This window comes from Triticum urartu, chromosome 1A (assembly GCF_056163025.1).
Source record: "Triticum urartu cultivar PI428250 chromosome 1A, HENAU_Tu73, whole genome shotgun sequence".
Taxonomy (NCBI): domain Eukaryota; kingdom Viridiplantae; phylum Streptophyta; class Magnoliopsida; order Poales; family Poaceae; genus Triticum; species Triticum urartu.
The window spans coordinates 570,742,491-570,814,579 of record NC_141873.1 but is presented as its reverse complement, the minus strand read 5'-3'; the positions used below and the strand labels follow the sequence as shown (position 1 = coordinate 570,814,579).

The following is a 72,089-nucleotide window of genomic DNA, read 5'->3' as shown; positions in this document are numbered from 1 at the left end:
ACACATATTCTCCATCGTTTTAAATATTTGTTGCAAAATTACCAGTAGATACACATATAAGCGGTGTAGCATATGCGTTGCAGGCTTGCGGCTCATGACCCTGTCGTGGTGCAAAAGATCTTATTTGTTGCTATGTATTGGTTGCAAATTATATCTATTATAAGACTACAAATATACAAATTTTAAAATAAAAAAATAATTCAGCACAAAAAAATTGAGTAGACACGTTGTTACCCATTGTGTGGCGCGAAAAACTTTTTTTACGGATATGTGGCGCGAAAATCTGTTTAACCGTCCAAGCAAAACCAAATCGTGCGAAGTCCACCACTTTTATTCTCCGATCCAGATTGATATTCGCCTTCAAGTCTGGATCGATCTAGGTCTTGTACGACACAAATCAATCATCCAATCTCCTCCCGCTGAGAGGAAAGGCTGGAAGGTGGACGGACAGGGGGGCGGCGGGAAGGCGAGGACGGACAAGGGAGCGCCGGCTTTGTGGGCAGCGAAGAATTTAGAAGCGGCAAGGCCGCGGTAGGAAAGCTGCAAGTCGTCTGCTATCGTCCCCTGCTCCTCTGGCTGCCCATCCAGCCTGCCCGCCGGCGGCGCGCCGCTCCTCCGCCCGCCCTTCTTCTCCCTCACCGTGTACGGGCGAGACTGGCCTCCGAGGTAACCCTCCCTCCCTTCCTCCTTCCCGTCTCCTCTCATCCACTGACCTTATTTGTGGCCACCTCGAGACATGGCCGTGGGATGTGATTTGGTAGATAATGAAGGGGATGGACTGTCAGATAGGAGAGATGGATCCATTCCCCTGTTTTTGCGATCAAATCATATGAGAGAGAGGAGCTTCAGGCTTGTTTCAATTTCAGAGATATACTGTACCACCTGGGCTGTGTTTAGTTGTTTGGGATTTGTTCCCCACAGGGAATTGATCACCGTGTGGTTTGAGTGAAACCTATGTCTGTCACTTTAATTCTTGTTGGGATTTATCCCCTATCCCTCCTAATCGCTGTCCACTTCATTGTTGTTCGGTTGGTCAGGGATTGAACAAAATCTGTACAGGAATACAGTTTAAATGTTGCACTAAGTAAACATTCATCAATGAATTCAGTTTGTACAGGGAATGCTTGAAATATTCAGGGAATGGAGTGTAAGCATTGCATTGAGTAAACATTCATCTCTGAATTCAGTTTTTACGGGGAATATTTGATACAAATATTCAGGGAATATAGTGTAAGCAAGGTTAGATATTATAGTTGAAGTTTCAGAAATACTAAAGAGTTTTGGGATTGTAAATATTCAAAGAAACAATTTTTTTAATGTGAGTGCACCATGACCAACACATAATAGTATCTCACTCAACGGTGTGACCTCCCCCAGCTTGAGTCTATCCTTATGTACCTGCAATCACAAACGTTGGCGATTTTTTTGTAACATTTATTATCGGCTACAAGTCACTAAAAATGTGACATGGATTTGCACAAGGAAAAGGGTAAGTAATCCAGTCAATCATGATGACTAAAAAGTTGGTTGACCTAAGAAAAAGTCTACAAAGTCCTAGTACTCCTCCTCCCTTCTGTTTCTAAATGTGATCCCTTATTATCATATCCACTGCTAAACTAATAACATTTAAGTTGGAGTATATTTTTAGTATAGAGTCCATGTATATATGGGAGTAAGACAACACAAGTGAGCATACTCAGAACAAGGACGCTAATTTGCAACATAAATATGAACATGTATGTACAAGACTCTTCTAAGGTAATAACAGATTTGTGTCCAGGAATGGAGCACATCGATAATAAGAACAAGGCAAAGATTATATTCTTATAAAGCAAATGTACAAGAGTGTATACAGATCAAAGAATATTTTTGTGTATACTTGTATGGCATATGTTTAGAATATTTTTGCTTTAATGAACGGTCAGATCAAAGAATTCAGGTTGTATGATATGGTTCTAGGTGTTTGGGACTAGCTGAACTTTGGCAGCTGCTGCCGGTGTTGTATCATGATGAAAATTCAATCGATCAACAATTGAATTGGACTATATGAACTTGCTAGCTACTGCCGTACAAGACGTGACAGCTAGTTATACTATTTACTGCTTGTGATGTACTATGTGTTTACAGATTTTACCTAGCTATACTATGTGTTCACAAATTTACTATCATTCTGTGATGTTGGATGTCAAGTTTACCATTGTTAGGAAATGGTGTACAATCTGGTGTATAAAGTTCGCACATGAAACTTACTACTCTATTGCTTCTACATGCAGGTTCGATGGATAATGAAAAAGTCACCGATCATTAGTGACGAATTCATTAGTGTTATTTGCTATCTTTTGTTTTATGTCCATGTAATAACTCGGATAAGAAGATTTCTACGTGTGACTATCGTAAAGTGTCAACACTTGATTCCAAATTGGTGTTGGTTGTTCTGTTTGCTACACATTCTCCGCCCCCTTCTTCACTAAGGCACAAATTGTATCACTCCTTTACAAAAACTTTGAAATGTACCTGCTCATGCTTTTTATACAAAAATTCCATCAGACAAGGACAGCCGCGCTATCTGATCCCCAGCGAAGTCCTCCGCCGCTGCTATTCGGCTCCTAGTCTTCCTCTCTGCTGCTCCTCTCCACGCTCTCATACTGCAGATCGCTGCTACTGCTCTTCTTCACCTCCTACATATGCTGCAATTTTGAACTGAAGACAATTGTCTTACAATTTATTTATTTTGAAAACTAAAAATTACTACGTTTTGGGAACTCATCATAAAATTTGAGAAAAATTCGATAATCATATTTATATATAAAGTATGAGCAGGTACATTTCAAAGTTTTTGTAAATACCCCCTTCGGTCCTTTTTACAGTGCATATAAAAATAGTCTCAAGTCAAACTTCATAAAGTTTGACCATTTTATATGAAAAAATATATCAAGATCTATAATACTAAAGTTATACAATAGGAAGACTAAATTCATGACGCATCTAATTGTATTAATTTTGTAATGTGAATGTTGTTATTTTTTCTATAAAGTTGGTCAGACTTTATGAAATTTGAATTCAAACAAATATTATATGCGGAGTAAAAAGGACCGGAGAGAGTATCTTCTTCCATTGGCCCACAAATAGTTATGTGGTAGTCGGCTGTCCAACAGTATTTCCATCCATTCAAAACAAATTAGAATGAACCGGATGAATTTAACCAAACACGATGGAATTCACTAAAGTATGTATATAATTTTCATAAAACGGATGACATTTGTCCGTTTAACTAAAAACTTAAAAAAAAACTAGGCTAACTTATAGCGGAGGTGTCCTTGTATGCATGCCCGCCCAGACAGGCCACACCGTTGTCGTTGGAGTAGTCCTTCCAGCAGCGGAAGGGTGCCCGGGCACGACAACCCTTTCCGGCCGCGGCCTGGTGCTCGCGGAGGAGCCGCTCCGCTTCTCATGCACCACTCCTTACCGAGTGCCTCGCCGCCCTTTCCTCAGCTGACACGATGCCTACCTGATGGACTTGCCGCGTTGCACCACTCCTATCATGCCGCCTTCCTCAGCCCTCTCCTATGCCGACATGATAGCCCACGACGAGGAATCGGCACCGCCGTGGCCACCGAGGTAGTGGAGGTGAACGCTCGTCTTCGCGATCACCGGTGGTGCATCCTCCTTGAAGGAATTGCCGCATTGCACCACTGTTGTCGCGCCTCTTGCTTGGATGCGTTCTCCTCATCCGACATGATGCCCCGCGACGAGGAGTCGGCGTTGCCTCGACCCCATGGTAGTGGAGGACATGGTTGTGTGCCTTCGCGATTGTCGGCGGCACCTCCTCCTTGACGGAATTGCAGCGTCGCGCCACTCCTGCTGTGCTGCCTGCCTCACCTCCCTATCCTCTGCTGGCACGATGGACCGCGACGAGGAGTCGACGCTGCTGCGACCACTGAGGTAGTGGAGGAGGTGATCATACACCTTTGCAATCGCCGTCGACACCTCCTCCTTGGCGGACTTGCTGTGTTGCGCCACTCCTACCGCGCGCCCACTTCAACGCCTTCTCCTCAGCCAACATGATTGCCCGTGACAAGAAGTCAGCCCCGCTGCAGCCACCGAGTTAGTGGAGGATATGGCTGCATGCCTTTGCGATCGCCGGCGACACCTCCTCCTTGACGGACTTGTCGCGGTGTGCCACTCCTACCATGCAGCCTGCCTCGTCGCCCTCTCCTTAGGAGACACGATGGACCGTGAAAAGGAGTTGGCCCCGCAATGGCCACCGAGGTAGTGGAGGATATGCTCGTGCGCCTTCGCGATCGCCGACGACACCTCCTTCTTGACGGACTTATCGTGTTGCACCACTCCTATCGCGTTGCCTGCCTCGCCTCCCTCTCCTCAGCCGACACGATGGCCCGCGATGAGGAGTTGGCGCCGTTGCGGCCACTGAGGTAGTGGAGGAGGTGGCCGCTCGCCTTCGCGTTCGCAAGTGGCAACTCCTCCTTGATGGAATTGCCGCGATGTGCGACTGTTATTGTGCATCCAACCTCGCCGCCCTCACCTCAGCGAACACGATGGTTATGTGCCGGTAAAGGCGACTCCTCAGGCGGCGCCCAATCTGGATGCCGTGGTTGCCTATGGGGGACAACTAGTGATCTTGGATATGATGGACGGCAACTAGTGATTTTGGACGACAATCGTACATGTAGGTCGTAACATGCAAGCTAGGAATTTTTTGTTTTTGGATTAACTTTTTTGATTGTTTGAGTATTAGTATTCATTTTTTAATTCACCCATATTGCACTTAGTTTGTACAAACATAGAAGAAACACGTTCTACTTGGCACAAATATATGTACGAGTGCCCGTCACGGGCTAGATGATAATAAGAAAATTTATAATTTGTTTGGCTTCAAATTGTTAGACACCCTCATAATTTATTTATTTTTGGTTCACACCAATTTTTACTTTTCCCTCCATTCTCTCCCGCCAATAGTGAACAAAAAAATAATAATACACGCGCTACATTACCAAGGCCCCACCTGTCATAGGAATCCAAGACCGAGACTAACATCAGTCAAACAGATCGTGATGAGGTAACTGCGCAAATAAAATCGGAAACCTCCCCCATATTAGCGCGGTTCCCTTCCTCGTCTCCTAATGGACTCATCGCATGCCCGGCGGCCGGTGGCCAAGGCATCACCCCGAGCTGATCAAGGTTAGTTCCCGACCCACTCTCACACAATTCATCCTCACTTGCTCCCTACTCCACCGATATGTTCTCTTAATCAGTTCACATCTCTCGCCAGGCAAATATCGCTGCCAGATTCTCCAGATCCGTCTGGTACGTGGTGGCAAACAATCCTGCGAGTTCATGAAGTTAGTGCGCTGCTCCTTATCTCATCTGATTGTTGCAATTCATGCCCTCCGTATTGGTTCTCATCTGTTTTTTCACCCACCAATCGATATACAGAGAGATTTCTTTTTCTGATTTTTTTGCGCAGTTACCTCCTCGCGATTTGTTTTCGAGAACAAACAGACAACACCGGTGCAAGCTCTCTCTAGGATGGTGGAAGACGACACTTGGACATTAGAAGGAAGGAATAGGATCAAAAGTGTAAATAAAGTATGCAAAATACAATATAGGTTGTTTTGGAAACTACAATATATAGCACATGGAGATTTGAAAATTACTATTCAATCCAGGAGAGACACCAAACATAACAATTTGGATAGGATCCATGGGAAGGGGTAATCTCTGACGGACATAAGAATCAAGATATCTTAGTAATAAAACAATGGTAACTTTTGCAATGAGTAAATCGAACATATGAATCCAATGAAGAGATCAACGCTTCTATCAAATTTTCTCTATAAGTACTATTTGAAGCATCTTTGCTATTTATTTTGCATTATATCATCCCTGCTTATGTTCTCAATATATCTTTATGATGCAAGGCTGCTGACAACCTGGTATGAGGAATACTGCTGTGCTGCCCTCCATTTTCCTGTACAGAAAGTCACATTTTCACTTTCAGATAGTAACAAACTAATAATCATTATTCTGTCAGCTTCTTGTTGCAATTTGTGCTCTAGCTCGAGATACCAATTCAAGTTATGTTGCTTGTGGACATTCCAATCTTGTTGGACCGGTGAGTTGATTACAGGGTTTTAGGATGGCAATTATTCTGTAGTTTGCAGCGACCTCCGGATCTTTTGTGGTCCGGAGTCCAGGATTAACACAAGTAGTAGTATGTTACTCCTAGTGTTTTTGCCTTCAGCTTCGCTGTTACATATACACATTCTGTAAATTCTATTTTAGTTATGGGGATGGTTATCTCACACTTAACTGTTGGCATTTTATTTCTACTTTTGGTGAGGTGATTGCGACAATGGAGCATGATGAAGCAACTATAATAGCCAATATTGATTATTCATTGACTGAGCAGAGGAGGTAAGCAGAATAACTCACTTTTCCATGTCGCTGTTCTCAGCTTGGTGTAATAGACCGATATTTTGTTTAGGCAATTTCTTCCTCGGCGAAATCAATGATGTGGAGATCTTTAAAAGTTGGTGGATGTCCAGGGATTGGGTTATGTGGACTGTCCAGATTGCTCGGGTAGGCATGATCCGTGAAGCAAGAATCGCTGATTGCGAAGGCAAGCTCATGCTTCGGTTCCTGAGATGTTGTATGTGCCACATCTTTGCCTGTAATTTGCACTACAGCCACATAATGTCTGAAAAGGAGGCAAAACCAATAAGGAGAAATATAATGTGTGCAACTTCCTGAGTTGTGAAATAATCGAACCCCAAGGAATAAAAATCATTGTTTTTTACTCAAACCTCTATATTGGATGTTGTTCGTATTTTTTCAACATGTGGAGGTTGTTGGTATACCTGTTCGGTTACCTCTGTTATGGTTAACATGGCAGGGAGAGATAGGTGTCTTGGATTTTGTCAGAAACAAGATAGGTGTCCTGGATCAAATGGACCCCATTTTTCGGCTTGTTTTGGTCCTTACGTCAGTGGAGGCTATAAATGAATCATCTGATGTCTAAGAAATAACTACTAATGGTGAAGAAGGCTTCACAGATTGTGATGATCCTAGTGCGGATGAAAATGAAGATGATAAGTTTGTTGCTCATTCCTTTCTGATTCAATATGTGCTTATTCATCATCGTATAAAATATATAATTCATGGTTCTATATATTCAATTGAAAATGCAGAAACAAAAGACTGTAAGAAGAGGAAGTTGAAACATATTTGGAACCTTCCAAATAAATTCTGCTACACACAAGGTATATTTCCATTACCATATACAAAATGTTCAAAATATAGTGCTCTAATGTTTATGTATCTACTGGTCATCTTGGCATCAAACTGTTGTTCAGAACAAAGAAACTTTGCTTAGAATGTTAGTGCACGTCAGGGAGAAAACTTCTACTGCAAACAAGCTGGCATATTTTCATAATCATATACAAATTTGTGTTCAAACTGTAGTGCTAGCTTGTTGATTTCTTTATACTTCTTTTTTGCTATCAGTGTGTTGTCCAGACCCAAAAAATAACAAAATGTGCTAATGCAGCCTATAATAGTGCTCAAGGTGGTTTGTTGAGTTGGTTGGGTGCAAGTGAACTACATTAAGAGTGCTCAAATTCATTTCATATGTTCCCCTGTTTTTTCATTGGTGGTGAGCATGATTCTGCCAATTATTCCCCTACTTTGGTTTTCTCTATCAGGCAGGAACTAAAGTATTCTTGAAGAGCCTGAAAAACCATAACATCAACGTAGATCTTGCTACAATTGTAAGTTGTGATCCTAAATTTAAACTTCATGGTGGTGAAATTAGAAATGAATTATGGGAAGTTCATGTCGATATGGCACTTGTGAAAACTGAAAATTTGGTATAGAGTCGCAAAAACTGCAATACTCTCGGTAATGCAGAAAAAACGAAGATTGCATGGCCTTCAACCTTTGTACGTGACTCATACCTTGACTCTATTACTACTTGCATCATGTTAATGCATTGTGTGTTAACAATTCATTTGTTTTCTTGCTTGTAGATTCAAAAGATAAATGGATGAGTATATGGGTGCATGGCAAGTATATTGCAGTGAGGATGTTGATGTTCTGGTTCATGATGATGATGATGATGATGATGGATTCTTTCAGTTTTAGTTAAGTAGTAGGGATGATGTTCCTCCTGGATGTTGTTCCTAGGTTCAGTTATCTTCTTAAAGTTGTAGGGATGTTGATGGATGCTTTCGGTTTAAGTTTCAGTGTCAAGAAAATAGTTAGATTATGCATCACATTTGGATGATGTTCCTCTTGTAATATACACTATTGTAATCCAACAGTTTTATCTAATATATGATTTCTTCCTGTCTTGAGCATATTCTTTTTTCTCATAATTATTACTACCATTATGTGGAGCATTAATTTAATTGTTGGCAATTATTTATAGATACAATAATATTATCCACATTATATATGTACCAACACATGAAGCATTGGAAATTCTCCGTAGAAGCAATGGAATTTCGAGTCCAGTACATTGAGCACCAACATATATAAGTGTTGTAGAAGTCCATTTTATCTGTTGTAGTCTTGCAACGGTCCTTTTACCAACGGCGATATAAGCGTTGCATTATGTGCTAGCAACACTGGATAAGGCTACGCATCCCAAACCGTTGGTAAAGTCACAAGCAACGCATATATGGACTTTTAGATACGGAAAAATGCGTTGCTATACGGGGGTCATGTTGTAGTGCATGAAGTATCCCTTCTTGCCCTTGCCCTTCTTGAAACTAGTGGTTTCACTAACCATCAACAATTGATGCTCCTTCTTGATTTCTACTTTCGCGGTGTCAAACATCGCGAATATTTCAAGGATCATCATATCTATCCCTGATATGTTATAGTTCATCACGAAGCTCTAGCAGCTTGGTGGAAATGACTTCGGAGAAATATCACTATCTTATCTGGAAGATCAACTCCCACTCGAATCAAATGATTGTTGTACTCAGACAATCTGAGCACAAGCTCAACAATTGAGCTTTTCTCCTTAGTTTGCAGGCTAAGAAAATCGTCGGAGGTCTCATACCTCATGACGTGGGCACGAGCCTGAAATCCCAATTTCAGCCCTCGAAACATCTCATATGTTTCACGACGTTTCAAAACGTCTTTGGTGCCTCAACTCTAAACCGTTTAACTGAACTATCACGTAGTTATCAAAATGTGTATGTCAGATGTTCGCAACATCCACAGATGACGTTCGAGGTTCAGCACACTGAGCGGTGCATTAAGGACATAAGCCTTCTATGAAGCAATGAGGACAATCCTCAGTTTACGGACCTAGTCCGCATAATTGCTACTATCAACTTTCAACTAAATTTTCTCTAGGAACATATCTAAACAGTAGAACTGAAGCGCGAGCCACGACATAATTTGCGAAGACCTTTTGACTATGTACAGGATAATTAAGTTCATCTTATGAACTCCCACTCAGATAGACATCCCTCTAGTCATCTAAGTGATTACATGATCCGAGTCAACTAGGCCATGTCCGATCATCACGTGAGATGGACTAGTCATCATCGGTGAACATCTTCATGTTGATCGTATCTGCCATACGACTCATGCTCGACCTTTCGGTCTCTTGTGTTCCGAGGCCATGTCTGTACATGCTAGGCTCGTCCAGTCAACCTAAGTGTTTCGCGTGTGTAAATCTGTCTTACACCCGTTGTATGTGAACGTTAGAATCTATCACACCCGATCATCACGTGGTGCTTCGAAACAACGAACTGTCGCAACGGTGCACAGTTAGGGGGAACACTTTCTTGAAATTATTACGAGGGATCATCTTATTTACTACCATCGTTCTAAGTAAACAAGATGCAAAAACATGATAAACATCACATGCAATCAAATAATAGTGACATGATATGGCCAATATCATATAGCTCCTTTGATCTCCATCTTGGGGCTCCATGATCATCTTGTCACCGGCATGACACCATGATCTCCATCATCGTGTCTCCATGAAGTTGCTCGCCAACTATTACTTCTACTACTATGGCTACTGGTTAGCAATAAAGTAAAGTAATTACATGGCGTTGTTCAATGACATGCAGGTCATACAATAAATAAAGACAACTCCTATGGCTCCTGCCGGTTGTCATACTCATCGACATGCAAGTCGTGATTCCTATTACAAGAACATGATCAATCTCATACATCACATATCATTCATCACATTCTTCTTGGCCATATCACATCACATAGCATACCCTGCAAGAACAAGTTAGACGTCCTCTAATTGTTGTTTGCATGTTTTACGTGGCTGCTATGGGTTTCTAGCAAGAACGTTTCTTACCTATGCAAAAACCACAACGTGATATGCCAATTGCTATTTACCCTTCATAAGGACCCTTTTCATCGAATCCGATCCGACTAAAGTGGGAGAGACATACACCCACTAGCCACCTTATGCAACTAGTGCATGTCAGTCGGTGGAACCAGTCTCACGTAAGAGTACGTGTAAGATCGGTCCGGGCCGCTTCATCCCACAATGCCGCCGAATCAAGATTGGACTAGTAACGGTAAGCATATTGAACAAAATCAACGCCCACAACTACTTTGTGTTCTACTCGTGCATAGAAACTACGCATAGACCTAGCTCATGATGCCACTGTTGGGGAACGTAGCAGAAATTCAAAATTTTCCTACGTGTCACCAAGATCTATCTATGGAGAAACTAGCAACGAGGGGAAGGAGAGTGCATCTACATACCCTTGTAGATCGCTATGCGGAAGCGTTCAAGAGAACGGGGTTGAAGGAGTCGTACTCGTCGTGATCCAAATCACCGGAGATCCTAGTGCCGAACGGACGGCACCTCCGCGTTCAACACACGTACAGCCCGACGACGTCTCCCATGCCTTGATCCAGCAAGGAGAGAGGGAGAGGTTGTGGAAGACTCCATCCAACAGCAGCACAACGGCGTGGTGGTGGTGGAGGAGCGTGGCAATCCTGCAGGGCTTCGCCAAGCACCGCGTGAGAGGAGGAGGGAGAGAGGCAGGGCTGCGCCATGGAGTCAAAACTCATCTGTAGGCATCCCCAAAAGTGCTCAAGTATATATAGGGGAGAGGGAGGGGGTGCGCCCCACCTAGGGTTCCACCCTAGGGGCGGCGGCCCGCCCAAAACCCCATCTAGTGGGGCGGCCAAGGGGGGGAGAGGGGAAACTTGCCCCCCAAGTTAGGTGGGTGCGCCCCCACCCCAAACCCTAGGCGCCTTGGGCCCTTGTGGGGGGGGGGCGCACCAGCCCACCTGGGGCTGGTCCCCTCCCACACTTGGCCCATGCAGCCCTCCGGGGCTGGTGGCCCCACTTGGTGGACCCTCGGGACCCTCCTGGTGGTCCCGGTACGTTACCGATAAAACCCGAAACTTTTCCGGTGACCAAAACAGGACTTCCCATATATAAATCTTTACCTCCGGACCATTCCGGAACTCCTCGTGACGTCCGGGATCTCATCCGGGACTCCGAACAACATTTGGTAACCACGTATATCTATTCCTTATAACCCTAGCGTCATCGAACCTTAAGTGTGTAGACCCTACGGGTTCGGGAACCATGCATACATGACCGAGACGTTCTCCGGTCAATAACCAACAGCGGGATCTGGATACCCATGTTGGTTCCTACATGTTCCACGATGATCTCATCGGATGGACCACGATGTCGAGGATTCGATCAATCCCATATACAATTCCCTTTGTCTAGCGGTATGATACTTGCCCGAGATTCGATCGTCGGTATCCCGATACCTTGTTCAATCTCGTTACTGGCAAGTCTCTTTACTAGTTCCGTAACACATCATCCCGTGATCAACTCCTTGGTCACATTGTGCACATTATGATGATGTCCTACCGAGTGGGCCCAGAGATACCTCTCCGTTTACACGGAGTGACAAATCCCAGTCTCGATTCGTGCCAACCCAACAGACACTTTCGGAGATACCCGTAGTGCACCTTTATAGCCACCCAATTACGTTGTGACGTTTGGCACACCCAAAGTATTCCTACGGTATCCGGGAGTTGCACAATCTCATGGTCTGAGGAAATGATACTTGACATTAGAAAAGCTTTAGCAAACGAACTACACGATCTATGTGCTAGGCTTAGGATTGGGTCTTGTCCATCACATCATTCTCCTAATGATGTGGTCCCGTCATCAACGACATCCAATGTTCATGGTCAGGAAACCGTAACCATCTATTGATCAACGAGCTAGTCAACTGGAGGCTTACTAGGGACATGGTGCTGTCTATGCATCCACACATGTATCTGAGTTTCCTATCAATACAATTCTAGCATGGATAATAAACGATTATCATGAACAAGGAAATATAATAATAATCAATTTATTATTGCCTCTAGGGCATATTTCCAACAAAATGTTTATTACTCATGCTAGAATTGTATTAACCGAAAACTTGATACATGTGTGAATAAATAGACAAAACAAAGTGTCCCTAGTATGCCTCTACTTGACTAGCTCGTTAATCAAAGACGGTTAAGTTTCCTGACCATAGACATGTGTTGTCATTTGATGAACGTGATCACATCATTAGGAGAATGATGTGATGGACAAGACCCATCCGTTAGCTTAGCATAATGATCATTAAGTTTTATTGTTATTGCTTTCTTCATGACTTATACATATTCCTTTGACTATGAGATTATGCAACTCCCGAATACCGGAGGAACACCTTGTGTGCTATCAAATGTCACAACGTAACTAAGTAATTATAAAGATACTCTACAGATGTCTCCGAAGGTGTTTGTTGGGTTGGTATAGATCGAGATTAGGATTTGTCACTCCGAGTATCAGAGAGGTATCTCTGGGCCCTCTCGGTAATGCACGTCATGATAAGCCTTGCAAGCAATGTGACTAATGAGTTAGTTGCAGGATGATGCATTACGGAACGAGTAAAGAGACTTGCCGGTAATGAGATTGAACTAGGTATGAGGATACCGACGATCGAATCTCGGGCAAGTAACATACCGATGACAAAGGGAATGACGTATGTTGTCATTGCGGTTTGACCGATAAAGATCTTTGTAGAATATGTAGGAACCAATATGAGCATCCAGGTTCCGCTTTTGGTTATTGATCAGAGATGTGTCTCGGTCATGTCTACATAGTTCTCGAACCCGTAGGGTCCGCACGCTTAACGTTTGATGACGATTTGTATTATGAGTTGTGTGTTTTGGTGACCGAAGATTGTTCGAAGTCTCGGATGTGATCACGGACATTACGAGGAGTCTCAAAATGTCCGAGAGGTAAAGATTGACATATTGGACGATGATATTCGGACACCGGAATGGTTCGGGAGTGTTTCGGGAATTTATCGGAGTACCGGGAGGTTACCGGAACCCCCCAGGGAAAGTAATGGGCCTACATGGGCCATAGAGGAAAGAGATGGCAGCCCACAAGGGGTGGTGCCCCCCCGGGGGTAGTCCGAATTGTACAAGGGGAGGGGCGCGGCCCCCCTTTCCTTCTTCCTCTCCCTCTCCTTTCCCCTTTCCCCCTCCGAAAGAAGGAAGGGGGACCGACTTGGAGTCCAAGTCGGTCCCCCTCCCCCATGGTGCGCCCCTAGGGCCGGCCTCCTCCCCTCCTCCTTTATATACGGGGGAAGGGGGCACCCCAAAGCACATCAATTGTTCTCTTAGCCGTGTGCGGTGCCCCCCTCCACAGTTTACTCCTCCGGTCATATTTGTCGTAGTGCTTAGGCGAAGCCCTACGCAGATCACATCACCATCACCGTCACCATGCCATCGTGCTGACGAAACTCTCCCTCGACACTTTGCTGGATCAAGAGTTCAAGGGACATCATCGAGCTGAACGTGTGCAGAACTCGGAGGTGTCGTACATTCGGTGCTTGATCGGTTGGATCGCTAAGACGTTCGACTACATCAACCGTGTTAAGCTAACGCTTCCGTTTTCGGTCTACGAGGGTATGTGGACACACTCTCCCCCTCTCGTTGCTATGCATATCCTAGATAGATCTTGCATGATCGTAGGAATTTTTTTGAAATTGCATGCTACGTTCCCCAACACATGCCGCGGCACGGCGCAACACACCTAGCGTAAGCCTAGTGTGGGCTGGACCACGCCGTGCATCGCATGAGCTCGTCTGGCTGCCCTATCTCTTGCTGTAACACTAGTCCCAAATTGACAGTCGTCGTCTCTTTCTCTCCACTGCCGGCCCCTATCGCCGTCGCTATCCATCCTGCTAATCCTTGCCCTTGTTTCTTCCGACATGTCCTCCTCCAAATTGATTAGGTCATCTCTGCATGGCCGCTCGGTGGTGTTGCCATCGGTCCCTTGGCCTTACTGTGATGAGGTTGTCAATTTCTACGTCTCCAGCACCGAGGAGCATGATGGTTGGGTGTTTTACAAGTGCAAGAAGCGCAGTGTAAGCAATAATGTTGTTGTTGTCCTAGGTTAGGATTGTTTGTGGTTAGTTGCACTTGTCAAATTTTATGTCTAAATTTCATATATAAAGTGTGATTTGTGGCATTGGGACCTGGAGTACGTTGAGCATCTGGTTAGTACACGGATATTAGTTGGTGATGTTGTTGTTGATGCAATTGGTGCAGCAGAGGACAGAAGAGACGAGCTTGAGGAAGCAAGAGCTGAAGGGGGGATTACAGGTGCAGGCAGAGGCAGTGCATGGAGTTATAGTCAAAGCAAACCAGGTGCCATGAGCAAGCAACAGGCAGAATGAAGTAGAGATACTTGTTAGCTTTAGGTAGAAAAGTGGTTTGTGTGCTTAAGTTGTTGTTTGGAGGTGTTATGTTACTCGGTGTTCTGTGTTTATTGTTGATTCTGAAGAAATGATTAGGTGGTTTATGAACCGCTCTGTAGACTAGGTTTTCTTAGGTGCCATGGGCAAGCAAAGAAGGTGTCATGAGCAGGGAACAAGCAGCAATTCTGTTATGCTTGATGTATGCATATGAACTGGTAGTTTGTTTTGTATTGTTAGGTTGTAATGGGATGATAAATGGTAGTGTTACTTTGGATGTTGCAAGGTTTCAAGCGATGATCAATGCTAGTGTTTGTATGGAAGTAACAAGATTGTAAGACTTTAGCTGTCTGGAACACTGCATTGTCATTTGTAGTTCAGACGTATCCGTGTAGCATACATATCTCTCCGAGAGGAATTAAACTACCATGACATAATAAAGAAGGAGATAGACACATTGTTGCAGTAAGCAATCATACTTAACATCACTTAACAACCATACTTAGCAAACTGTTACTCCATAGGTCCCAAATTTAACAAAATTCACAAATTAACCCAAGGAAATAACTTTTCCTCATAAAAAACCAAGGAAATAACTAGTACCGGCACAGATTCCAAGTTTAACCAATAGAACAAAGGAAACAAGCAGACAAAGAGATTACTATTGCATCTTCAGAAAAAAAGAAGAACTGCACTGCAGCATGTTCAGTTGTTGATGCACAGTCCTTGGAGCTGCTCCGACCGGTGAGTAGGCACAACCTCCTTCTTCTCCTTGTTGCCCTTATTCTTATGCTTCTGGCCTGAGGATCCAGGTACGCCGATGTTGCCCGGGTCTGACACGGCGGGATCCACCACGACGATCAGGGCTAGTAGATCCTTTGGAGGAGGCGCAACATGCAAGCGGTTAAATTTTGTTCATTTTGTTCAATTTGCGTTTCAAATGTGGCTGAACTTTGTTGCATGAGGTTGGATGTACGGCTTCCATTTCCGTATCCACGGACACGTCCATAAACACTGAGTGTATCAGTTTACGGGTACACGGCTAGAGATGCCCTAGAACTAGGACAACTCGCCTTTTTGCCTAAAGAAACCATGTGGGTCAATGTATCCATTACTTGGCTATCTTCGGCACTAAGAGAGATCTCATTTTGATTAGTAGAACGCCCGTGCGTTGCAACGGGCTAGAATGCATATAAATCAATCCAACAAATGATTAAGATCATCAGCAAGATCGAAGCTCATTTCTCCCTCATATGTACGAGCGTGTTTGAACATCAAATGGGCACCAAGCAGGCTCCCTCCTCTTCCCACTTGTTTCCCGCCGTAGCGGGACATTTCTCGATGGCGCCATCTCCTTTGAAACCGGATGACGCCCATTTCAGGGTAAAAATATTTCGGACCCCATTGGAGCCATCTCGATGGGCAAAGGATGATCAACATGTTGCGAGATGGCTGAGCACCGCTTGCCAACATGGACAACGGCATATTTCAGTGAAATTTCACATATTTCAATGGGTCCGAAATATTTTAACCCCAAAATTTCGAGGTAGATTCAAACTGATTTCAAAGTAAATTTAAATTACGTTAGAATTCAGTAAAATTAAGTGATATTTGAAATCTCAAAATCTGAAGCAATTTCCGGAAATCGCATATTTCTGTGAGGTCCGAAATTGTTTTGTTTCCAAAATTAAAAACCTTGACAGCCACCATGCGCTCGCGACATGGGCGACCTAACGTTCCCCAAGATGGATGACGCCTATGCTCTGCAGGATGTCCACATACTGACGGTTGCGGAAACATTCGCGTGTCAGGACACCAGTTGGTTCATGCTATGGCAGAAAGGAAGAGTGTTCCAAGAATAAGTAGGAAAAAGAACTAAAGCCACCAAGTGATCCGTGGCATTGGAGAAAGAGTGTTGCAAAAAATAAGACGAAAAAAAGAGTATTCTAAAAAATAAGTAGGAACGAGAACTAAAGTTGGTGAGGAATGAGAAAGAAGAAGATGAGGTGTCGATGACGAACAAACTAATGTTAACGTGGTCCTGGTTGGCGCCAATGAAACTTCTAGGCGAAGAGGCTAAGAGTAAGATGTAGGGAAGGACGGGGAAGAGAAGAACGACAAGTATCCCTTCTAGCATATGTGGGCTGGAGGTGGAGCTTATTGGTGACTAGGAATACGTTCACGTTACCACTTGCCTGCCACGGCAGTGTGCATTTGCAAAGTTGAATGGATCTTTGAGAATGATCTCTATATTTATTTGTTTTTCTGTGTCAATAGTATAACTTTGTTTAACCCACTTTATTATATTGTGAACATAAAAAATTTCATCCCTATTGCAACGCACGGCAAAGATGAGGTGGACGTCATCCGGTTTTTAAGGAGGTGGCTTCAGCGAGAAATGTCCCGCTATGACGGGAAACCGAGCGGCAATGGGAGGTTCCTACAGAAAAAGAGAAGATGAATCGTGGGATGGGGTTTTTTGTGTTGGACTCAGATGTTAGAGATAACATGGTGGATAGCCTGTACCAACGCATAGATGTTCTGCTAGTTAATAGAGAGGACCCCCTTCGAACGGTATTGACAAATTTTTTGGAGAGGATTTTCCCGGAAAAAAGGTTTTTTTTAGAGGACTAACCTCATGTCAATGGGCAAGCCTTTTCGAAGTTCACAAAATCATGCATATTTTGGAGAGGATTAATGATGAGATCTTGCCAAATAAGAATTCATCGGCGCCATTATTGTTGATTAACCTCAGATAAAGAGTGATCGCCACAAAAAGGAAATTACTAACAATATATGTTCTTTAGAAGGAAGTACATCAAATCATAAAATAAATCCCGTTTATGCAGGATTGTATTCGTGCATTCTTTCTAAAATAGAGGCCTCTCCGCTTGTATAAATCCCAAGGATACACGGCTTGGAACGATGCAGCCATTGAATTGAACCTCGCACGTAAATCACCATGAGTTCCTCCCTGGCCCTGCTCCTCCTCCTCGCAGCGGCTAGCGCCCCTATCCTCGCAGTCGGCGTCTCCCCTGCCGTCAACCCGAGAGTGCTCCCGGCGGCCGCCTCCTCAAACGACACGCTGCAGCGCGGCATCGTCGCCACCAACCAGACCGCGCAGAGCGTGACGTCCACGCTGCACATCATCTCAGACCTCGTGCGCGACCTCAACACCTGCACTGGGTACTACACGACCATGGCCAGTACGGTGGCCGCCGCCCTCGACGACCTTCACGCCGGACGTGTCGTCAACGCGACCGATAAGCTGAACGACGCCCTGGGCGCGCCTAGTGACTGCGACATCTTGCTGAGCGGCGTAGGAGTGATCGGGAAGGTCGATCGTAATCCCATTCGGAAGGAGAACGGCGAGAACGAGAAGCTTGTCCAGTTAGCCATCAACATCTTGAACCCGCCGAGAAGCTAGAGGGGCGTACGGATTGTATGCATGGGCGGCCAAATAAATTAGATGTTCGGTTCTGTAACATATGTAATCGACTGATATTTTTGTTGGTTCTGATCTACATGGTAATGCAAATTAAGCATCTTTTGGGTGAATTGTGATGCTTAGAAATTCTTAGTTTGGTTGCTTGCTGCCTGGAGCATCTTATTATGTTCCAATTGAAATTTAGTCTTTTTCCAAGTTATATGGCAAAACTATAGGACAGCACTGTTGAGTCCACTATTGTCTGGTTTTAGGGCATGTACAATGGTTGATAAGGTAGTGTTGTTTTAAGTTTTGCATGTAATATAGGGATGACACAAAAAATTTATCTACAATTGGTCATCGTTTAGTCTTATCTTCAATAACTAGGTATTTCTAACAACGTGGTGAGACATATTGTGCTAAGATCATCTCTTGTCTTCTCTTAAATAAGATAAGACAGGCCTTTTCTTATAAGTTATCTCTCCTCCACCTCATCATTTATCCTACGTGGCACTCCTAAGATAGCACTGGTTTTGGAAAAAGAATTCTATGAGACCAGGTCTCACGCGAGACCCATCCTGATAGATGACACGTGGCATTTACAAATCTCAAAGCATCCCCCACCTCCCACTTAAAATCAGAGGGGAGAGAGATTAGATGTTTTGTGATTTGTGAATGCCACGTGTCATCCATCAGGATGGGTCTCACCTGCTAATCGTTAGACCTGGTCTCATATAATTTGTTTCCCTGGTTTTGGGAACCTTCTATAATGTTTTGGTCCATTTTCCTTTTTAAATCTTTTTCTGTTTTCGTTTTCTATAGTTTTTGTTCTTTTTAATAAAAAGCTTGTTCTACAACTTTTTAAAAAAGTTCAACTTTCATAATGTTCCCAATTTTTAAAAACCGTTCATCTGTTTTATATTTTAAAAGTTGTTAATGGCTGTTCTTAATTTTTAGAAAGTGTTCAAAAAATAAATAATAATGATTTTATTTATAAAAAATATTTCCAAAATGTTAGCAAATGTTCCAAATAATATCGCTTTCCCAAAAAACATTCTCAAAATTTAGAATGTTCACATTTCAAAAATAATATTTTTTCATATTTTTAAAAGCCAAATGGAAAAGAAACTTTAAATTAATAAAACCTTAAAAAGCATAATAAACAAAGCCTCGCTAAGCTGCATTGCGCTAAAAAGGCCCGCCTAGGAGGCGCGTTTGATTGCCCTCATATTTTCTACTATATTACTTACTTAGAAAAACACGAGTATGATGTATCCATCACATCATCAATAATTTAAAAATATGTCAATGACATTAATTATAATTTAGAAAGACATGAATTGCATTAAACGCAAAATAATCTTGAAATCAACATTAAGTGTGAATAATCTTAAAAAGAATATTACTGTCATAATGGACATGTGTTGCACGTACACATTACTAATTTGATGCAATATTTGTCAGTTGAGAGATCACTCTGCACACGTCGTAGGTTACGTATTAAACCTTTTTTTTTCTTTGCAAAATTTTTGCAATCGAACTTGACGTCATAGTATACCTTGCAGTAACCCATAATTACGACCAGCTGGATCAAGATTTCTACACGCTTTTCCTGGTGTCCGGATAGCCATGGCCATGCATGATGGAACCATGGGATGCATGAATATGCATGTGGCACCTAGCTAGGTAGAGGTAGATCCACGAGCGAGAGGACAAGGATGCAATCATGCAAGATAAAATAAGCTGGCTGGCCCCGCCACATCACACACTTGTTTCGTTCGTTTCCACGGATCGAGTCGTCGAGAGAGCAAAGTGTTCTTTCACTAGTCCTCGCACATGCATGCAACTGAACAATCATATCACCGGGCACGTGGTTTCAGCACACAGCACACTGAACCAGTCCACTGGCCCAGTATATGGTCAACAAGTGAAGCCCGCGGCTATCCTCGTCATACGGATGTAGATACACTACGTGTCACGGTCTCGGGATGACGACGGGACGCCGGCGCGCGCGGGCAGGTCAAAGGAAGATGATGCAATGCCGACCTCTCGCCTCTCTCTGGATGGTTTATAAAAGAATTTCTGCATTTGGCGACACATGCCAAGTCCAAAACTAGTGTCGTGGTTTTCTCAATGGGGACAAATGTATGTAGCACGCATCACCGCACCGGACGTATAGTAGAGGCGCCGTGCTGGACCGTGCATGCGGTGGCCAGTGAGGGGATCTAGCTGCTGCATGTTGCCGGTATGTTAACATTTTCATGTCGGCGTTTGGAGAATGTGCCGCTGGCTGTGGATATGATCCAGCTAAATTTTACTGTTATGTGGCAGTAGAATGTGTACGCTCATTTTGTTTCCTCAGGGAGCATACATGCCTGTACCTCAGTTGGCTGAGATTTCACCAATTCTTATTCAATTTTGCATTTTTTTTCATTAAAATGATTTTTTTGCCACGATAATAGAAAATCTTATAGCATGGCAAAAAATCATTTTAATGAAAAAAAATGCAAGATGATCCATATACCAGTCGACTGATGTTCCGTTGACATCAATGGAGCTCGTCTCACAAGTCTTGACGATGATCCATATAACTAACTAGGTCAAGTGACGCTTTTTCAAAAGGAGCCCCTGTAAGTCAATGCGGCCATCGCTCGGCTCGTTATCTCTCATCCCGACAGTGGTTTAGAATACTTGGTCAACTAACCTTTTTGCAAAAGTAGGCCGCGTTGGTCGATGCAGGGAGTGCTCACCTTGCTATCTTCAGTCCTTGGCAATGGACTATAATATCAGGTGAAGTGATGATTTTGCAAAAAAAAAAATTTGATAAAGGGTGGATTTTATTAACTCAAAATAAAGCATCAAGTGGATACAAACACAATGAGCACGCACCCGGCCTCTGCATAACTAAGATGCACACAGCCAACACCAACACACGCACACAAAACACACACCAACAAATAGCAAAATCATATATGATCAAAGCTATGTGTAGGCGAGGGAAAAAAAGAAAGAAAGATTAAAGCGATCAGATCAGCAATTGGCAAACTATAACAATGATCATATCTGCACCAACTATCTCATGTCACCACACGGACTCCGTGGTTCTTCAACAGCAACGCCTTCGCCGCCGTCACCGGATTCAACCAATCAAGGTTAGAATCTAGGTTTTCACCCTGAATAATCAGTCTGAGTATATCCGAACAATGCCTTCGACAAGGTAACGATGTAAAAACGTCGCCATTGCCAGGTATAACCAACTTGGGTCAGCCCTAGGTTTTCACCCCGGAACTCGAGACCGGGTGCTCGAGTAGCACCACCATGGATGTCAGAAGTGTTGTCCCCATCACTTTTCCGCGATCCCAACAACCACATGCGATGAAAACGCCGCCGTTGCACAACCATTCCTCTGCGTCAAACTGTTGTCCATAGTTTGCATCTCCTGTTGAAAGTGAACCACCGGATCTGAAGACTAGACTTTCGGTGGCCACCGCAATCACAACTGAGGTCATACAATCCGACGAGAAGCCGCGCATACGCCGCCGCATCCGGCAAGCCTCCTCTGTGCCACAGACCCACCATTACCATACCACCTCCTGATGTGCAACCAAAGTGGTCATCGCCGAGATCAACTCCAAATCGTCGCCCCACTGCCAGCCACCACAAGGGCTTTGCTTAGCGGCACACTTGCAGCGGCGACCGGCGAGGAGAGGAGCAGGGCGTGATTCAGTGGCCCAAGAGCTCGTCCGGCAACGACGGGAAGCAGCCCACGGCGGCAGCTGGCGAAGCGTCATGGGAGGAACTAGATCCATGAGGACATTCAGTTCAGCCGCCCGGCCCTTGCCTTCACCCACTGCTCGAGATTCTGATTCGATCTGGAGCTCGATGCCGGAGACAGCCCACGTACGCGGGCCCGTGATACCCGCTGCAGGCCATATGTCCATCCGGAGGTCACTCGTCCTGGAGCATCCTCCCGCTGAGCGGCCTCGACGTCGCCATGCAGTTTCCGGTCGATTGCATCCAAGCAACAGGAAAGGATATGCTTTTCGTCACGCCATGCGGAACAAGTCACCAAGTAGGGAGGAGACGGCTGCTGGGAGGGAGCTCCGCGTCCAAGAAGGCAAGCCCGCCGCCACCGCGGCAAACGCCGGCGGCGACGGTGGCGACGGTTGCTCCGGTGAGGAGGGGGGCCTGGCGGCGCAGATTGGGATCTCCCGGGTCGCCCCTCCCAAGCGACATGGGAGTTGGTTCAAAACTAGGTGAGTTAGACGATTCATCTCGATGATTTTGCAAAATAGGAGGCCGTGTTAATCAATGAAACCTTGCTCGCCTCGCCATCTACCATCTTGATTGTGATCTATAATACTAGGTCAAGTGGCACTTAAAAGGGCAATGTAGCCATTGCTCGGCTCGCTATCTTCATTCTTGGAAGTGGTCTATAATACTAGGTTATATTTTTGCAATAAGAAGGTTGCATTCTTCAATGCAACCATTGTTCGACTCGCTAGCTTCCATCCCGATAGTGATTATTAATACAAGGTCAAGTGACATTTAGAAGGGCAATGCATCCATTCCTTGACTCAGCTATCTTCAGTCCTTGCAATCATATATAATACTAGGTTAGGTGACATTTTTTACAAAAGGAGGTTGCACTGGTCAATGCAACCATTACTCGGATCGCCATCTTTTATCCTGGCAACAATCTATACTATTAGGTTAAGTGATATATTTTACAAAAGGAGGCCGCGTTGCTCAATCCAGCCATTGCTCGGATCGCCATCTTCCGTACAATACTAGGTTAGGTGACTCTTTTGCAAAAGAAGGCTGATTGGTCAATGTAGCCATTGCTCAGCTCGCCATCTTCCGTCCTAGCAACAATCTATAATACTAGGTTAAGTGACCTTTTATGCAAAAGGAGGCCGGTTGGTCAATGCAGCCATTGCTCCCCTCGCCATCTTCTGTCCCAGCAATGATCTATTATACTAGTTTAAATGCCTTTTTTGCAAAAGGAGACCGCGTTGGTCAATGTAGCCATTGCTCGGCCCGGCATCTTCAGACCTAGTAACAATCTATAATACTAGGTTAAATCACTTTTTTTGCAAAAGAAGGACGTGTTCGCCAATGCAGCCATTTCACGGATCACCATCTTTTATCCTGGCAACGATCTATAATACTAGGTAAAGCAACCTTTTTTGCAAAAGGAGGCCGCGTTGGTCAATCCAGCCATTGCTTGGCTCACCATCTTCCATCCTGGCAACAATCTATAATACTAGGTTAAGTAATTTTTTTGCAAAAGAAGATTGTGTTGGTCAATGAAGTCATTCCTCGGCTTGCCATCTTCCGTTCTAGCAACAATCTATAATAGTAGGTTAAGTGACTTTTTATTCAAAAGGACGCCACATTGGTCAATGCAGCCATTGCAGGGCTTGCCATCTTCCATCCTGGCAATGATCCATAATACTCGTTTAAATGACTTATTTTTAAAAGGAGGCCGCGTTAGTCAATGCAGTCATTGCTTGGCTCGACATCTTTAGTCCTGGCAACGATCTATAATACTAGGTTAAGTGACTTTTTTTTTGCAAAAGGAGGCCGTGTTGGTTGATGCGGTCATTGCTCGGCTTGCTACCTTCCGTACTGTGAACGATCTATAATACTAGATTAAGTGACTATTTGTGCGATAAGAGTTCGTGTTGGCCAATGCAGCCATTGCTCGGCTCACTATCTTTCGTCCTGATAGTGATATGTAATACTAGGTCACACGACTTTTTTGCAGAAGGATGTCGTGTTGGTAATTTCAACTTGCTCGGCTTGTTATCTTCTGTCCTGATAGTGATCTGTAAAACTAGGTCAACTGGCCTTCTTTGCAAAAGGGACGACATGTAGGTCGATGCACTGTTGCTTGGCTTGCTATCCTCCACCCTGACAATGATACTATTCAATTTTTTTCCACGAAAATGGGGTTCCCCCAGCCCCATGTTTGTGATAGCATTCAAGATCTCTTTTAGATTAAGTATACACGTACGTGTGACACAAAACAAGCACCTCCGTAGAGCAAACATTTAGATGTACATGGCCATTGGTGCGGAGAGAGTATGCCATGAAACCCAAGCTATGCCAAGGACTCAACCCTCTAGGGTTGAATTAGTTTGTCAGACTAGATGGCTTGCCCGTCAACTTGATAGTACTCGCAGTACTACATTTTACAGAGACCAGTAGATGCGTAGGCTCGTTTTGTTTCCTCAGGGGCGTATATGTCTATACCTCGGTTGCTGAGATTTCGCCAACTCTTAGTCGATTTTACAATTTTTCGTACAAATCTAAAAGAATATATTAACATGCTATAATTTTTTGTTTATCCAACAAGAGAAATTGCAATACGTTTTTCAAAAGGAGGCCATGTAGGTCAAGGTGGCCACTGCTCGACTCGTCATCTTTCATCCCGATAGTGGTTTATAATACTAGGCCCACTAACCTTCTTGCAAAAGTAGTCCGCGTTGGTCGATGCAGCCAGTGCTCGGCTCGCTATCTTCGGTCCTGGCAGTGATCTGTAAAATTACTAGGTTAAGTCATATTTTTGCAATATAGGAGGCTGTGTTGATGAATGCAACCATCGCTCGCCTTGCTATCTAGCATCTTGATAGTGATCTATAGTACTAGGTCAAGTGACACTTAATAGGGCAATGCAACCATTACTCGCCTCGCCATCTACCATCTTGATAGTGATATACTAATACTAGGACAACTGACACTTAAAAGGGCAATGCAACCATTGCTCAGCTCACTATCTTCATTCTTGGAAGTGATCTGTACTACTAGGTAATACTTTTGCAAAAGAAAGTTGTGTTGGTTAATGCAACCATCGTTCAGCTCGCTTCCATCCAGATAGTGATCTTTAATACAAGGTCAAGTGATATTTAAAAGGGCAATGCATCCATTGCTCGGCTCGCTAACTTCAGTCTTGCAATGATATATAATACTAGGTTAGGTGACATTTCTAAAAAAGGAGGTTGTGTCAGTCAATGCAACCATTTCTCGGATTGCCATTTTCGTCCTAACAACAATCTATAATACTAGGTTAAGTGACTTTTTTTCCAAATGGATGTCGCGTTGGTCAATGCAGCCATTGCTCTGCTTGCCATCTTTTGTCCTGGCAAAAGTCTATAATACTAGGTTAAGTGACTTTTTTTGCAAAATGAGGCTGGGTTGGTCGATGCAACCATTGCTTGGCTCAATACCTTCCGTGGAACAATCTATAATACTAGATTAAGTGACTTCTTTGCGAAAGGAGGTTGGGTTGGTCAATGCCGCCATTGTTCGGCTCGCTATCTTTCGTCCTGGCAGTGATCTATAATACTACGTCATGCGACCTTTTTTGCAAAAGGATGTTGCGTTGGTAAATGCACTCATTGCTCAGCTCATTATCTTCACTCTTGCAATGATATATAATACTAGGTTAGGTGACATTTCTGAAAAAGGAGGTTGTGTTAGTCAATGCAACCATTTCTCAGATTGCTATTTTCGTCCTAACAACGATCTATAATACTAGGTTAAGTGACTTTTCCAAACGGATGTCGCGTTGGTCAATGCAGCCATTGCTTAGCTTGCCATCTTTTGTCCCAGCAACGGTCTATAATACTAGGTTAAGTGACTCTTTTTTGCAAAACGAGGCTGGGTTGGTCGATGCAACCATTGCTTGGCTCAATACCTTCCGTGGAACAATCTATAATACTAGATTAAGTGACTTCTTTGCGAAAGGAGGCCGGGTTGGTCAATGCCGCCATTGCTCGGCTCGCTATCTTTCGTCGTGACAGTGATCTATAATACTATGTCATGCGACTTTTTTTGTAAAAGGATGTTGCGTTGGTAAATGCAGTCATTGCTCAGCTCATTATCTTCAGTCTTGCAATGATATATAATACTAGGTTAGGTGACATTTCTGAAAAAGGAGATTGTGTTAGTCAGTGCAACCATTTCTCATATTGCCATTTTCGCCCTAACAATGATCTATAATACTATGTTAAGTGACTTTTTTCCATACAGATGCCGCATTGGTCAATGCAGCCATTGCTCTGCTTGCCATGTTTTGTCCTGGGCAACGGTCTATAACACTAGGTTAAGTGACATGGTTTTTTTTTTTTGCAAAACGAGACTGGGTTGGTCGATGCAACCATTGCTTGGCTCAATACCTTTCGTGGAACAATCTATAATACTAAATTAAGTGACTTATATGCGAAAGGAGGTCAGGTTGGTCAATGCCGCCATTGCTCGGCTCGCTATCTTTCGTACTGACAGTGATCTATAATACTACGTCATGTGACCTTTTTTTGCAAAAGGATGTTGCGTTGGTAAATGCACCCATTGCTCGGCTTGTTACCTTCCTCCCTGATAGTGATGTGTAAAACTAGGTCAACTGGCCTTTTTATTGAAAAAGGCGGGCATATAGGTCAATGCAGTATTGCTTGGCTTGCTATATATATCCTCCACCCTGACAATGATATCATTCAATTCTCTTTTGATGAAAATGTGGTTTGCTCAGCCCCATGTACGTGCGACACAAAACGAGCACCTCCGGGAAGCAAACATTTAGATGTACATGGCCATTGGTGCGTTGCGGAGAGAGTATGGCATGAAAACCAAGCTACGCCAAGTACTCAACCCTGTAGCTAGGGTTGAGTTAATTTATCAGACCAGATAGCTTGCCTGTCAACTTGAGTAGTACTGACAGTACTACGTTTTACAGAGACCAGTAACTAATTAAGGCCATCTGAGTCAATGCCCTTGATGTCGATCATCGTTTATGGACGTCACTAGTAGTTGTTGAGATAAGGCATGGAACCACGGGCCGGTGGCACCTTGGATTTTTTTTTAAATGTGGTTATCTCACGGCCTTTGCATTAGAACGATGCATACGGCAAATGATATTTTGAATTAGGATTCCTAATTTAGGAAGATCGATACAAAATATGTTAATTTACACCCGGCACGTGGTTTCACGCGGCCTAACCTCCGTCTCGTCCATTGTTTACCACGCATGCCTTGGCAGAGGGCTGGTACGGACACTGATCCGGTCCATTCTCGTCGTAGATATGTGTCACGGTCTCGTGGTGAAGACGAAACGCCGGCACAAGTCAAAAGGAGATTGGGAGTGGCCAGTGGCACCGGAAGTAGTTTATTTATTATAGAAGAGGAGAGGTCCACATTTGACAACGGAGACACATGTCACTTCACGCAGGCTCACATGTCACTCTACTGGATAAGACCCAAGGAACGATTAAGATGGAGGGCGGGTAAAATGATAAGATCGAGTCAAGTTTTTAGGTAAGAGAGAGATGCCCAGGGTTCGGCACTATTTTCACGGGATCATCATACATTAGCACCCTTTCCCTTCCGGATTAATTGAACGTTTAGATTTACGCCAGGTTGAACTTCCCTATACTCACTTTCGGACATATATATTTGAAATGCAATTTCATGATCTGGACCTTGGACTTTAGACAAAGCTTGGTTGTGGAGCGGAGAAGAAGGATAAAAATCATCTTACATGCAAATCATTTCCCCCATAACCGATGAAAGGGAATGAAGTAGGAATGCATTAACGAGCTACTCGACTTGTTGATTCTTGACTCATTGAGCTCGTGCTCGTTAAAGCCCTGTATTATTGAGGCCCTGTTTGGTTCATAAGTCTTAGGACTTTTTTTGAGTCCCAACTTATAAATCTCAAGTTTTTAAAAAATTCCTATCTGTTTGGTTTTTAGGACTTAACATGGATTAAAAGACCATATTACAACTATAAGTCCCTCCTTGAGAGTCTTATTTCATAAGTCTCAAATGACCACTTTAAGTGGGACTTATAGGGACTTTTTTAAGTCCCTAAATCAATAAGTTTTTGGAAACAAACACTCTCTAAACACGTTAAGCTTAATGATAAATGGGAAAAAAAGGCCTTCTTGGCTCTGTTTGTCTGAGGCATGTGAGCGCTTGCAGGCGCTTATCAACAGATTACGACGTGTTACTGTACATGACAAAAATGTGAGTGTGATTTTTTAAAGAAAGATGGTAACCAGAGGAAGAGGAGCGCTGGTTTTCTGGTTTGGGGTGTTTATATTGAGCAGATGGACTGATATGACACGATAAAATTGTCACATAATCTTAATAGAAAAAATGTCATGTACGATAAAAAAAAATATGCACTGCAGTTGTACTAACAAGATGCTTGTAAAACTTGTTAGCTTGTCCATTAAGCTTGCTAAACTCAGCGAGCAAAATGAGTGACCGGCCTCGTTCCTAGAAAGCAAACTGAGCATACCTCACATGGTTAAATTCCTTGTGATAAAACCAACCCATCATGGTTCGATCTGTCGACTTGGCATTAGTGGTTGCATTCTTTGGGATTTATTTCAAGCCTTTCAGTGTTATGCGTTCAGTGAAAGAAGATGTTCTTGTCGACTACGAAGATGTTTTGGTGACTTGAGCAATCTTAAAATGATGTGTGGCTCGGTTTGTAGACGAGCGTGCGCGCGCGCTTGTACGAGTAAACAAGCAGCCGGATTAAGCTGGCGAGCCCAAACGCACGCCTATCCACAACCCGTCGGCCTCCCGTCCCGCCGGCCCCGTGCGCCGTCGGCGGGTCCCTCCTCCCCGCGCGCCGCGTATAAGTACGCCTGCGCAGGCAGGCGAGCGAAACACGGCGCGATCACGGTGAAAAAAGCAGGCAGAAATCCAACCAAATCCACCTCCCTCTCCACCTCCACGCGCCGCTGCGCGACACGACACCACCCTCCCCTGCTTGCCACCATTCCGAGGCAGTCCCATGTGCTCTGCTCACATGCTCGCCGATCGATCCTCACTGCCTCACTGCTCCTAGCCTAGCCGCGGCGCCACACAGCAGGCGGTCGCGGTGAGTGAGTGAGTGAGTGAGTGAGGCGCGGGAGGTCGAGAGATGAAGGAGGCGGCTGTTGGCGGCGGCGGCGGGGACGGGGCCGGGTTCGTGCGGGCGGACCAGATCGATCTCAAGAGCCTCGACGAGCAGCTCGACCGCCACCTCGCCCGCGCATGGACCCTGGACAAGCCCAAGCGCGGCGCCGGCGACGGCCAGGAGCGGCAGCAGCAGCCGCGCCAGGACTGGGAGGCCGACCCCGCCAGGCTCGTCGTCCGGGGCGTCATCGCGCGCGGCACCTTCGGCACCGTCCACCGCGGCGTCTACGACGGCCTCGACGTCGCAGGTCCGCGCCACCATCTCCTCTGCACCCCTCCACTCCCATCCCACCGTCCCACGTTCACCGCACGCCTGTTCATTGCGCACACGGACACTCGGCGCGCGGGCACACAGCCAGCCCAGGACAGCCCAGCCGGGACTCCGCGCGCGCCCGCACGCTGTTCGACGGAATGCCCGTGCGTGCCGGCGCGGCGGCGCCGGCCGATTGCGGCGACACGAGACTCACTCGATAGGTGCCGCGCGCCCACCTGCCTGCCCGCCGATGTGTCTCAAGCTCTTCCTTTACTTTCCGCTTTTAGCAAGTCGCAGAAGTTGGTGCCGCTGCCTTTTCTTGGTGGCCTTTCACTCATGGCGTACGTGCGTTCCCCGTGACACCGGTTGCGATTGGGCAAGGCGGCTGGCGTTCGCTGTGCCCTTTGGCTTGGCTCATGTGATCCCAAACCACTTGTTCGGTATCATGGGCTCATCTCATTCATGGCCGCGTCATTCATGTGATCTCTGAGAGCTACACAAGGGCGAGAAAGCGGTTTCCGGTCGCGGTCGAAGTTTCCTGCAGGCTTTAGCAAATGTGACAGACATTTTACTAGTGTGCAGTGATGCAATCTAGAGATTTATGTTAATTTTCAAACCGGGTTCAGTATAGATGCAATTGCATGGCATGGCAACAGCATAAATAGATGGATCTTTTCTCCATGCTGAATTCTCTTTCTGAGCTCAGCAACGCATGCCATTAAACTCGATTGTTGAGCTGTTGCTATTCTGTTATTGAGCGACTCTGGCTTGTCGGCTCCTTCATTTTGCAATCCCCAAGCTGTATGCACACATTGCTCTGCAAAGCGAATCAATTTGGAATCCCAATATGTATATACTGTTGTGAGCTTGATTAAAAAAAATGCATGTGTTATCCTGTAAGCACTTGAATTAAAATAAAGCTTATTTCGGTACCGGATAATGTTACCTCATTAGCCTAGACACCACTACAGCTAGTATGCTGTTGTCGACCCATATATCCCAGGACAGGGTATACAGATCTTCTGTAGCAAATAGCCTGTCCCCCCTCTCTTTCTCTCTTTCTCTTGCTTGCTGTCCCACCTCAATCCTGGCAACAGCGTTTAACATCAATTCTTCATTCTTAGTTTGGGACAATAATTGGTACGGAAGTTGAAAGCTCTTATTAGCACTGTCAATTTTGAACATGGATGGTTAACACCAGTTATGTTTCAGTTAAATTGCTTGATTGGGGGGAAGATGGTCACAGGTCAGAGCAAGAAATAACAGCAATAAGAGCAGCTTTTTCACAAGAAGTCTCCGTCTGGCATAAGCTTGATCATCCAAATGTAACTAAGGTACTGTTTGGGTTGACACGTTATTGCAGTGTTATTTGCGCTTTCTTCAATTTTTTATTTTGTTAATCTGTTCTGTGTTGACATCCGTCATTTGTTGCATTTATCGATTCTTGAAAAATGATGATGAAATGAAATGAATCTTCAGTGTTGGGACTGATGATCGATACTTGCTGTCTAAATGCAGTACACGCGCATTTCAGCGATAAAGTTGTTGACTGTCCATGTGTAGCCATTAGCTTCCTTAGTTAGGCCTCTAACAAGTTAAGAAGTTTTCAGTAAGTTCTGTATAAGCCACTAGAATAGCAACGCTATTAACATGTATAATCATTGTCTGCAAAGACGAAATATTAGTTCCAAGTAAAAAAAGATTAAGTATTCACATGCATCAAATGTTTTCACCTCACTTGCCGTGCTGTTATAATGGAACCAGGGGTGCTGCGGCTTGCTATATCATAATCAGATTAACCCATCTAATAGTTGGCCATATCTTAGCAAGCTTATCTAGTATATTCATTCAGTTAGTCATTATTTACAGCTAAATCCATTTGTTTCGGGTATTTAGAGAGTACTTGACAAGTATTGACTTTTGCCATGTTAAACATGACAGTTTGTCCTAAGAACAGCTTAATTTTTCTTGTACAGTTTATAGGGGCTATAATGGGTGCTGGGGATCTGAATATTCAGACAGAAGATGGAAACATTGGCATGCCAAGTAATGTGTGCTGTGTCATTGTGGAGTACCTTGCTGGAGGTGCACTGAAAACATTTCTGATAAAGAACAGGAGAAGGAAGCTGGCTTTCAAAGTTGTGGTCCAGATAGCTCTTGACCTTGCCAGGGGGTAAGTGATCACCGCATTCTCATCAGTCCTGCTATTCAGTCTTTGACTCCCGCTGGCCTCCAAAGTTCTCACTGATTTGAGGAATACTGATCTTTAAATCTTTGACAGATTAAGCTATCTTCACTCAAAGAAAATTGTTCACCGTGACGTAAAGACTGAAAACATGCTTCTTGACAAAACAAGAACTGTAAAAATCGCCGACTTTGGTGTTGCTCGCCATGAAGCTGCAAACCCCAGCGACATGACAGGCGAAACTGGCACCCTTGGCTACATGGCACCTGAGGTATCTATCTTATCTTTGATGGTCTTAATTTGTCCTCATAGTTTCGTTTGTACCCCAATTTGCTGGCACTAATCTGAATTCCAGCACACACTAATGTAATACATTCTGACATCTTAGCATCAGACAGCGCCTTGCATATGCTAGCTCCCTGCATGTTGCATGCCTTATATCGGTGGCATCTGATGTGCAGGTTCTCAACGGCAACGCTTACAACAGGAAATGCGATGTCTACAGCTACGGGATCTGCCTTTGGGAGGTGTACTGCTGCGACATGCCGTACGCGGACCTGAGCTTCTCGGAGGTCACGTCCGCTGTTGTTCGTCAGGTACAACAGATCTGTAATTCTACCTGCTATTCTCTGACGATTTCTGAACCTGAGGCTATACTTGACAACACAAACGATTTCTGATCTGCAGAACCTGAGGCCGGAGATACCGCGGTGCTGCCCGAGCGCCTTTGCGAACGTGATGAAGCGGTGCTGGGACGCGAACCCCGACAAGCGGCCAGAGATGGCGGAGGTGGTGACGATGCTGGAGGCGATCGACACGTCCAAGGGTGGGGGCATGATCCCTGTGGACCAAGCGCGGGGCATCGGGTGCCTCTCGTGCCTCAGGCCACGCAGGGGCCCCTGAACCCTGGATGACGCACGATGCACGGATGGATCACGCGTAGCTGAGGTGGAGCTGGTGTTCTTTCTGCAATATAATGTTGAGATTGAGCTCTGGATCTCGCGTTGGTTGATTGCATTTGGTTTAGTTTCAAACAAGGTAAGCAAACGGGTTGATGGAGCTTAGCTGGTGTGACCCATGGTTTGGCAGGCAGGCAGGCCATCTGATGTAAATTACCCCGTCTCTGCCCCTTGTGCTGCTTATCGATGAAGAACAGGCTCGCTCGTTCGTCTATGCTTTTTCTGTGCTGACATCTCATCCTGGTCTGCTAATTGTCTGCTTGAGGCTTGATGGCCTGAAACTAGAATTACAGTAAGCAAGGTGCTGTCTGTCCTGTACATGACAGAATCACCTACTTAATGAGTTGACATGGTAGGATTTTAAAATAAAAAGTCCCACTGAAAAACGAGGCAGGATTTTTTTAAATAAAAAATCAACTGAAAAGGATGGGTTGATGTTGCCAGCGGTGCTCACTGCTCTTCTCGGACCTGATCTTTGATCTGCTGCATTTGATGATTTTGAATTGACTGGATGATCAATCAGCATGAGTGCACTGCGTTCTCATCCATAGTAGTAATAATTAAGCACCATTCTCTGCAAGAACAAGATCACCCTCCCTTCAAAAAAAAAAAAAGAGAACAAGATCACCCTCAGATGGACCACAAGGACCAGGTCGACGGTCATGAGATATCCCAGCACCATTAACGATTTAAAAGAAAAACATTTTTGATTTGCTAACTGGCCAAGAAGAGAACTTGTGGTTACAGGATGCCCTCGAGAATCTCCTAAGCCTTTTGGCTATGGATTGTAAACCTATTCATCAATCAATAAAGCTCCCAATCTTTACACGCAAAAAAGAAGAAGTAGAAAAAAAGGAAAGAGAGTTGTTTATGTAAAGAAACAAACAAGGCGGGCAGGCAGCTGTAAGATTCTCTGTCGCAACGGGCGCATAGATAATCCTTTGATTTCTGGATCGACGCAGCAAGAAAGAAAGATGCGTCGGTAGATTCGCTGCGTCTTCCTCGGCTAGCTTAAGCAGAGCAGTGCCATATGCTACTGTATGCGCTACTAGTACAAGAGTGTGTGACCAACGGCTGGCAGGAAGATTCCTCGGCTTCCTCCTTCCCATCTTTTGTCCTTCCAAGCTGTCACGCCGTATATACGTATGTCCAGCAGGTGCGCCGTTAGTCAACTATATATAGGTCTTGCTTCGTCTGTCTTGATCCTCATGTCATATTCGATCACGATGTTGCCGCGCAGATCTATCGCTCACTTAGGGTCGGCCATGTTGATTGATGGAAGAACCCCGTGAAACTAATATTGTTCCATACCTATCCATGTAAAAATAAGAAACTAAGAAATATATCCCAAGCTAAATGCTTCCCTTGTATATTTCGCTTGTACTAATATGCACTTAACGGGGATATTGTACAGTTGATCAAAAGGGGCTAGAGCATGAAGTGATGCGGTTTTTCACATCTAGCTTGAATTCTTGGACCGCCGGTGTAAGCTCGGTGCCCGCCAAGGCAAAGACGACCATGTCACCTTCACTGAGAACAATGCAAAATCCATCTTCATATTCCGACAAGAAACCCCATGGTTGTTCGCCATGAAGGCAATCTGACACCGCGCCGACTCCGGGGCCACCTTGAATTCCAGCTTCATCCAAGACCTTATCGCTACAGCCACCACAAACCTTTTTAATTTCAACCCATGCATGTGCCTCGCTGCTGACGGCGCCGTCGAAGATTTGGATCTCCTCATCCACCCCGCCAATGAAGCACCCAAGGCGTAGAGCGAAGCCGCTCTGCACTTCCGATCTGACGACTTCCACGGTCGCCTCAACCGCGTCATCAAGGGCCGACACAGTGAGATCTATTGCGCCGTGGTCGCCGTGGATACGACTCGTAAATGCCCGGCGATCCCGCAGGTCCTTGTGGCGTATCATCGATGCGCCGTCGATCAATTGTAGGTCATGCTTTACTTCTTCGTATGTCTTGATCCTCATGTCGTATTCGACTACAATGTTGCCACTCAGATCTATCCCTCTCTTCGGCCCGACCATGCTGATGGAAGAACCCTATGAAATTAATGTTATCATTGTTTAGTATCTCTTCATATGAAAGTGACAAATACCTCTATCTAAAAGTTTCCCTTGTACTAATATATACTTCAAGGGGATATTTTACAGTTGATGACCATGATGTTTGTCATCTGTTGAGCTGAATGGTTACAAGGTGCATAACGGTGTTAAGAGATGGGGAACGCCCCCATTCCCTAACTTGTTTGGTTTTGTTTCAAATCCCAAATATTTGATTTCATAAGCATGTCCAAGTGAGAAGAGAAAAATAGAAAAAACTATGTAGTGATGGCACCATTCATTCTATGCATCTTCACATGCATATAAACAGAAGACAGTCAAATTTGTGTGGCGTGGAGAGTACTAACGAAGGGTCCAAAACAATTCTGTCTTATTTGCCATTTGGAACACACTTAGTTCCATAAAATATTGTTTTTGAGAGTCACTTAGTTGCACAATTTTGAACCATTTCCATGGTAAATCGTGAACTCACAATGTAAGACTTTATACAGATTAGTCAATGTGATGCGTATACAATGACATTATACAAGAGATTAAGTGGTTTGTAGCACGTTATCAAGAGTATGTATGATCCAGTCCATAAGTTCTATGCATGAGACAATGCAAAATGAAAAAGATTAATTTGAAATGAGGAATTAAATAACTTAACCCCCTCAAGTATTTTGGTTTGTTCTGATTAACCCCTCATGTAAAAAAAAAAGTATTGGACGCTCGAAGTATCATTTCCTAGGCACAATTTGGGAGATTGCTTTGCCCATATGGGCAATAATTCAAAAACCACGTCCGAAACTGCACCAAGAGATGAAGACAACATTGAATACTTTAAAGAGATGATGATGCATGGTTTTATCTTCACAATGTTAAGCAGAACAAACACAATACATGGGGTAAGGTAGGCTTAAAAATTTACAGATAATTATGATACACACCTGTTCCACGCTGATGGGATCATCTCTACTGAAATTGACGACGTAATTAAGCAATAGGTCCAAATGATCTCGCACTGCTATGTATCCATACAACTGTATTGGCCTATCATCGATAGGAGTTTTAGCCAACTTTAAAGAGAAAAATTGGAACATGCGGCTAGGTGGATGACGCTTACAATATCCACTGCCAATGTCAATGAGGCAGCCCGCGGGATCTGTTAACGTCATTGCCTCCAACCATGCTTCACATAAAAATACAAGTTATATTTAAAATAAATAATTAAATAGTACTACCCATGCAAAAAGTAAACACGCCCCTTAATGTTCCATGGTCAATTAATCATATTTTCTTTTTCATCCAAGTGAAACCTATCTATATTTCTCAAAAAAAAATTATTATTTGTTAAAAAAAGTGGAAACTATCTATGTTCTCTTTTACCTGAAATTTTGCTCTGATTTTTTTGCAACGAGTAAAACACAATGAAGAGAGAGAGAGAGAGAGAGAGAGAGAGAGAGAGAGAGAGAGAAATAGTCCATTTTACTCTCCTCGGGTATTTCATATAGCTCACTAAAATACTTCCCGACTGACTACAAAAACATGTTATTTCAGCCCATTATAGAAGTTTTGTTTTGTTTCTCTCTTTCTAGAAATTCTATTTTGATTTCATCTATTTTCACGATGATAAATAATCATAAGGATGTTACAAAATGTTCTCATGTTTGTCCACGACTACTTGCATAGGTAATTAACAGTTGGGATACAAAATACATCCTACAGAGAATGAGAAGGTATGAACAAATTACGTGCATAGGGCATGATGCCATCTATCGCCTCCCAAAATCTGAACCAAAAGCTTAGGAGAGGCAAATGAGATAAACATCATAATTGGGTGAACTGAACCTATTCTAGTAAAAAAGCACAACTTGAAGCAGGGACGATAGCGAAATAATTCACAGATTTAAGTTGACAACCAAAAACTTTAGCGGAGATACAGCCGCAATAAACCACAATAATAACATAATATGATGTGCAATGTCGGTTGATCCTAGACCATGAACAATATCATAGAGGAGTAGTAACAAACGAAATAAGATAGGAAAGAGAGATATCATCCATCACATACCGTCGTTACGATCCGCGATGCGATAGATTTCCTTCCACGCATGCGTGCGCTTGTATATAGAACCGTCACGGTGGCTGCTCTTCCGGAGCACGTCCATGGTGACTACGCCGTCTTCCGAGGGTTCCTGAAATCCGCGGCGAGATCTACGGCAACATGGCACATGAATAAGGGATGATTAACAGAAGAGAAATATATTTCTGTTCAGCGTTTTCCAATGTTTTGTTACGAGTACTCTGTATATCCAGAACTATATTAGCCAAGTAATTAATGGGCCAGCAAATAAGACTTTGGCACGAGAAGAAGAGGAAGAAGAAAACCCACCGGGAGAGACGACGGACGGGTGGATTGGGAGGCGGGAAGACTCGCCGTCGCGAGAGGACGGAGGAGAGGGATGGTGGCGAGAGCGAGGAGAGGCGAGGCATCGTCGGGGCAGGCAACGATCCGGGCCTGCCGGCCGGCCGGCGTCGGCGGGGTCGGAGGATCGATCGAGCGGAGGGTTTTGCACCTGAGCGAGCGGCGGCGCGCCTGACGCCAAGTATTTTGCAGGCAAGTACTACTGGTAGACCTCTCATCGTCAAGTAGTCGTACATAGTATCACAAAGCTGTTTCTATTAAAACAAAAACAAAAACAAAAACAAAAACAAATCGGGGTCAAGATGGACACGGCCCTGCACACCACGAGACGTATGTTTTGAGCTAGCGCGACACGCCGTTGACCAGATGCGCTCGCCCGCCAATTCAGTCGGTCATCTGTCAGCCTAAAAATAGGCGGGGACGTCGTTGACGACTATACGTGCGCTAATCTGTTTGCCGGTGCTCACTGCGTGCATGCATGCCAGCCACGTACAGCAGCCGCGAATGCGTTTCATGATCCGGACGTCGTTGACGACGATACGTGCTCATCTGTTTGCCGGTGCTCACTGCGTGCATGCATGCCAGCCACGTACGTAGCTTCCATGCAGATCGATGGGGCATGGCTGCTAGCCAATCATGAGACGACATTACATTCCAGCACAATCATCATTTAATTTCTGATTGGTTTAATTTGTTGGCGGCAGATCGGGTCTGGAACCCTGTATGTTTATGTAGATGCATCACCGACCCATATGCCGGTGGGTGATTAGATCAGATTAGACTAGATGCTAGTATAGTAGTATATTGTTTGTGCCAAAATAATAGGGCAGCTGTAAGATGCTCATTTCTCTGCTGCTAACGATCTTGACCTACTAGCTTTCTTCTGGTCCTGGACTCCTGGGTGTGGGTGGGTGGATTCCGTGCACCTTCCTCCGGGGTTGAGCTAGCTGGTGCCGAGCTAGCTAGCTAGGAGGCAGTGTAACCAACGGTTCATAGAAAATTCAGCCCTGCTTTCCTTTCGTCCCTGTGGGCTGTCCTCCGTGGACCATCATTTTGTCCTGCATGCATGCATGCCAAGGAGGTCCAAAACGAACCTAACTTCAAAAACAAAAAAACGAACCTCGTTTTCCATTTGAACACTCCCAACCAAAGGTTCAAGGCTGTCACACGGGATGCGCAGAACGAGCACATTTGCACCATGGCAAGCCTGTCACGCGGTATGCGCACATCTATGTGGTTTCACTGTAATAAATTCATAATAACAATAACTCTGCACGAGCTGTACAAATACCCAACTCCAACTGTGTCAAGCCCCAACACAGGAGCTAAATTCTCCTTCATTTTCGCCCTTTCTGAACCTCCCGCGAGCAGTAGCTAATGTCGCAACTACCACGACCAAGTAAACCTCACGCCAGCAGGCAAGCACCACCGTCATCATCTCGCTCTCAAGCCTCGAGTAGGTTTACGAGCTGGTCTAAAAATAATAAGGAGAGGAGAGGCTGATTATAACTTGCTACTCACATCTAAGTTGTTTTTATTTGTTTCAAAAAAAAGTTGTTTTTATTTGGGGATAGTTACAGCTGACCTGAGTTCAGGCACAGGCGCCACCAGGGAACAAAAAACCAACAAGGTACCCACCTCACCTGACCTGGAGTCAGTCTCCTCGTCTCCACCAGTCAGTCATTCTATACAACCTTTTTTTTTACTTCAGACAATAATCACATGACTAAACTGTATCTAGAAATTAAATTCGCAGAACTAATTCAATGGAGAAGTTCCGAAAATTGCCCAACCGTGCAAAGATCCGGCTGAAAAAACGCACACAAGTTATAGACTACACCCAAGCCCTTTCGCTCCTAACCCTAGCAAGAGGTGATCTTGGGCGCACCGCGCTGCTACCTTTCCTTCATCGGTGAGATGTTGTCCCCCTATCCTCGTTCACCAGACCTATTGCTGTGGGAGCGCTGGAAGGCCTAAATCTATGATGAAGATGTGGTTTCCTCCATTTGGAAATTTTAGGCAGGCCTTCGTTGTCCGTCGCTTCAACCCTTGCAACAGATAGTGGCGACGGCATACAATAACTTAGTCCTCGATGGTGCACCGTTGATAGTTATGGCGTTTCTCGTTGATTAATTCTTCCATCTCGATGTTTTTGTATGTTGGCAATGTCTATGATTCGCAGGCAAAGATTCTCACCATTCATTTTGTACGTGAAACTAGAGACTGTCGGTGTGGCGGCGCCAAAACTATCATTTGCGGTCATTCTGGTCACGTTGGTGCATCCTTAGGTGTTGACGTGATGCGCGCGAGTTTTATTGGAAGCTGAGCTTTTCTGGTTGTGACATTTTCTTTTCTTTTCTTTAGGGACGGTGGTTTTGCAAAACCTTGGTCATGATAACTTTCCGTCCGTGAACAATGTTAGGATGGCTTGAGCATTGGAGCGGTACACCATCGGCCTATTCGAGAGCCCCAGGGACCCCGGCACAATTTCTTTGTACAGTGATATTATGTTTCTACTGCTAGTTTGGTTTATAGACTCAAGTGTTTTTTGTTAAGAAAAAAGGTACAAACACCAAGTTCTTTTGTACTCCATGTCTAATTTTGCATGCCACACAACTAAGTAAAACCTCACGCCAGCAGCACTGAGCCACTGACCATCCCCTCTCTGAAGTAGGTTTGCAAGCTGGTCTAAAAATATTTAAGAGAGGTTAATTATAGCTTGCTAGTTGCAGCCAACCTGAGGCAGCCACCAAAAAAGGGGAGTCGCGAACCAATCTATGGTTGGATGATTAGTCAGATTGTGGTATACCCAGCCCATCAGGGTTTAAGTCCTAGTGCTTGCATTTGTTTCTGAATTTATTTCAGGATTTTTCAAGATGATATTCAGACTTAGTTTTTCGAAGGTGCTCGTAGGGATAGGGTGTGCGTGTGTGCATTCATAGAAGTGAGTGTATGCATGTGTATATGAGCCCTTGCATCTGTACTGTGTTTAAAAAAACAAGAAAGTGGAGTACGTATTACCGTGCAGTTTTTGACGCGCACGGCGGGCGCACCCACCTAGAGTTTCCTCCTCCATCGCTCCGCTCCTTCCGTGCATGCACCCACCGACCCGGTCACCACCAACGCCGACGCGTCTTCCTCCCCGCCTGCCGCCCGGTAATCTCTCCATAAATATATACCAAAGTCGTCTTCTCCACCCCGGCCGGTCTCACCCCCAACCCATTCTCCATCCCCACCTCCACCTCCTCCGATCCCATCCACCCCCACCCTCACCGCCACGAAGTCAAAGATCCAACCTTTACCTCCATCGACATGACGAACCCATCGCCGGCGCCAGCCAAGGGGGCGTCGCTCCGGGGCAGCCAGCTGAAGCAGCTGCGCTCCCTCTTCGACCGCTTCGACATGGACGGCGACGGCAGCCTCACCCAGCTCGAGCTGGCGGCCCTCCTCCGCTCCCTCGGCCTACGCCCCACGGGCGACGAGTCGCGCGCGCTGCTCCTCGCCATCGACGCCGACGGCAGCGGCACCGTGGAGTTCGACGAGCTGGCGCGCGCCATCGCGCCGGTCCTCACCGCCCACGCGCCGCGGCTCGTCGACCAGGCGCAGCTGCTCGAGGTCTTCCGCGCCTTCGACCGCGACGGCAACGGCTACATCTCCGCCGCCGAGCTCGCGCGCTCCATGGCCAAGCTGGGCCAGCCGCTCACCTTCGAGGAGCTGCGGACCATGATGCGGGACGCGGACGCGGACGGGGACGGCGTGGTTAGCTTCGGGGAGTTCGCCGCCGTCATGGCCCGGTCCGCGCTTGACTTCCTCGGAGTCCCCGCCGCCTAAGATGTGAGATGACGACCGGGCGGGCTCCGGCTGGCTCTGATCGGATCGACCGGTAGTATGATTCTTCTTCTTTGGTAGAAGTAGAACTAGTGGTAGTAGGATGGTTCAAGGCCCGGATTAGATCAACTGTAACGAACTCACACGGAATTGCAACGTTGACCTGAATGTGTATAAATTTTGGTAATTTGGTCAATCGATGCGTCCGCTGCTTGTTGGTGATATTTCTGCCGTATGGACCCGTCCGGCCTGCCCATTTTTGCAGATGGCAATGGACATTAATTGACTCATTCGGTTTACTGAGTCCTGATTATGATCTTCGTTCGAATTATTTACGTAAAATTATTTCATCTTTCAACTGTTTGGAATCATCACACCGGTGGAGCTGTCGTTGCCCTGCAGCAGCTAGTCTGAGATATAGCTGGCCAAACGGGCTGGCCCGGCCCGACACAGCACGGCCCATCCTAATCATGCCTGGTACGGCCCGGCCCGCCGAGGCATGATTATTATACGGGCCGTGCCGTGCCAGCCCGCGTGCTGCAGCCTGCAGTCCAAGCACGGCCCATATGCTAGTCGGGCCGGCCCACAGGCCACCTATTTTGCGCACCGGGCGTTTTTAGCCTATTTTTACCTGTTGGGCCATATTAGGATACATAAAAAAAATAAAAAATAAAATATAATCGGGCCGGGCCATGCCGGCTCGCGTGCTCGGCCTTCAGGCCCAGGCACAGCCCCTGGGGTGCCGCGTGCCGGGCCTGGCCCGTTTAGCACGTGCCGTGCCGGCCGTGCTACCGGGCCGGCCCAGCTATCCCGGCCTGTTTGGCCACCTATAGTCTGAGAGGCCTGACGCTACGCGCAAAGCCAGGTCTTAGCCTCGATCCACCTTTCGTGACCGAGCACGGCGGCGCCTCAAGGGACTCTCTTGGTGGGTGGGGTCTGGGGCCACTTGTCATTGAAACAATCCTGGACATATTATTTAACTAAATTAAACCTTTTAAGTATATATATAAAGCGCCCCTTTTTGAAAAAAAAATTGGGGCAAATGATCCCCCGGATGAATCCAGGGGTTAGGATGTAGAGTAAGGAAGGAGATTTGATGACTGGCGAGGTGAAGGGGTCGCTGCCCCTGCCATGAAGCAATTTAGGCGGGTGGAGTTGTCGTGGAGGAGACGACAGAAGAGAGAGACAGAGGAAGAGGAGATGTTAGAAGGGAGACGGAGGCGAAGAAAATAGATATAGCGCCTGGGAATAATTCTCCCAGTGTATGGAGGCGTGGGAGAGAAACCAGGGGATATTGGGTGGATGAGATCAACCGCATTACCAAAGAACAACAAAACGACTCTCGAGTAGCCTACTCTAGGGCCACACAAAGCAGGGCAACCAGTAAGACCCCCTTCTTCCCCCGCTGCCACCTCAGGTCCCCATCGTATGGTTTGTGTCATGGGTACCCTCCCTCCCTTGCCTCTGTCAGCCTCTGCCGCAGTGGTAACGGCCTCGCTATGGAAGGCTGAGGGGGGTTTTCTTGTGTGGTGCTTGTGCTGCAGGAGGTGTTGACACACGAACACATCACGTGTACCCTCGACGCCGGGGGTGATGCACCGCAGCTCACGTCGAAGGAGACCCGACCGACAGCGCGATACGCAAGACAGTCGGCGGGCGCTTTTGCAGACCCGAAACCCCGCGCACCCGGGAGGGACCCCGTCAGGGATTGCGGCGGCTATGGGCTGCCCTAGGTCGATTCGCTCGCCCCTAGAGCCTCGGGATTCTCAGCTCTCAAACACGAAGAACAGCGAAGAACGAGAGAGAAAAACGGTGGAGAGATAAAACGTAGATGAAAAAGTAGTATATTGATTTGTTCGATTGTGTGTTGTTTCAATCGGCCGTCACCACCAACATATATAAGAGGCGGCTGGACTTCCCGTACAAGCAAAGGATTTATCTAGGCTTTCCTTACAAGAAAATTACATCAATTCACATCCAAAACCCTAGTCAAATTCGGACTGGTTTTATCCGAACTTTCCAAAACTGTTCGATTTAAACTGGCTGCACCTTGCGGGTCTTTTTTGCAGTGGTAAATGATCTCGGATGAAAACAAGCCCAAAAGCAATCTTGACCGTTTCGACGAGACGAACAACTATCATGTTGAAGGTTTTTTTGATCAGAGATCATCTTGAGGGTCAGATCGGTCTCGCAACACAGGCTATTTCCTCGCGCTACCCGTCAGACATGTGTCTGGTGGGGCGCGCCACATCTCGCCTCATGACAGGGCTGCACTCCGATTGCTCTAACTTTTGCATACGAACTCGGATTTGAACAATTTTTATATCAAAATCGATCGTTTCGACGAGGCGAAGACAACCCGTGTAGGACATTTGTCCATCCAAGATCATTTGAATTAGCTTCTGAGCCCATCTTCAACTTCTTGTTGGCTTGACTATCACAACCTCCACCCCGGCAGGCCTTCCACCCGGGTAAGCTTTCCGCACCGACAAGGTTTCACCCCGGCAAGGTTTTTACACCGGCAAGGGTTCCTCCCTAGCTCGGCAAGGTTTCTACCCCGGCAAGAGTTCCTCCTCGGCAAGGTTTCTGCCCCAGCAAGAGTTCCTCCTCGGCAAGGTTTCTCCCTCGGCAAGAGTTCCTCCTCGGCAAGCTTCTCCGCCGGCAAGCTTTCCACGTTGGCAAGCCCTCACATCGGCAAGGTTTTACCCCGGCAAGGTTTCATTCAGCCGGCAAAGGCCGAATACTTTCTCACTCAGGGCCGGCCCGTGAAGTGTTGCCTCTAACTTTTGCATACGAACCCGGATTCATGACCATGCCAAAATCTGGTGTCAACACATGCCCCCCTGTTTTTCGGCAAAGCTTGTGTGCCGAAAAATAACTTGTATTGTGTTTGTTCTAAGGACGATGTCAACACTCCATCGGCCATTTATTTTCCTCAGGACGATAATCAGGTATCGGCCATGTTTGTGCTAAGGGAGATAGTCATATATCGGCCATTGCCCACTTAGGCTTCTTGCCACACACTTGGGTTGTATTTCTTCAAGTACTTTCCATTGAGAGCTTGAGGTAACAGTGCCCCTTGTACGGATTCCACCAAATAAGAGTTTCCGGGAACTATTCTTGCAATTCTAAAAGGACCTTCCCAACTTGGAGACCACTTCCCGACTTTTCTGTCCCTTGAACCAATCGGGAGAATTACTTTCCAGACGAGATCGCCAACTTGAAAATTCTTCAACTTAACCTTCTTATTGTAAGCCCTTGCTACCCTCAACTTGTCCCTCTCTATGGCCTTCAAAGCAGCCAAACGTTTATCGGCAACCTCATCAATATTGTCCATCATCAAGTTATAAAAGTCTACTGCCGATAAATCATTTTGTTTGGCTATTCTCAAAGCATTCAAATTCACTTCCACCGGTAAAACAGCCTCTTGACCGTATACTAGCTCATATGGAGTCACCTTTGTAGCACCATGTCTTGAGATCCTATGTGCCCACAAAGCTTCAGACAACAACTCATGCCATCTCCTTGGATTATCCTCAATCTTCTTCTTGATGAGCTTGATTAAAATTTTATTGCTAGACTCAGCTTGTCCATTGGCTTGGGCATAATATGGAGAGGAATTGAGCAATTTTATGTTATAAGATTTGGCAAATTCTCTAACTTGGTGTGACATGAAAGAGGAGCCTTGATCTGTAGTCAATGTTTGAGGAATGCCGAATCTATGAATAATGTGCTCGGTTATGAATTTAATCACCTCCGTATGTGTCATGTTCTTGAGAGGTACTTTTTTAGACCATTTAGTGAAATAATCGGTTGCCACCAATACGAACCGATGCCCCTTTGAGGAAGACGGATGAATTTGTCTAATAAAGTCTAAACCCCATCCTCTGAAAGGCCACGGCTTGATAATGGGATGTAACATAGCAGCAGGAGCCAACTGAATATCACCAAATTTTTGACAAGCTTCACACCCTTTGTAATATCTGAAGCAATCATTAATCATAGTCGGCCAATAAAATCCAGCACGTCGTAGCAACCATTTCATCTTGGGAGCCGATTAATGAGTGCCACAAATACCTTCATGGACCTCCCCCATAGCAACTCTCGCTTGGTCCTCGTCGAAGCACTTTAGAAGAACATCATCAACCGTTCGGCCGCTGACAGGATTGATGGTTGTTGCTCGTTGTTCCTTCCGGTTTCACGTGCTGTCTGTTGCTGAGGTGTGCGCGATGGCCTCGTTGTTCGACATTTGTGGAAGAGTCGATGGTCTCATGTGAAGTTGGGTTAGTGAGTCCATGACTCACCTTGGATTGCCTCGTTCCCTTCAACAGTCATCCCCCTCTTTAAGATGTGTGTCAGGTGGGAACCAGTCGATCAAGCTTAACCCCTACCTTTGCTTGGTCAGGTGTAGATGGAAGCGTGTGCCCTCCTCCTTGTTGGTTGTATCGACGAGATTAGTGGTTGTGTGTGGTGTTCTTTCCATCCTTCTTGTTCCTATTATGTAGCCGGTGTGTCCGGTGTGATTTGTACCTTCTCTCCTATTTCTATTGTAATTTCCTGGCTCTACTTATTCTCCATCTTAATGAATGAAATGTAGCGCTGTCCTGTTCAACCAAATGCGATGGTAGAAAAACGAGAGAATGCTTCCACCTGGGAGGCCCTCAACCAGGGAAATGACGGGGATCCCAGCAGGGTCCTGGACAACTAAATTAGCCCTAAATGGGCGGGCCCTGTAGGCTATTAGTATGTGTTGCTTCGTTGCGTAAGTGTTGATTCATTTGTTCTTTTCTTTTTTAAAAGTTTTACATATATTTTGAAGATTTTAGGAAAATACATATTTAAAAGTTTTTTACTCAATTTTAAAAAAATATTCACTGCACAATACACATATTTATATCGTGTAAAAAATATTATCAGAGCTTTTAAAAAACACTGACAACATTAAAACAAAATGTTCTTGACAATTAAAAGATGTTCATGACCATTGTAAGAAAATTTTCATTACTTCTAAAACATATCCATGACATTTTAAAAATGTTTATACAATGTAAAGATAATGGTTTTGCTAAAACTCATTTAACCGAGTTTTAATTTGGTCTCGTCCACTTTGTCCGCCATCAGATATTGGGGCATCCTGATTCACATATTTTTTAGCTGACAAGCATTGTGGTGGTATCGTGTGGCCTGTTTATTGTTTGGCACATGGCCTGTTTAAGTTTTTCTATTTTAGCGCCTCGTTCAGTTGATGGGCTTTGTTTTCTGTCAAGCTAGCCTCGTTATGTTCGCCGTGCTTGGTTAGGTCAACCCAATGAAGTTGATTTTATCCTGTAAACATTGTGATGGTGCAATAAAGCTTCGGTATAAAAAAAACCCAGCCACTTACGGCTTCTTTACATTCCTTTTTAGTTGTTATTATATGGTTCTAGTTTGATCTTGTATAATTTTTGTACTTGTGTTTTGTGGGAAATTATCAGTTGTAGATTTTTTTCGTGCAGGAGCTTTCTTCCGATAGTTTTGCACGGGAACTTGAAACTTCAAAAGCGCACAACCTTTTTCTTTACATATTTATACAGAACATCATTTTATATGATAAGTCAATATTTATCCATTTTTTAATTTGCTAGGACAATTCCCGTGTGTTGCAACGAGTATAATATGCTACTAGTACGTTAGTTTATGATTTATCTGCCTATACTAATGTGATTGTGTAAATTAATGTTTATGAAATCCTGCCCGTATTTACCTTATAGTTTGATGAGAACTTTGATAAGTAAAATAAAGTAGAATTGGTTCAGAAGGTAAGTAATTAAGCTGATTGTTTAACATAGGCGAACGATAAAACGAAGGGGCGGTGGAAAAAGTGAAACAAGAAACCTTACATATTTTTGAAGTTATAGAGATTCTGTGAAAAAAAAACTAGACTTTGTTTTTTATGCAAAATGTATTCTATAAGTTGCATGTCCACCCCTAGATATGCAACTGCAAGCATTGTAATCCGACCGCAACAACATGGGACACAAATCGACTGGAATTGAGATCAAAGGAGTTGTCGGGGCAGTTGCATGTCCATACGTAGGAATGCAACTGCAAGCATTGTACAACAGTTGCAATTGGATGAGCACAAAGCGATTGCTACTAGGGTCGAGGGAGGGGCTTGGCAGGCCAGTTGCATGTCCATTAGTAGACATGCAACTGTAAGCATTGTAACTGACTGCAACTGCACAACCGACATGCAACTGGTTTAGCACATTTAGAAAAACAGGCATTTACTTGAAAAGAATAAAATAAAAAGAACGGGTTAAAACCACAAAGAAAAACACAGGAAAAAAAATAAAAACATGGGAGACCATCCCAAACCAATGAAAGGTCCACTAGACTGGATCAGCCCAGAGGCAATGCGGTGCTACGCTCAGTGAGATAGGGACCCATGCACTTTGCGGGCTCGCTTATAGGTGTCCAACATGGGCCTACCACCCATTAGCATAGTCAGTAGGTGGGCATCAATTATTCTAGGTTTTATAGGATAACACATTCTTCCATTTTTTCCCTTTTAGAACTATTTAACTGGTATTACATTTACTTAATTTTTGAAATATACATTGTTTAAATATTTAATTTAATTATAATAAATAATCGTTGGGTATTCACTTTATATTCCAAAAATAGTAACTTATCATGTATTAAAACTGTTCACCATGCATTAAAATTATTCATCGTCTATTTGAGAAATGTCCACAGTATATTAGAAAAAGTTTATCGTGTACTAAAAATATATTCATTATCTATTTTAATATATTTTTATTATTTATTATAAATTTTTGTGATGTATTAAAAATCACGCATATTAAAAAAATTCAATGTGTATTTAAAACACATTCAATGAGTAGTTTTAAAAAACAATAGCATGTATTTTATAAACAATCAAGTGTATTTTAACAAAATCATATATAAAAAAGTGTATCCATAAAATATTTATGTATTCACTAAAAAATTCCCATAGTTTATAAAAAGTAAAGGAAAAAAATGAAAATGTGAAGATGAAAAAAATATGCAGAAATGTATGCATCTTCTCCTATCGTAGCACAACAATACTTTTGGTGCCCGCTGACCACTGCAATGACAAGCAATGCTATATATTTTGGGCTAATTATTTTTGAATTCATTTTTTTGGATACCTTCAAAAAATTCTGAGAGTATTTGGCAGCCGGCTTTGTTGGCCTACCCCGATAAAAAGAGTAAAAGACAGAAACAAGAAAAAGGAAAGACTTTGTCACAGAGTAGACATGGTGTTCATCTTGTATTGTTTAAATGAAACTAATGTAAAGCCCATGTTTTGCTTGGGGTATTATTAGAAGCTTTCAGTAAGTTTATTTTGAAATTTTTACATATAAAATGTATAATTTTTAAGCGTAAAATTGAAAATTATAAATATTTTTGCAGTGTATAAATAAATTGAAATGTTAAATGTTGCTGACGAGCTGAGGACCAAAATGTGGGATGAGGATGTGGATGGGATGGCAAGATTAGCTTTGGCGAGTTATCTGCTGTCATGGCCAAGTCCGCGCTTGCCTTCCTCGGTGTCCCCTCTTGAGCTAATCCGTGCGGTTTCCCGCCCGCCGGTCTGACCGGTTTCTGATAAATGAGGAGTTTAGGATCGATTGATTAATGTGACAAAATAACTCGAGACACGGTTAGGTCGATGGAAAATGTGTATAAATCTTTTGTTTTGAGTGATCTACTCAACTGCCAACTTAACTGAATCGTTCTACTACTATAAGTTTGTTGCTGGCGGCCATGTGAACGGAACTGCTATAGTAGGTACGTGTGAAACCAGTCGAAAAATATTCGTACCGGTAATGTAAGGTCCAGCAGTTGCGCCAACCATTGCCCTTGCACCTTGAAGAGGAGCGAGCAACAACGGCTGTGGTGGCCGATCAGGCTACCACTGTGTACTTCTCCACGCACCCGATCCTAGCCATCTTATTGGCGTTCCCTTCTCCAACCAACCGACGTGACGTGTAGATCATATGCGGCTAGGTTGTCGGACAATGGGATGCTGGCACAGGCGAGGACAATCCTTGTCCTCCACCACGCCCAAACATGTATCTATGAGTGAACCTTGTCTGACAAGTGAAAGTTGTCTACGAGTTCCCTATGCCTCCCATGCCTAACTAAGTAGGCTCAATGAGAAATACTTGGAGGAGAATATGCTGCATGTTCTCTAAATGATAAATCAAATGACATATTTGGGCCTCTTTGGCAAACGATGCTCACAACTATATGTTGATTGTAGATTTGCTGTACCTTAGTGTTTTACAAAACTAAGAGAAGGGAGATGCGTAACCGATAATATAGTGGGCAAACAAAACTGAATGATTTTTTTAGAAAAAGGAGGATTGTCCCCGGCCTCCGCATCTGAGCGATGCATGAGGAAATATATATGTAGATCAATGAGCGAGATAGACAAGTTGAGTAACATTGCGTAGGTATATAGGAGGTGAAACTTTTAATGGTGTGGCAGTTGTGTTTATGGCCACAAACTCATATAATTCATGAGAAAGTGGTTGGCAGCAGCGGTGGTTGCTTTTCTCGTATGAAGTGGTGTTCATTACAGTCAAGTGAAAAGGTGAAAACACAATGCCCTTCTCCGCTATATGTGTGCACACCTATTCTTTCTCCTCCCAAATTCCCTATCCTCATTTGCATCTCTCTGCATATGTAGCACACCCAGGCATTAGTATGGACTGCACTACCAATCCTATTAACTTAGGATGTCACAGTATGCTTGTTAAGGTAGCACGGTCCTAGGGGTATTGGAGAGGCACATACTATTTGTGTGGCATTGCCAAATCGACTCTCCTCGCCTATGGATTTGAACCATGCATGAGGGCAGAATTGAACCTACACCCATTGAAGCTCGTGTCTCAGGTGTTGGCTAGTTGCCATGGCCGCACGGGCGGCCTGGTGGCCAGTGTGCGACGGTCGGTGGCGGTAGTGCGGCAAGCGGTGGTTTTGTGTACACCATCTTAGATGTGAAAACGGTTTGTTGGGGGTAAAACCCTCTCTGGCCTTGCCAAGTTGACGACAACAGGTAGCGTCTGTGGGTGTCGTCTCCTTCTTGAAGGCCACATTGCGGTTCCTCTTCGTCCTCGTTGTTGCTCTGGGGAAAACCTTGACCCTTGGATCGGGTGATGGCGGCACTCCGGTGTCGTATCTTACCTAAAGGCACCACGTTGGAGCACTCAGTTCATCATGCACGACTGTATCTCTTCACAGTGACTTGTGCACGGTGGAGGGCTCCATATATAAGCTTCAAGCAGTGCCATCTGCTCCTCTGTGTGTGTGTGTTTTGTGGTGTCGAGTTGTGTGTATTGAAATTGTATGATATGTTGTTGCTTTATCTATAAAATGGGGGCGCGAGCCTTTTTTTGGTAAACCTATGGCCTTCAAGGAGAAAAGGTTGCCCGCTGACCACTGGAATGATACACAATGCTATATATTTTGGGTGCTAAATTTTTTTGAGTTCACGTTTTGTTTGAATACATCCAAATAATCCAAGATTTTTTGGTTGCCGGCTTTGTCGGCCTACACCGGTAAAAAGACAGAAACGAGAAAAGGAAAATCTTGGTCACAGTTTCATAGAGCAGACAGGGTTTTCATCTTGTACTGTATAAATGAAAGTAATGTAAAGCCCGGCTTTTTTGCTTGGGTATTACTCCTTCTGGTCCTTTTTACTCCGCATACAATATTTGTGTTGAATCAAACTTAGCAAAGTTTGACCAAATTTATATTAAAAATATCAACAACTACAGTACCAAATATATACAATATGAAACTACATTCTATAATGAACCTAATGATATTCAATTGGTATTATGAATATTGACTATAAGTTTGGTCAAATTAGAGATACTTTGACTTCGGACAAAACTTATATGCAAACTAAAAAAGGACCGAAGGGAGTATTAGAAGATTTTAGTAAGTTTAGTTTGAAACAATTATATATAAAATGTATAATTTTTGAAGTGTAGAATTGCAAAATTCAAATAATTTTGCGGTGTATAAACAAATTGAAATGTTACATGTTGTTGACGAGCTCAGGACCATCATGTGGGGGCGCGGATATGGATGGGATGACATGATTAGCTTTGGAGAGTTTGCTGCTGCGATGGCCAGGTCCACGCTCTGACTTCCTCAGCGCCCTCGACAAAGCTGATCGGCGCGGTCTCCCGCCCGCCGGACACCGGTTTCTGATTAATTAGGAGTTTATGATCGATCAACTAATGTGACAAAACAACTCGAGACACGTTCAGATCGATGAAAAATATGTATTAAATTTTTGGTTTTTGATTGATCTGCTCAACAGTCAACTTAGCTGACTTGTTCTACTACTGTCATTTTATCACTGACAGCCATTTGAACGGAACTGCTATCGTAGGTACGTGTGATCCCTTCACTAAAATTCTGTACTATTTTTACCAGTCGAGAAATATTCGTACTGGTAATCGTGAGGTCCGGCAATCGCGCCGGCCATTGCCCATGCACCTTGAGGAGGAGCGATCAACAACGGCCACGGCGATCCATCGAGCTACCACCGTGTACTGTTCCATGCAGACCAACCCAGCCACGCTGATGTTGTTGCCTTCCCCAACCAACTGGCGTGACTTGAAGACCAGGTGCGGCGAGGCTGTCGGGCAATGGGAAGCTGGCACAGGTGAGGATGACCCTCGTTCACCGGCACACCCATTGCGTGCCGATTGTATCCATAAAACATGTATTTGTGAGTGAACCTTGTAGAACATGTGAAAGTTGCCTACGACTTCCCTATGTCTCCCATGCCTAGCTAGGTACGCTAAACGAGAAGTACTTGAAGGAGAATATGTGGTCTTTTCTCTAAATGATAAATCAAATGGCATGTTTTGGGGCTCTTCACCAAAAGATGTACAGAACTGAACTATAAAATGTCTTGATTGTATATCTATATACTAGACCTTAGTGTTTTATAGAATTCAGGGAAAGGAGATGCGTAACTGAGAATATGTGGGCAAACAAAACTGAATGATAGGAGGAAATATATACGCGGACTTGTGGAGCAATGAGCTAGCTAGTGAAGTTGAGGAACATTGAGTAAGTACAAAGGAGGTGAAACTTTTAATGATGTGGCGGTTGTGTGTTTATGGTCACAAACTCATATAATTCATGAGAAAGTGGTTGGCGGCAGCAATGGTTGCTTTTCTCGTAAGTGGTGGCTTTCATTACAATCAAGAGAAAAGTGTGCACACCTTATTCTTTCTCCTCGCAAAGTTCATATCCTCATTATTTGCATCTCTCTTCCTATGTAGAATTCCTAGGCATTAGCATCGACTGTACCACCAATCCTATTAAATTATATGTCACAGTATGCTTGTTAAGGCAGCACGGTGCTAGGGGTATTGAAGATACACATACTCTATTTATACGAGGATGCCAAATCAACTCTCCTCATCTACGGATTTGAACCGTGCATGAGGGCGGAATTGAACCTACGCGCATTGCTCGGGTGTTGGCTAGTTGCCATGGTTATGCGGGCGGCGTGGTGGCCAGTGTGCAACGCCCGGTGGCGGCGGTGTGTCGAGCGGTGGTTTCGTGTACTCTATCTCGTAGATGAAAAGTCCTTGTTGGGGTGAAACCCTCATTAGTCCTGACGGGTCGATGACGAAGGGCGGCGCTTGCGGGCGTCGTGTTCTTCTTGAAAGTTGTCGTTGTGGTTCCTTCTCATCCTTCTTGTTGCTCCAGGGGGAACCTTAATCCTTGGATCAGGTGATGTCGACACTCCGGTGTCGTATCTTTCCCGAAGCCGCCGCCTTGGAGGACTCAGTTCATCATGCACAACGGCGCCTCTTCGCAGTGGCTTGTGCATGGTGAAGGGCGCCGTAGGCTTCAAGTGGTGCCCTATGTTCCCATGCGTGTGTGTGCGCGCGCGTGCGTGTGTTTGGTGGTGTCAAGTTGTGTGTATTGAGATGTATGATATATTGTTGCTTTATCTATAAAGTGTCGTGCGAACCTTTTCGGTAAACCTATGCCCTTCAAGGAGAAATGATGCCCGCTAACCACTGGAATGAGACACAATGCTATATATTTTGGGTGCTAAATTTTTTTGAATTCAAATTTTGTTTGAATACATCCAAAACATCCGAGATTTTTTGGTCGCCGGCTTTGTCGGCCTAAAAAGACAGACACGAGGAAAGGAAAATCTTGGTCACAGTCTCACAGATCAGACAGGGTTTTCATCTTCTACTGTATAAATGAAAGTAACGTAAAGCGCGGATATCCATTTCCGAGCCCAGACTAATCTGCACCCGACCAAGAAAAAATTCACAAAAAATACAAGCAAAAATAAAAAATATCTAATATTTTTTGCATAGTAGATAATTTGGTGCGTGAGATGCACTCCAAATTTCAGATCATTTGAAAATATGAGTAGCTCTCATCAAAAAGATAAATTGGGTCAGAACAATACATGAACAGTAAAAAAAATTACAGACCCCAAATTTGTCTTTTTTGCCGAGAGCTACTCAGATGTCGAAATGATAAAAAATTTGGAGCGCACCTCACGCACCAAATAATCTACATGCAAAAAAGAGGAATTTTTATGGTATTTGTTTTGATTTTTTTTCTTCATCACGGCTACAGATGAGTCTGGTCAGCGAATCGCTGCTCTCGATCATGCCTCACTTTTTGCTTGGATATTACTCCCTCTGGTCCCTTTTACTCCGTATATAACATTTGTGTTAGATCAAACTTTTCAAAGTTTTACCAAATTTATATTAAAAATATCAACATCTACAATACCAAATATATACAATATGTAATTACATTCCATAATAAACCTAATGATATTCAATTGGTATTATGAATGTTGCCTATAAGTTTGGTCAAATTAAAAATACTTTGACTAAAAAGGCTAAAAAGGATCGGAGGGAGTATTAGAAGATTTTAGTAAGTTTATTTTGAAATATTTATATATAAAAGGTATAATTTTTTTGGCTGGAATTGCAAGCTTCAAATACTTTTGCAGTGTATAAACAAATTGAAATGTTAAATGTTGTTGACGAGCTGAGGACCATCATGTGGGGCGCGGATATGGATGGGACGACGTGATTAGCTTTGGAGAGTTTGCTGCTGTCATGGCCAGGTCCACGCTCAACTTCCTCAGCGTCCCCGCCTGAGCTGATCCGCGCGGTCTGCCGCCTACGAGCCGGCCCGCCGGTTTATGATTAATTAGGAATTTACTAGTAGGACGCCCGTGCGTCGCCACGGGCCTTTCAAGTTTTTTTTTTCAATTGCACATATATGAATATAATGCATATCTCTATGTGTCTACCACCCTCCATCTCTCTCTCCCATTCTCTCTCCCACCTCTCAGTCTCACCCTGTCTCTCTTTTCTCTCTCACACACAAACCCCTTTCCCTCGACTCAAAACTTAATTTTTGGCTCAGCTCAATTTTGCTCAGTGTTAACGTTCGGCAGCTACGGTAAACATCCTAGAAGCTTAAACATTAAATTGAAATTTTAATTTTTATACAGGCTAAGATAACTTTTCGAAATTCTAGATCACACAAATTAATGATTATAATCTGTACAACAAGAAAAAATAACTTCACATTGTAAACTTTTTAATCCACGGCTAGACTTACATGAGCACCATGGCGTTAGTTCTGATATTTATCCTTGCCTATATTATACTTTTGTTATTTCTCGAGAAGATATCCACAACTAATAAGTAGATTTTAAGAAAAATTATCAAAATCACCGCATCATGGAAATGACATACACAGATGGACCATGGGAAAATAGTACTAAAAGACATGTACGCAAGAATTTCTTAGAGGTTGATCATTGCATCATGACAAGAGCTAACCTTGCCTAGACCGGCAAGATTCTAAGCAACAAGCCATAGATGTTTGGTTCATGCCTGACACTTCCCCTGTTGGTGCCGCCACCTAGCTGTTGGGGAACGTAGCATAAATTCAAAAAATTTCCTACGTATCACCAAGATCTATCTATGGAGAAACCAGCAACGAGGGGAAGGAGAGTGCATCTACATACCCTTGTAGATCGCTAAGCGGAAGCGTTCAAGTGAACGGGGTTGATGGAGTCGTACTCGTCGTGATTCAAATCACCGATGATCAAGTGCCGAACGGACGGCACCTCCGCGTTCAACACACGTACAGCCCGGAGACGTCTCCCATGCCTTGATCCAGCAAGGGGAGAGGGAGAGGTTGATGAAGATCCAGCAACACGACGGCGTGGTGGTGGATGCAGGGCGTCACAGTAGCAGGGCTTCGCCTATACTACGAGGGAGAGACGTAACGGGGAGAGAGGGAGGCGCCAGGGGCTGGTATGTCAAGTTCCTCCTCTCCCCCACTATATATAGGAGGGCCAAGGGGGGTGGTGCGCCAGCCTAGGAGATCCAATCTCCTAGGTGCGGCTGCCCAAGGGAGGTTTCCCTCCCCCCCAAGGCACCTAGAGGTGCCTTCCACTAGTGGGACTCCTCCCATATGGAAACCCTAGGCGCATGGGCCTATAGGGGCTGGTGCCCTTGGCCCATATAGGCCAAGGCGCACCCCTTACAGCCCATGTGGCCCCCCGGGACAGGTGGCCCCACCCGGTGGGCCCCCGGGACCCTTCCGGTGGTCCCGGTACAATACCGATAACCCCGAAACTTGTTCCGATGGCCGAAACAGCACTTCCTATATATAATTCTTTACCTCCGGACCATTCCGGAACTCCTCGTGACGTCCGGGATCTCATCCGGGACTCCGAACAATATTCGGGTTACTGCATACACATATATCTTCATAACCCTAGCGTCACCGAACCTTAAGTGTGTAGACCCTACGGGTTCGGGAGACATGCAGACATGACCGAGACGTTCTCCGGTCAATAACCAACAGCAGGATCTGGATACCCATGATGGCTCCCACATGTTCCACGATGATCTCATCGGATGAACCACGATGTCAAGGACTTAATCAATCCCGTATACAATTCCCTTTGTCTAGCGGTATGTTACTTGCCCGAGATTCGATCGTCGGTATCCAATACCTAGTTCAATCTCGTTACCGGCAAGTCTCTTTACTCGTTCCGTAACACATCATCCCGTGATCAACTCCTTGGTCACATTGCGCATATGATGATGTCCTACCGAGTGGGCCCAGAGATACCTCTCCGTTTACACGGAGTGACAAATCCCAGTCTCGATTCGTGCCAACCCAACAGACACTTTCGGAGATACCTGTAATGCACCTTTATAGTCACCCAGTTACGTTGTGACGTTTGATACACCCAAAGCACTCCTACGGTATCCGGGAGTTGCACAATCTCATGGTCTAAGGAAATGATACTTGACATTAGAAAAGCTTTAGCATACGAACTACACGATCTTTGTGCTAGGCTTAGGATTGGGTCTTGTCCATCACATCATTCTCCTAATGATGTGATCCCGTTATCAACGACATCCAATGTCCATGGTTAGGAAACCGTAACCATCTATTGATCAACGAGCTAGTCAACTAGAGGCTTACTAGGGACATATTATGGTCTATGTATTCACACGTGTATTACGATTTCCGGATAATACAGTTATAGCATGAATAAAGACAATTATCATGAACAAGGAAATATAATAATAACTAATTTATTATTGCCTCTAGGGCATATTTCCAACAGTCTCCCACTTGCACTAGAGTCAACAATCTAGTTCACATCGCCATGTGATTAACACTCACAGGTCACATCGCCATGTGACTAACACCCAAGAGTTTACTAGAGTCAGTAGTCTAGTTCACATCACTATGTGATTAACACTCAATGAGTTTTAGGTTTGATCATGTTGCTTGTGAGAGAGGTTTTAGTCAACGGGTCCGAACCTTTCAGATCCGTGTGTGCTTTACAAATCTCTATGTCATCTCCTAGATGTAGCTACCACGCTCTATTTGGAGCTATTCCAAATAACTGTTCTACTTGGAACTATTCTAAATTGTTGTTTCCATTATATGCATCCGGTATCTCTACTCAGAGCTATCCGAATAGGTGTTAAGCTTGCATCGACGTAACCCTTTACGTCGAACTCTTTATCACCTCCATAATCGAGAAAATTCCTTAGTCCACTAGTTACTAAGGATAACTTTAACCGCTGTCCTGTGATCCATTCTTGGATCACACTTGTACCCCTTGACTGACTCATGGCAAGGCACACTTCAGGTGCGGTACACAGCATAGCATACTGTAGAGCCTATGTCTTAAGCATAGGGGACAACCTTCGTCCTATCTCTCTATTCTGCCGTGGTCGAGCTTTAAGTCTTAACTTCATACCTTACAACTCAGGCAAGAATTCCTTCTTTGACTGATCCATCTTGAACACCTTTAAGATCACGTCAAGGCATGTGCTCATTTGAAAGTACTATTAAGTGTTTTGATCTATCCTTATAGATCTTGATGCTCAATGTTCAAGTAGCTTAATCCAGGCTTTCCATTGAAAAACACTTTCCCAATAACCCTATATGCTTTCCAGAAATTCTACATCATTTCTGATCAACAATGTGTCAACAACATATACTCATCAGAAATTCTATAGTGCTCCCACTCACTTTGGAAATACCAGTTTCTCATAAACTTTGTATACACCCAAAATCTTTGATCATCTCATCAAAGCATACATTCCAACTCCGAGATGCTTACTCCAGTCCTTAGAAGGATTGCTGGAGCTTTGCATACTTATTAGCATCTTTCAGGATTGACAAAACCTTCCGGTTGTATCACATACAACCCTTCCTCAAGAAAATGTCGTCGAGGAAACAATGTTTTGACATCCTATCTGCAAGATTTCATAAATAATGCAGTAATCGCTAATATAATTCCAACAGACTCTTAGCATCGCTACGAGTGAGAAAGTCTCACCGTAGTCAACTCCTTGAACTTGTCGGGAAACTTCTTAACGACAAGTCGAGCTTTCTTAATGGTGACATTTACCATCATTGTCCGTCTTCCTTTTAAAATCCATCTACACTCAACAGCCTTACGACCATCAAGTAGTTCTTCCAAAGTCTACACTTTGTTTTCATACATGGATCCTCTCTCGGATTATATGGCCTCGAGCCATTTATCGGAATCCGGGCCCACCATCGCTTCTCCATAGCTCGTAGGTTCATTGTTGTCTAGCAACATGACTTCCAAGACATGATTACGTACCACTCTGAAGTAGTACGCATCCTTGTCATCCCACGAGGTTTGTTAGTGACTTGATCTGAAGTTTCATGATCACTATCATAAGCTTCCACTTCAATTGGTGTAGGTGCCACAGGAACAACTCTTTGTGCCCTGCTATACACCAGTTGAAGTAACGGTTCAATAACCTCACCAAGTCTCCACCATCCTCCCACTCAATTCTTTCGAGAGAAACTTTTCGTCGAGAAAGGACCCGATTCTAGAAACAATCCTTTATTGCTTTCGGATCTGAGACAGGAGGTATACCCAACTGTTTTGGGTGTCCTATGAAGATGCATTTATCCGCTTTGGGTTCGAGCTTATCAGCCTAAAACTTTTCACATAAGCGTCGCAGCCCCAAACTTTTAAGAAATGACAGCTTAGGTTTCTCTAAACCATAGTTCATACGGTGTCATCTCATTGGAATTACGTGGTGCCCTATTTAAAGTGAATGTGGTTGTCTCTAATGCCTAACCCATAAACTATTGTGGTAATTTGATAAGAGACATCATGGTATGCATCATATCCAATAGGGTGCAGTTATGATGTTCGGACACACCATCACACTATGGTGTTCCAGGCTGTATCAGTTGTGAAACAATTTCCACAATGTCTTAATTCTGTGCCAAACTCGTAATTCAGATATTCATCTCTATGATCATATCATAGATCTTTTATCCTCTTGTCACAACGATCTTTCAACTTCACCCTGAACTTACTTGAACCTTTCAATAATTCAGACTCGTGATTCATCAAGTAAATATACTCAACATCTACTCAAATCATCTGTGAAGTAAGAACATAACGATATCCACTACATGCCTCAGCACTCATTGGACTGCACACATCAAAATGTATTACTTCCAACAAGTTGCTTGCTAGTTCCATTTTACTGAAAACGAGGCTTTCAGTCATCTTGCCCATGTGGTATGATTTGCATGTCTCAAGTGATTCAAAATCAAGTGAGTCCAAACGCTCCATTTGCATGGAGTTTCTTCATGCATATACACCAATAGACATGGTTCGCATGCCTCAAACTTTTCAAAAACGAGTGAGCCCAAAGATCCATCAACATGGAGCTTCTTCATGCGTTTTATACCGATATGACTTACGTGGCAGTGCCACAAGTAGGTGGTACTATCATTACTATCTTTTGGCATGAACATGTGTATCACTACGATCGAGATTCAACAAACCATTCATTTTAGGTGTAAGACCATTGAAGGTATTATTCAAATAAACAGAGTAACCATTATTCTCCTTAAATGAATAACCGTATTGCGATAGACATAATCCAATCATGTCTATGCTCAACGCAAACACCAATCTCGATGGTAGAGGGAGCGTGCGATGCTTGATCATATCAACATTGGAAACACTTCCAACACATATCGTCAGCTCACCTTTAGCTAGTCTCCGTTTATTCCGTAGCTTTTATTTCGAGTTACTAACACTTAGCAACCGAACCGGTATCTAATACCCTGGTGCTACTAGGAGTACTAGTAAAGTACACATTAACATAATGTATATCCAATATACTTCTATCGACCTTGCCAGCCTTCTAATCTACCAAGTATCTAGGGTAATTCTGCTCCAGTGGCTGTTCCCTTTATTACAGAAGCACTTAGTCTCGGGTTTGGGTTCAACCTTGGGTTTCTTCACTAGAGCAGCAGCTGAATTGCCGTTTCATGAACTATCCCTTCTTGCCCTTGCCCTTCTTGAAACTAGTGGTTTCACCAACCATCAACAATTGATGCTCCTTCTTGATTTCTACTTTTGTGGTGTCAAACATCACGAACATCTCAAGGATCATCATACATGTCCCCGATATATTATAGTTCATCACGAAGCTCTAGCAGCTTGGTGGTAATGACTTCGGAGAAACATCACTATCTCATCTGGAAGACCAACTCCCACTTGATTCAAGTGATTGTTGTACTCAGACAATCCGAGCACAAGCTCAACAATTGAGCTTTTCTCCCTTAGTTTGTAGGCTAAGAAAATCGTCGGAGGTCTTATACCTCTTGACGTGGGCACGAGCCTGAAATCCCAATTTCAGCCCTCGAAACATCTCATATGTTTCGCGACGTTTAAAAAACCGTCTTTGGTGCCTCAACTCTAAACCGTTTAACTGAACTATCACGTAGTTATCAAATGCGTATGTCAGATGTTCGCAACATCCACAGACGACGTTCGAGGTTCAGCACACTGAGCGGTGCATTAAGGACATCAGCCTTCTATGAAGCAATGAGGACAATCCTCAGTTTACGGACCTAGTCCGCATAATTGCTACTATCAACTTTCAACTAATTTTTTTTCTCTAGGAACATAACTAAACAGTAGAACTATAGCGTGAGCTACGACATAATTTGCAAAATCCTTTTGACTATGTTCAGAATAATTAAGTTCATCTTATGAACTCCCACTTAGATAGACATCCCTCTAGTCATCTAAGTGATTACATGATCCGAGTGAACTAGGCCGTGTCCAATTAACACGTGAGACGGACTAGTCAACGTCAGTGAACATCTTCATGTTGATCGTATCTTCTATACGACTCATGCTCGACCTTTCGGTCTCTGTGTTCCGAGGCCATGTCTTCACATGCTAGGCTCGTCAAGTTAACCCTAAGTGTTTTTGCATGTGTAAATCTTGCTTACACCCGTTGTATGTGAACGAAAGGATCTATCACACCCGATTAACACGTGATGCTTCGAAGCGACGAACTTTAGCAATGGTGCACAGTTAGGGGAGAACACTTCTTGAAATTTTAATGAGGGATCATCTTATTTACTACCGTCGTACTAAGCAAATAAGATGTATAAACATGATAAACATCATATGCAATCAAATAATAGTGACATGATATGCCAATATCATATAGCTCCTTTGATCTCCATCTTGGGGCTCCATGATCATCTTGTCACCGGTATGACACCATGATCTCCATCATCATGATCTCCATCATCGTGTCTTCTTGAAGTTGTCTCGTCATCGACATGCAAGTCGTGATTCCCTTGACAAGAACATGATCAATCTCATACATTACATATAACATTCATCACATCCTTTTGGCCATATCACATCACATAGCATACCCTGCAAAAACAAGTTAGACGTCCTCTAATTGTTGTTTGCATGTTTTACGTGGCTGCTATGGGTTTCTAGCAAGAACGTTTCTTACCTACGCAAAGACCACAACGTGATATGCCAATTGCTATTTACCCTTCATAAGGACCCTGTTCATCGAATCCGATCCGACTAAAGTAGGAGAGACAGACACCCGGTAGCCACCTTATGCAACTAGTGCATGTCAGTCGGTGGAACCTGTCTCACGTAAGAATACATGTAAGGTTGGTCCGGGCCGCTTCATCCCACGATGCCGCCGAATCAAGATAAGACTAGTAACGGCAAGCATATTGAACAAAATCAACGCCCACAACTTCTTTGTGTTCTACTCGTGCATAGAATCTACGCAATAGACCTAGCTCATGATGCCACTGTTGGGGAACGTAGCATAAATTCAAAAAATTTCCTACGTATCACCAAGATCTATCTATGGAGAAACCAGGAACGAGGGGAAGGAGAGTGCATCTACATACCCTTGTAGATCGCTAAGCGGAAGCGTTCAAGTGAACGGGGTTGATGGAGTCGTACTCGTCGTGATTCAAATCACCGATGATCAAGTGCCGAACGGACGGCACCTCCGCGTTCAACACACGTACAGCCCGGAGACGTCTCCCATGCCTTGATCCAGCAAGGGGAGAGGGAGAGGTTGATGAAGATCCAGCAACACGACGGCGTGGTGGTGGATGCAGGGCGTCACAGTAGCAGGGCTTCGCCTATACTACGAGGGAGAGACGTAACGGGGAGAGAGGGAGGCGCCAGGGGCTGGTATGTCAAGTTCCTCCTCTCCCCCACTATATATAGGAGGGCCAAGGGGGGTGGTGCGCCAGCCTAGGAGATCCAATCTCCTAGGTGCGGCTGCCCAAGGGAGGTTTCCCTCCCCCCCAAGGCACCTAGAGGTGCCTTCCACTAGTGGGACTCCTCCCATATGGAAACCCTAGGCGCATGGGCCTATAGGGGCTGGTGACCTTGGCCCATATAGGCCAAGGCGCACCCCTTACAGCCCATGTGGCCCCCCGGGACAGGTGGCCCCACCCGGTGGGCCCCCGGGACCCTTCCGGTGGTCCCGGTACAATACCGATAACCCCGAAACTTGTTCCGATGGCCGAAACAGCACTTCCTATATATAATTCTTTACCTCCGGACCATTCCGGAACTCCTCGTGACGTCCGGGATCTCATCCGGGACTCCGAACAATATTCGGGTTACTGCATACACATATATCTTCATAACCCTAGCGTCACCGAACCTTAAGTGTGTAGACCCTACGGGTTCGGGAGACATGCAGACATGACCGAGACGTTCTCCGGTCAATAACCAACAGCGGGATCTGGATACCCATGATGGCTCCCACATGTTCCACGATGATCTCATCGGATGAACCACGATGTCAAGGACTTAATCAATCCCGTATACAATTCCCTTTGTCTAGCGGTATGTTACTTGCCCGAGATTCGATCGTCGGTATCCAATACCTAGTTCAATCTCGTTACCGGCAAGTCTCTTTACTCGTTCCGTAACACATCATCCCGTGATCAACTCCTTGGTCACATTGCGCATATGATGATGTCCTACCGAGTGGGCCCAGAGATACCTCTCCGTTTACACGGAGTGACAAATCCCAGTCTCGATTCGTGCCAACCCAACAGACACTTCCGGAGATACCTGTAATGCACCTTTATAGTCACCCAGTTACGTTGTGACGTTTGATACACCCAAAGCACTCCTACGGTATCCGGGAGTTGCACAATCTCATGGTCTAAGGAAATGATACTTGACATTAGAAAAGCTTTAGCATACGAACTACACGATCTTTGTGCTAGGCTTAGGATTGGGTCTTGTCCATCACATCATTCTCCTAATGATGTGATCCCGTTATCAACGACATCCAATGTCCATGGTTAGGAAACCGTAACCATCTATTGATCAACGAGCTAGTCAACTAGAGGCTTACTAGGGACATATTATGGTCTATGTATTCACACGTGTATTACGATTTCCGGATAATACAGTTATAGCATGAATAAAGACAATTATCATGAACAAGGAAATATAATAATAACTAATTTATTATTGCCTCTAGGGCATATTTCCAACACTAGCGTCCAAGCTTGCTTTCTTCACATTTACTTTGTTCATGCCACCCCCAATCCAATCAACAGATGAGTTGATTGCCCATCACATCACTGGCATAGACCCTACAATTCAAAATTTTAGTCTAAAAATAAAATAGATGTTGTAAGACTACTTTCAAGATAAAAACTCTTAAATTCATCATAAAAAGGAATGATTGACTGGTTTTAATACTGCACGCGCAACCATGTGTGCATATTAAAGCACATGAGAGAAAATATCTCTTTGGACAAAAAAGCAAAAAACTTATATAGAACATTCCATGGTAGATGACTGATAAAAAGGAACAAACAAACCAATGAACTCAGATCTAATGAGAAGAAATAAACAAACAATAAATTCTAAATTGTAAAAGAAACTAATACTCCCGGTAAAAGAAACTAAAAGTTGATGACAAGCATTACATGTATATAGAACAAAGATTTATTCACTCTAAATTTTACACAAATTTGGCTCTTGAAGGAGGATGCTTTTTAGAACTTATTACCGGCCAACTAAATAGCACACCGCCTATATCTGCCTAGATAAATACACATGTGTTGGCACGGAATAACAAAAAAGAATAGCATATGCAATTTTGCACTGATCAAACAAATTTGGCATAATTTGGATATGTGTATTGAATGAATATGACATCATGCATATTTTAATATTTAACATTTTGATGCTAAGACAAAAAAAATCTTTCATTTCTTACACTATCTGATTATAGATCACAACTACTCTGCAAAGATGGAATGTGAAAAATAATGTGTGCCCTCTAACATGTAAGAAATAGCAACACTAAAATCACAATCTGAAGTTGCAAAGACACTTCAGAACAGTGACTTGCATGAAAACCACACACACACATTTACTCTTGACGATCAGGATATGGTAGCACATACCTTTCTCGTCTCCATACACTTCAGAAACTCTGCTCTCGAGGAAAAGTAATTATGCCAATAGCATTCTATGTTTTTTGTACAAATTAGGCAATGGACATAAAGTGAATTTCCACCAAAGAACGGAAGCACAATGCAATTAACGCCAATAATAAGCAATATATGCTCCCTGTACAACTTAGACGGCTACCAAAGACGGGAGGCCCAATCTCATACTGAGTATGCAATGCTAAAGGTCATTAGTGTTCACCACAAGAGTTGATAACATTCCATCACGCTAAAGATCATTTAGTTTATAACTGGCAACAGCGATGCCAACACCAGTAGCCTTCCCTGTGAACGCCTCCAAAGACGTAACATTTTGTGAAGTGACTCAAGTATCTCATTAATCGGGCAAACAACAATATTCCTTGCAAGAATTCAAGTTGCGAAATTTGTATTACCATGTTTGAATACTCAAGGCATATATGTTACTGACATGGCTAGATAATTACCTAGTTATCTCAACCTTAGCACAAAAATCAATGTAAGCAGTTTTGAAACAATATGTACTAAATCATTAAACCAAGCATATATATTTCATTTTGCAAAATAATAGACTTCAAGTACATTTATCAATAAGTGACCCATGGCTTAACCAAGCTTTTTGGTAGTGTTGGAACCTGCATCGCAAACATGTGCATGGTAACAGCTCTCATTCAATGCAGGATATTGCAACAAAATAGAAGCAGATGCAAAGGTGCAGCGACGACAACTATCAGGCATCACGTTCATGTCTAGCCCCGTGTTCGGCCAAAGTCAATGCATTCCTAAGATTTTTCAGACAACTTGCATATGACGCCTTATAATTTTCTAGTCTATATCCCATGTATAATCAACTTTACTATATCTCATATGTACCTTCTAACATGTAAGGAATTGTATAGCAAATCACAACCTGGATAAGGAAGTCATCGAGTACCAATAAATTGATAGAAACACGTACATTTTAGTATTTTTAATTTTAAGAAAAGTTATCTAAAAAAGGTACATCTCATGTATAGCAGGCACTACTTCACTGCAAGTCTGCAATATGCTACAAATACACATACTGCGCAATTGGTATTCAATATGAAGAAAACAGGAAATCTTAAAATTGCTGTGTACACGTACTGATTATGATCAACATCAGCTATATAGCTCATTGTATAATGCAGTCTTGTTAAATCTGGAAGTAAGTCATGTGTATGCATTTAAGAGCATAATCTTAAGGGCTTGAATTAAAAAAAGGGGGGCAAAGACAGATTAATTGCCTCTGATCCATAACATATACATAGCAGCTGCCAGCCAAGTCTTGTTGATCCTATCTAATACATGGACCTATTCGCCATTGAATAAGCCTACTGAATTAGCCGACCTCTCAAGCCAAGCTGGCATTACAAGCATGGACATACTGTCATAGTAAAACCACCTTGAAGCATTTCAGCAAAATATGCAACGGTTTGAGAATAAACTGTGTTTGACCTAAAATGGGAGCACCTCTAGGCCAAGATTGAGCGACACAATCTTGTACCACTAAAATGCAGAACACGAAAATAGCTACAAAGTAAACTTGAGCATGCTGCACTTACCAAAAGCTAGTTGTCTACAAAGTCAAAATTGAATGGATGAAGCCTTATCATCAGGGTTGGGGAGTCGCCTTATCATCATGATGGGGGGATCGTCGCGCAAGCAGCAAGCACGACCCCCATGCCACAGCCTGGACGATCATGGTTGGTGATGCGGCGGTCGCGACCAGCGCCACAAGCCCACAACTGACTATTGGCATGGCTCCCTCTCTTGCAGCGGGAGCAGTTTCTCGTGCTCCCCGTCACCTCTCTCAGCTTCATATGCCGGCCTCCTCCTCTTCCGCTGATGCATTATATTGTAGGCCGCTGTTTTATGTTTCTGGAAAAAAAACTGGAATTGAACTTTAGTTTTCGCTTCCCAATTGCATAAGTAAATGTACTGGCAAATCCAACAGAATAATAAGGGAGTAAACCATTTGTAGAATAAACTCCAGATCTAACAATATGGGAGATAGCCTTCATGTATGCATGTCATTATTCTCTCACTTGTCTAAATGATGAGAGAGGCGCCAAATATGATGTCTAGGAAATGCGAGCTAGCTACAGGATACAAGTCCAAAATCAAAACCAAGCTAGCTAATAATGGCCTTTAAAAAACTAATGGTCTTTAACAAACCAAGCTAGTAAATAATTATGCAGTTGGCATGGATCAGTATAAGTTAAATTACAAGCAGCAACACCAATGGAATTACGGATCACCAGAAGCAACCATGCACAAACAAACACAAGAAAGTCCATAATTATGACAAAAACTGAAAGTTAAGGCCAGCCAAGTTCTATACGGAAAGGAGAGTCCAAAAGTTAAGTTTGGCCGTGCTAATTTCAGTATCTACATAGAACAAAGCCTTTAACAAAAAATCATAAATGGATTTAAGATGGTGGGAGGATTCTGGATAGTTGGCCTCATCGGAAATAGATGCATTCGGTTGTGCTTGACGCAGATAGGATAGTAAGATATCGAATAAATCACAATTTTATTCAGGTACAAATTATTAGGAATTCGATGCCACGTTAGAATTAACATATTTGCATCTATATTTGTAACATCTACTTGCAGATTGGTCGTCGAGTGGCTCAGGTTGTAGGCTGTAGGCATAGAGGTACAAAGATTTTGACAATGAGTAAACAAATAGTCTGCATTTATTTAGAAAGCCATGCATTTGGGCATAACAACTTGAGTTTGGTGGAAAACATACCCGATTTTTTCACAGCTTTGCTCAGTCATCCGGTCACCGTCGTCGGACCTCACAAGGCATAACAATAGTTTCCTTGTGCCAACCCTGCAGCCCATTAGTCAGAAACACATCATGTTTGTTTACCCTCTCCTTCAGCGACATCATCACCGATGTCACACCATTCGTTCCCATTGTTCTTTATCTCCATAGCCACAATGCTAAAAGGAGAAACTTCGATCGAAATGCGACTGTGGAGTGTGGTCGATCGAGATGAGACCAACGGTTGGTCACATGGGCAAGGCAAGGCTAACTGGAATTGGCATAAGATTTCTTCATGCGACCGTGGAGTGGAGTGTGAACATCCTACTCCTTCTCAGGTTGAGTGATGATCCACAAGAGCTAACCTTTGCTCCTTGCGTGATCGAGACACAGACCACAAGAAGGGTCAGTGTCTTCCGCCACCCGTTTGCTCGAAACGGTCACTCCTACATAAGTACTCCTACCTGACTGCCGAGGTACTTGACAGACAACAAACTTTCTCTATCCATTCATACTTGTTTGTTTAATTTTTTGTTCCTACGAGAATCTTCATGAGTAAGAATACGTGAGAGGAATGCAACAGTGACAAAGGATGCCCATTTTAGGTGGGCGTGACTGTCAGGTGTGAAAACTCGAGTTATGGTGCACTGCCGAGCCAGAACCATGCTTGGAGAAAAGAAGAACCAAACAACACCGATGTTGTGATGAACCAGACTCTTGCCATAGATCAACATCGATGAGCATACAAAATGATTTAAAATTACCTCGCAAATTGCGGATATAGAAGAAAATAAGGCAACATGCGGAATGGAAACTGGCCTCACCATGACACATGTCACTTTCGCGATCCTTTCCAAACATCAGACCCGTTGTCTTGGGCGTGGTCCCGATCAAGCGTTGGTAGCTGAAAATTTGAAAACAGAGCCCGAAGATTCAGATCAATAAAAATTACAGTGTCGCTGCTTACATAGCCTAGCATCCCTGGAATGTGAGAAATAGAAGTCTTCCAACAGAAAACTATGGCATAAAAGGAATATTCCCTAATGTGGCATAAAAGTTAGTGTGTAAATGACAATAGAGTAGACAAACGAAGTTATAGGACTAAGATGAGAAAAACCTCCTACTTGCCCATCCAATATACAATGATCAGTAGATAATGTCGGGCTCATTTTATTACTACAACAACCTTGGCTGTTCGTGTACAACGCAACATAAGCATAGATATTACCTCCATTTTTTACTTCAAATTAATGGAAGGCCCCATAGGATACAATGCTGATGATGACAACGGCAAGGAAGCGGCTCTCCTGGGTAGGAAATCAGACGTACAACAATCCGATTAACTGAATTTTCTGAACCGTTTCTGTCTTAAGCACCTAGCTAGGCTAGGAAATGTAGAGGTAAATCTTCTACCACATTGCCTCACACATCAGGCTCTATGGTTGTCTGTTCTCTGCTGCCAAGAGATTAGACTGGACATTTCAGTCCGCGCATGTCTGCTTGCAGCTTGGCAGAATGCTGGCCATAATTTCCGCTGTCCTGTTTTGACAGACATTTTCAGTCTTTATTCAAACACACACTCAGTGTCCTGTGTTCGATCTCTTTGCATTGCAGCAGTGGAACGACACTCTGCATCATCACCCTCATCCTGAGAGTAATCACACGGCATTCTTTCTGTATGCATAACACCAGCCCAGTTTTACTGAGACTACTGTTTATCCAAGACTTAGACTTTGCCCAACACTTTCGTCGAACTAATGCATGTGTGAGAGTGGAGAGGTAGCCACACAGTAAAGCTACACTGCGGCGCAACATTGTTGCCATGTGCTATATTCTTTCATCTGAAATGTGATTTTAAGGCCAATGCATCTTCCTCCTCTCTTTCCTCGAAGGTGGAGTACGTGGATCACCGAGACAGGAAGCAAATATCCTAGACGGTCTTTTTGGTTGATTATGCCTGTTACCAGGGTGCTTGCTATTTTGAATGTGACCTATAACCCTGTATCTAGGATATACAAAGACAAGTAGCAATAGCCGTGCTCTGTTTTGCTGGTGCTATCAATCGGTGAAATGCGTATGAACAATCTGGAGCAAATTGTGAGAGACAGTGATGGGTGAAGGCTGCTAAAAGTGAGAATATGACCTGAAAGCACACTCTCATCAAGGTACAGCCAGTCTGCTAAGGTCTTGATTATTATTTTTGTGCCCATGAAAATAAATCTGTGCTTCTCAGCCATTCCCTACAATTGTTAACAAGTTGTAACTTGTTGCATGAATATATAGTGACAAGAGTGTAGACGAACATGAATCTGAAACTTACTTGTAAATTAAAAGGGCGTCGATAGAATGTACTCCCACGTGAAAATAAGTTGGACGGTTGGTCGCGCATGGATGGCAACCAGGGAGGGGTTGATGCAGGTGATGTCGTTGACTACTCAGCAATAAGATCCTCACCAAGTGGGGAGTTGCCACACCCGTATGATGCAGAGGAACTTGTCGAGTCATAAAGTCCTCCTGCTCATAAAGCGTACATCTTTGGTAAAACCAGAACCAATATGATGTCTGACAATTTTATTCCCATAAAGCATTGTAACAAGTAAATGTCAATGAGGTTAAAAAGTTATATAGCTCTATGAAGCATTTTAGCAAACAGATGGCGTGGGTGGGTAAGTTCATGCACTGGTAAAACAAAAAAGTGGGGAAGGGGAAAGGAAGGGGACAACCTGAAAGCTTTGATGGATATGTGAGATTCGTCTCTGCACTCATCGCCTGGCAGCGTTGAGGGTGTTGCAGTGCTGAGGTATGGAGGGAAGGCGATGAGACCATGGCCGGGACAGAGAGCCAACTGCAGGTGCGGTCAACAATGGCGAGCCACTGATGGGAGCAGAGGACGCAGCGATGGGGATGGCGAGCACGAGATTTGGCACTGCATGCCGCGGGGATCTCCTCCTCCTCCTTCCAATTCCATCCCTCGCCCTCTGTTTTTCACCTCTTGAGATCCTCTCTGCCTCCCCTCTTACCGACTCTCATCTGCTATAGCAAGACAGAGGGGCAAGGCGGTTGTAGTGATGTACCCCGGCCGGATCCCGTGTGTCAGAGCACAGCTGTTGAGTTCGCCGACCACAAGACAGTGATCGGAGGATCCGCGGGGACCGGCAGGGAAGACGATCGGCGGCGACGGCTCCTTTTTTTTGAAAGAAAGGGGTTGCCCCCCTGCCCCAATATTATATATCAAAGCAGAACAAACAACAACCAGTTTTGGACCTAAACTAAAAGATACTACCAAAGGGAGGGACGCGTGATAAAAACAGGAGGAAGGAGAGAGAGGAAGGAGCTGATGGCTGGCCTCGATTTCACTCTTCCTCCCGCTCAGCCACCTCCACAGCTCCTTCCTCTCTCTCTCTCCTTCCTCCTATTTTTATCACGCGACGGCTCCTTCCTCAGTGGAACACGGCGGAGGAAGCGATTCTAGACATTGTAGGGACTTGGTCTTCGGCGGCCACCTCGAGCCCTTCCGTCACGGCCGCGGGACCTCAGATCTGGGAGCCGCTTCCTTGACGAGCATGTGCGCGTCGCGGACGTGGAGCTTCGCCGCCTAACCTTGACGATATGCAAGCGGATCCGACAATGGGGAGAAGGGTGGGAGCGGTGGAGGTGGCTGAGCGGGAGGGAGGCAGGGGCGGTGGCGGCGGCGGAGCAAGAGATGCGGGCAGCGCCGCATCGGGAGGAGAGGGGAAGAGAGCGGTCGCACGAGGGGTGGATCGAGAGGAGGGTTTTTTTTCATGCGAGGGAGGCTAGGGCGTCGTCCGATTTTTTGTTTGTGCGAAGGGGATCGCTAGTCATCGTTGATCGGTTTTTTTACCGCAGATCGGATCGGGCGGAGGACGAAAAAAAAACAGAAAAGGTGGGACGAAAAATAACCGGCGGAGACTACCAACTGCTCCATTAGGAGTAGAGATGATCGATCCATTAATGTGACAAAATAACTCAAGACACATTCAGGTCGATGAAAAATGTGTCTACTCTCACTTTTTTGGGGGTAATTGAGTGATCTGCCCAACTGCCAACTTAATGGATCGACCTGAATTACTGTGAATTTTTGTGAGATTTGTAGCCTTGCATAGGCCCAGCCCCAGGCGTTCTGACCCATCCCCAGCCCCATGCGTCAGCCCAGGTAGCTTCTCAGCGCAATTAAGCTCCAGCAACGCTATCACTAGTATTTCTGTTTTTTAGTTTTTTTAGGGTCCTTCGTTCGCACGCTGCGCCGCCTCAGGCATTTGCTGCTCGACACTGGACGTTCCAACCTTCGACTCGTCGAATCATCTTGCTTTGAAATCTTGGACCATCTCAGGTCATTGGAGCAGGCCCCTCCTCCTGTTTCTGCTCCCATTCTGCTCGTTCTCAACGACTGATTTTTTTTTGCGAACAATTCTCAACAACTGATTGGATGGGTAAATTACAGAATCTCTTGTTTGTTATATTAACTAATATTTTTCCTAATTCCTTTGTATTAGTCGAAATCAATGATTTGGTGATGGTAAATGAAATTATTTTAGTCAATTTTGTTTCATTTTTATTCATTAATAGGAAAAAAAGGTAGAAATCCAAGTTCAGTGGTATTTGGCATTTATTTGATGTATTGTTTTCACCATTGATATTTGGCATTATAGCTGTTTAGTTTTAGCCCTAGGCTTTGAGAAATCCTGACTCTGCCTTTGCCTAGCCATGCAGATGTCGTTCCGTTCCCCAAGCAACCGGTGTGACATGTAGATCATATGTGAGGCTGTTGGACAATGGGCCGCCAGCACAAGTGAGGGTGACCCTTTTTTTAGGGAAACCTTAGAGAGCTTTATTCAACAAACGTGCTCGCTGAGCAGTCGGCCAGAAGGCTGCTGATCAGGAACGGGGGAGTAGAGTCTAGCCAGCTCTCAGTCACAGAAAGCGTACAAACACGCTTCGCACATAAATGTGTTGGAC

The 72,089-nt window shown here is 44.3% G+C and overlaps 3 protein-coding genes and 1 pseudogene across 3 annotated transcripts; 3 read left to right on the top strand and 1 right to left on the bottom strand.

Moving 5' to 3' along the window:
• The first annotated feature begins 17,751 nt into the window (after window positions 1–17,751).
• Window positions 17,752–18,216, top strand: LOC147992870 (uncharacterized). Its single transcript, XM_087539161.1, has one exon. It carries the CDS (start codon window positions 17,752–17,754, stop codon window positions 18,214–18,216), a length of 465 nt encoding a protein of 154 aa, XP_087395287.1.
• A 10,662-nt stretch (window positions 18,217–28,878) lies between these two features.
• On the top strand, window positions 28,879–32,798 carry LOC125530557 (serine/threonine-protein kinase 54-like). The gene is made up of 6 exons (XM_048694941.2): window positions 28,879–29,435; window positions 30,653–30,774; window positions 31,417–31,613; window positions 31,722–31,896; window positions 32,087–32,221; window positions 32,313–32,798. Exons 1-6 carry the CDS (start codon window positions 29,153–29,155, stop codon window positions 32,526–32,528), a joined length of 1,128 nt encoding a protein of 375 aa, XP_048550898.1. The 5' UTR covers window positions 28,879–29,152; the 3' UTR covers window positions 32,529–32,798.
• A 1,002-nt stretch (window positions 32,799–33,800) lies between these two features.
• Window positions 33,801–34,634, bottom strand: LOC125533156 (uncharacterized; annotated as a pseudogene).
• A 5,618-nt stretch (window positions 34,635–40,252) lies between these two features.
• Window positions 40,253–41,213, top strand: LOC125539531 (putative calcium-binding protein CML14). The gene has a single exon (XM_048703014.2). The coding sequence runs from the start codon at window positions 40,385–40,387 to the stop codon at window positions 40,901–40,903; it is 519 nt and encodes a 172-aa protein (XP_048558971.2). The 5' UTR covers window positions 40,253–40,384; the 3' UTR covers window positions 40,904–41,213.
• The last annotated feature ends 30,876 nt before the right edge of the window (window positions 41,214–72,089 follow it).

Bases quoted from the DNA above. Each gene is read 5' to 3' on its own strand.
- LOC147992870 (XM_087539161.1), top strand. From the start codon at position 17,752: ATGAGTTCCTCCCTGGCCCTGCTCCTCCTCCTCGCAGCGGCTAGCGCC.
- LOC125530557 (XM_048694941.2), top strand. From the start codon at position 29,153: ATGAAGGAGGCGGCTGTTGGCGGCGGCGGCGGGGACGGGGCCGGGTTC. The intron at 29,436-30,652 runs GTCCGCGCCACC...GTTATGTTTCAG, and splicing joins CGACGGCCTCGACGTCGCAG to TTAAATTGCTTGATTGGGGG. The intron at 30,775-31,416 runs GTACTGTTTGGG...TTTCTTGTACAG, and splicing joins ATCATCCAAATGTAACTAAG to TTTATAGGGGCTATAATGGG.
- LOC125539531 (XM_048703014.2), top strand. From the start codon at position 40,385: ATGACGAACCCATCGCCGGCGCCAGCCAAGGGGGCGTCGCTCCGGGGC.